This window comes from Ipomoea nil, unplaced genomic scaffold (assembly GCF_001879475.1).
Source record: "Ipomoea nil cultivar Tokyo-kokei standard unplaced genomic scaffold, Asagao_1.1 scaffold1769, whole genome shotgun sequence".
Taxonomy (NCBI): Eukaryota; Viridiplantae; Streptophyta; class Magnoliopsida; order Solanales; family Convolvulaceae; genus Ipomoea; species Ipomoea nil.
The window spans coordinates 538,486-610,574 of record NW_017618197.1 but is presented as its reverse complement, the minus strand read 5'-3'; the positions used below and the strand labels follow the sequence as shown (position 1 = coordinate 610,574).

Sequence of the window (72,089 nt, the reverse complement as noted above, 5' to 3'; positions counted from 1 at the left end):
TCTCTTTTTCATTCATGGGTTCTTTTTCTTTCAAAACTTCATTCAAAATCTTATCACTTCTCAAGGTGACAGCCATAGCTCCTTCCCTAGGTTTTATTTCAGTGGTACTAGAAAACTTACATCGATCTTTTTCTGCAACCAATTTAGCCAACTGAGCTACTTGCACCTCTAAATTATGAATGGATGCTTGGTTGGACTGAGCAACCTTATCAATTTTTGCATCCATTTTCTTCATCATAGTGTCCTGGCTAGCCATGTATTGCATGAACATCTCCTCTAATTGAGGCTTCTTCTCCTAAGCAGGAAGTTGAGACTGTTGTGGTGCAGGTAGCTGCTGGAAAGGTCTGTATTGGTGATGCTGGAATCCTGATGGTCCTTGTTGCTGGAATCCGAGTGGTCCCATTGGTCTTGCATTACCTTTATCTCTCCATGAGAAATTAGGGTGGTTTCGCAAACCTGGATTATAGGTATGGGAAAATGGATCACTCCTTGGTTGTTACCTACCCATGTTAGATCCCATATAATTCGCTTCCTCATAAGATGGTTGTGATGACTCTGCATTCATACAAACAGAAGAATTATGCCCATATGTATTGCAAAAAGCACAAAATTCTCTATTCGAACTATCACGAGTCATCAACAAGTTAATCTGTTTAGTTAATTCAACCATTTGTCTTGTCAACTCAGATTGTGTGCTAATTTCATGCACAGCGGCTCTTCAACCTCTCACTGCCTTTTGTCGAGAATTACTAGCTAAGTTCTCATATATAGCTTCTAATTCATCACTATTTTTATCACCTGTGTATCCACCTGCAGCAGTATCTACAAGAGACTGACAATTAGGAGTTAAACCATCATAAAAGAATTGTGTCAACAATAACAATGGGAATTGATGGTGTGGACATTGTGTCAAAAGCAATTTAAAACGATCCCATGCTTCATGAAATAATTCACTCTCTCTTTGAGTGAAAGTGCATATCCTACTCCTATAGTCCATTGTCTTTTGAGATGAATAATATTTAAACATGAAAGCATTGTAAACATCACCCCAAGTTCTTAAAGAACCCTCTGGTAAATTTAACAACCACTGCCTAGCATCACCCCTCATACAATATGGAAAACATTTCATTCTAAGCTCTTCTTCAGATAAATTATTTAAAGGTAAAGTTTGTACCATACTATAGAGCTCTCGCATGAAACCCAAAGCATCTTCACTTCCCAAACCGTTAAAGGTAGGGAGCATATTCAGATGGAAAGTCCTCAGTTCATAATTTCTAGCTGCATCAGATAATTAAATGCAAGAAGGATTAACAGCTATTACCGGTTTTTGGATGTCTCGAAGATGTGGTTGAGCTGTTTGATTTTGAGGAGGTGGAACTATTGGTGGTATGGGGTCATCCTGTTGACCCACTCTATTGTTTTCAGCCATTTCAAGCCGCCATCGTACCCTGTTTTTTCTACAAGTACATTCAATTTCAAGATCAATAAGGAATAATTCAAAGCTCTTATGCCTTTTTGATCGCCTTAAGTTCATAAACAAACAAAATAAAAATAGAAAAACAAAAACTAAAATAAAAGCAAAAATAAAATAATAACGAACCTAACAACTAAAGTAAATTTGAAAAGAAAAACTTAAAGAAAATAGTTTAATAAAGTGTTCCCCGGCAACGACGCCAAAAACTTGATTGCTATAATCTGCACGCGCACAGAGTCAATCACAGTATAAATTCCTGGAGTATTCCAGGGTCGATCCCACGAAGAACACTATTAACTGTTATCTTAAATAATCAAATTGTTGATATGGAAAAATACAAATAAATAGAACTAATGTAATTAAAAAGAATACTTATGAATTTAAAACAAAGAAAATTCTAATTGAGAGAAGACTAGGGATTTGGGTTCACCTATTAGATAATTAACTAACTCTAGTGTTAAGTTTTATGACTATAGTGATGATTGCTTCAAATATATCCTAATACTCCGTCGAGCTACTAGGTTGTATCCAATTAACTGTGATCATCCGTCGATATCTCACCAACATTAATTAAACCCATTAAGAAACAATCAAATATCACTATAAATACCTAAAGCTATGTCTAGTTTAGGTCAATTATGTTTATCTTACGAGTTCTAGGTTCATAATTCACCTGTCAGTTCTTCTTATGAACCCTAATATTTGAATTATGCAATGACCAGTCACACAATTCACGATTAAAATACATAAAATAAATATAATCAAGTTCAAATATTTAACTGAAATTGGAAGAATCAACACTTGAAAAATAGTCAATTAATTTAATCTAGGCTAATCCAAATCCCTAATTAAAGTTCTAGCAAAAAATCATAATTCAACGTATAGCTATTCACGAAATATTATTCTAGAAATTTAAATAGATACCTGACAGAATAGGAGAATGATACGAAGAAAAGTAATCAAGCCTAAGGAAATAGTTGCGATTGAGGCTCAAAATCCCATTGCGACGAAGCTGTAGAATCTCTTCGCTGCTGTTGCAGTTTCTCCTCGCTGATGCGCTACCGCTCCCAAGCTCTTTTTTTTTTTTTCTCTGTTTCGTATCCCTTTTCCCTGTTCTGACGTCCGCCCCAATTAAAAACCAAAAGCAACACCTTTTCTTTTCCTTATATTGCTGCGCCAATCAAATAAAGAAAACAAAGAAACCTAATTTAATTTAAAGCAAAACAATTATATCCTAATGACATAATTAACTTAATTAAACTTAAGTATTAAAATACATATTTAAAATTGAAGATATAAAACTACGAAATAAATCTAATACTATAACTAAAATAAAACTACTACTTATATTAATAAAAATGCAACATTAGCCTAATATTTATTAAAACCACTCTAAACTAGTAACATATAACTAAATATAATATTTATAATAAAATCGACCCTAAAACTTAATTTATTTATGCAACTCACTAACAAAAATTACTCTAAATAATGCCTAGAAATTAAGCTTATCAGCAGACCCAAAAAAAAAAAAAAAAAAAAAAACTTGAACATGATGAAAAGAACAAGGACAAAAACAAAATGAATGAAGAGGTTAGAAAGTTGTCAAGGAAGGGAAGGATAATGACCTGTCAGCTATGCAAGGGGAAGGGGCACAACAAAAGATATTGTCCCACCCAACAAGGACAAACTGGTACTTCTGCTGTCAGAGGAAGAGGTAGAGGTGGAAGGGGTGTTGTAATGTTGCTAGTGGATTGTTATCTCAAGAAAACAACAATGGAATGTCAGGTAATGATACAAATAGTTTATTTATTTGTTATAGAAGTGTTAGATTATGATACTAATCTTTTGTTTTTTTTTTTATGCTTGTAGAGTGCACACAAAATTGAAGACTTCAATTGACTGTTTTGGCAAGATAAAGTGATTGACTGTTTTGGCAGGGACTTTTGGCAACATAAAGTGAATGACTGTTATGACTATTTCGGCTTATGTATTCTATGTTAATCTGACTTATTGGCTTATGTAATTGCCAATGTAGTATGACTTATTGGCTTATGGCCTTGTGTACTCTTAATGCTTAATGATTTTTTGCCGTCATTTTATGGCAACAACTTTATGCATTGATTTATGGCTTAATTTATGGCTTGCTGATAGGCATTGATTTATGACTTCTTGATTTATGGCTTACCTTATGGCTTGCTGATAGACATTGATTTATGACTTCTTGATTTATGGCTTGCTGAAATCTGTTACTGGAATGTTGTGGCTAAGTTGGCTTCACATGTAACTGGAATACTGGAATGCTATATTGGAACTGTTACTGGAATGCTACTGGAACTCAATACACTGCAATGCAAGCAGAAAATTGGAACTCAAGCTGAAAACTGACAATGCAATTAAAACTGGAACTCAATGCAATTATTACAATACAATACTGGAACTCAATACAATGAATGCAAGCAGAAAACTGGAACTCAAGCTGAAAATTGACAGTGCATTATTACAATACAAAACTAGAAACTGGAACTCAAAGCAAGCTGAAAACTGGAAATTGACAGTGCAAACTGGAAACTTAAATTGCAAACTACCAATTTTTCATTACAATGTCAAACCATTACAATTTCTAACTACAAACTTTTGCTAGAAACACCATAATTACAATTAGGAGAACAACACACTTGATCCTCAACACTTCGTTTTCTTTTTTCATACCACAATACTCATTTACAATCTTTAACAACATCGATTTCACTCCTCAAAGACACCACCATCTTCTTTAGGTCTTCATGCTCCCCTTCGGTCCTCCTTGCACCGTGATCCTTCCAAAGGAAGAAGCCACAACCATTGCCATCCTATACAACTCAATTACAAAAATTACCTGATAGTGTTAATTTCCACGTAGTGCGGTAATTAAATACACGAGACCAATTAAAGCAAATAAATAACTCTTATTGATCACAGTGAAGGCCCTAAGTACAATCTACTTGGTTGCTCTGAGTACCGACTGAATGCGGTCGGGATTCTCTAACAACAACCTATTGATCGTCCAAAAGTCCCTCACACTGTCGCTGTCGCGGGTATTTATAGTCGCGGAGCCGGAGACACAAATCCGGCCGTCCGGCATGCCTCCCACGTAGCAACCACGTGTCGCCGTCCCGGGTGCCCTGCCTGTCAACGCGTGGAGCCGCCACGTGTCCCTCGTCAGCTCTCTTGCTGAAGGGCTACCGCTCGGTGGTCGGCAACGCCAATCGGGCATTACCCGGTCGGGAATCGACCGGGTTCTTCACAAACAGCCCGACCTGTAACCTGCAAAGACCAGAAGAAAAGACAAAGGCACTGGGGTCGGGGTACCATTATGTCGGTCGGGGTATTCCCTACCAAGAGCCACCCAGCTTGTGCCTTTTTTACCGTTCGGGAAAAAACAGAACGGGATGAAGAAGCCCAACCGTCAGCCACCAAACCGACCGTCCAGCTATCATTCCCTTCCTCGCCACATGTCGACGACTGCCGGCCTCTGCGACTGCAACGGTCGCCTCAAAGTCAGCAATGGTCACGTCACGCAAGTGGACTGGTTTCCCGCCCAAACGCTCTCCTATAAATAAGCCCTTGAGGCCCTCATTTGAACTTTCTCCAATCTTTTGATTCAATCGGTACACTCAGAGAGTCCCGAGCGAGCACCTCAGCAGATCAACCGAGCAAACTAACTTCAAGCTTTTCAAAGTCTTCCTGATCGGTAAGCTCTCTAATCTCTTGCTTTGTTATTTACTTTGCTTTTTTGCATAGCGGTAGGGTAAGACTAACCTCGACCCAACGTCCCGAGCCTTACTAATCCCGACCGACCTTTAGGTAGAAAGAATGTCGGACTCGGACAGCCAGAACGTCTCGGTCGCAGATTACGACGATGAGGTCGAGCAGGTGAGCGAGGAGGTGGACATAATGTCCTATTCTCCGGAGTTCGTTCAACGGCCACAACAAATCCCCGAGCGAGCCCCCGAGCAAGAAAGGTCATCGAGCTCGTTTGGGTCGTCAGGGTCGAGCTCCAGCGAATCGGGGAGCTCGAGCGAGGAGAGCGGGGAAACGTCCACGAGCGGACGGAATTCCCCGGCCGAAGGCGTTAGAGAAATGCCTACGAGGGTAATTGGGGATTACCCTCAGGTCGAGCCCCAAGAGGGCAATCGAGTAAACGATACGGAGCCGATCGAGGAAGACTCGGCCGAGCCGGCGGCACTAGGCGGGGACGGGTTCGAGTTCCTCAACAGCGAGAGCGTCGAGACCCAGATGAGCAAGCTAACCAAAGGCGAAGCAGCCAAAATTGCCGCAACACTCGCCGGTCGGGTCGAGTTCGACACCAGCCGCCAGCTCAGGAACATCATCGAGCGGCATCGGGGAAAGTGGCTCGGGATGCATTACGACTCCCTCATGGCCCCGATCACTTTTCCCTTCTCGGGCTTCCTTACTGCGTTCCTGGGTTATTACCAGGTCATGCCCGAACAGATTTGCCCGAACGCGCACCGGATGATCGCGTGCTTCCCCCAGATCTGCAGTCGACACAACTTGGCCTGCACCATGGATCTGTTCAATTTCATCTACCAGGTGAAGGTGTTGGCAACCGCATATGGGGGCGGATTTTGATGACCCAGTCCCGAGCAGACATGTGCTCGATCGAGGGGCTGCCCGGGAATAACCGGGGGTGGAAGAACCGGCTATTCTCAATTAAGTACGATCCATGGATTCTCCTGGTCGAGAGGGTCTGGAGTCAGCGCTTCAGAAAGCAAGTCATCCCAGCCAAAACTCAGGCCCTTAAGGACGCGGCTGCCAAAATATCGGGCGAGATCTACGAATACCGGATCTTCAAAACGCCCGAGAGTTACGAGGCGGCCGACTTGCCCGAGCCGGTGTATGACGTGCCCAAGAAGTACAAGCCCGAGCCTAGGGGCGTAACGATTGCAAAGATGCCCGCTCGGGGCAAACGAAAAGGAAAAAGGTCTAACATTAACCATTCCTCCCGACCCTAACACCCTGAACGTCTTTTAATCCGATCTAACCCTCTTTCTTCTTTTTGTTTGCAGAAATGGTTGGTTTTTGAGATGAGGACGCCCCTCTACCCCCGGTGGCCAAGATCTCGCTTGGCAAGAAGAAGCCGAAGACTAAGCCGGCCAGGGAGAAGGAGGTCCATGATTTTCAAGACATTTAAAACTTAATAATAAAGGTAACATCTCATTAAATCCCAAAGCGTAACATAAGTGTACGGGGTGCTATGCCACACCTGGGCTAGGGAACCCAGGTGCACAGGCTGTCTAACTACTATCCTCTGAAATATAAATGCATAATATGGCACGCAGGCCGAAAGGGAAACTATACTACTTCTATGCTCCAGTTCTAGCGCGCTCCAGTGCTCTAATCCTCTGTGCCTGAAAGCCAAATATATCTGTTCAGCGAGAGATGCTGGTAGCCCACTCCAACGCGTTGAAATACAATACATATAGAGATATATATAGATATACGAAAACCATTTTGAGCATGAAGATATATCCTACGAACTCTAGCTTTAAAATCGGGAATGACTCGACAGATAAGGCCAGACACAAGCAACAGTTATAACGAGCATATGCAGTTCACAACAGATAAGGCAGATAAGGCAAAGCATAACAATAATCATAACCCAACATGAACAATCCCCAATATAAATCCCATAGTCACATCCCCCAAGACACTCATAATCACCACTCATCCATATCACAACATATAACACACTTTGTTGGCGCCACAGGACCAATCGCATGCCCATACATGAGGGTCAGCGCATATAGCTCTGACACGGCCCCGCAGCACCCTGCCCCGTATCGCAACACGGAGGGGTCGATCGCAACTGACCGATGAACCACAGCTCATCATAATGTTTGATCGCAACCAAACAGTGGACCACAGCCCAAGAGAGTGTGTTATCTGACTGTAGCCAGGAATTCCCATCTGACTACAGCCAGCCTCTGAACCGCAGCTCAGGAAAGATGTCACCTGATTGCAGCCAGGAATTCCCATCTGACTACAACCAGCTTCTGGACCGCAGCCCAGGATACCGTCATCCGACTACAGCCAGGAATTCCCATCTGACCATAGCCGGCTTCTGAACCGCATCTCAGGATAACCAATCCGATCGCAACCGAATTGGGGTAACACGCACACATAACACATAGCAAGCACATGCAACCCATATTACACCTTGGGAAGGGGGATAAAACGTATAACAAAACCTATGCGTGATCCATCACTTACTAAGAATAGTCCTAAGGGGTTCATACTTCTTCCACCTAGGTCAACGGGATACCAATTCAACTAGCATGCAATATAGTAGACTCATAAACCTACGAACGGTACCCGAAATATCAAACTAGACATAGGCACGATAAACGGAGTCCGTTGGGACACCACGGGGATCGGGGAAACATCAAACGGGAAAGTCGGGGTCCCGAGGGGGGGGAATTTCCAGCGGGTAGCCGGTGGGTGGGGGTCCACCCGCCGGCTGCCCGCCGGGCAATACTGTTCCGGGCAGCGGGTCGCCGGCGGGCAGCTGCCCGCCCGCCTGCTGCCCGCTGCCGGAACAGTGTTCCCGGCCGTGGGTAGGTGGCGGGTCCCCTACCCCCCACTGACTCTTTCATCAAATTTTCGTCCTGGGAACCGTTGTGGAACCCGAAACCATGCTTAGACACTTTTCAACGTAATTCACGACAACACATAGACAATTAACGGATCAAATACGATAAACGAACGGCACATAACCTATAATGCTTTTCTAATCATAATCAACACCCAAACATGCGATTTCCCCACCCGATAATCCAAGAATAATATCATACGATACAACCTAGGGTTCTAATCACTTTTATATCAACAAGAATACAATTCGTCTTCTAATTGCAAGATTCGGTAGGAACAACACATAATCATCAAGGATACCAATTAATCATCAAAAACATCATAATCATCAAGAACAACACATAATCATCAAAACCCCAATTAATCATCAAGAACATCATAATTATCAAGAAACTCCCAATATCAAGATTATCAAGATTCCTCACGGAATCATTATATCGACATCAATAATAATCATCATCAATCGCCATTTACAACAATATGGGGGAAACCCTAAGGGGAAATCATAGCTATGAAAATAGGTTTTGTTGAGACATGGGTTACCTCTTAGCCCTAATTAATTCCTTGGCTATGAAGGATCTTTCTTTAAGCTTTCTTGCTTTCTTGATTTCTTCTAAGGGAATTCTTGGAGCTCTCCTGGGGTGATGGGGCGTCTAGGCGTGTGGGGGGGTTCCGGGTGTCTTCTAAGTCCCCTATTTATATATTTAAGACTCCTACTTAGGGCCTGAATGGTATGGGTTTACTAATCCTGTTCCTTATAGAACTCAGGGACTTGCTTTAGGGATAAGGTTCCATATTAATTAAAGCGGATCCTAATCACAATCTGAATAGTAAAAGGCCTACTTCCTTTATTCCTAATAGATAACTAGGTCTAGGATTCCCAATTAGGATCTAAATAGTAAAAGGTTTACTATCTTTGTTCCTAATAGGCTTAAGCCTCTAATTTAGGCAAGGGTCCACGGTTCATGGTGGACCCTATTAATTAATTAAAGGGGAACTTAACATAATTAATCATATTTAATTATTATTAGCAGGATTAATTAAATAATTAATCCAGGATTAAAGGCCGTAACACGGGGTGTTACAGTCCCACTTGCCCGACCGATAGGCTCCTCAACCGTCACTACGCCGGAAGGCTACGTAGTTGACGCGGCAGATGTCTTGGTTGCTCGAGTGGCAGTTGCCAAGGGCAAGGAGAAGGTGTCCGAGAAGAGGGCAACTGACACTGGCGCATTGAAACGCCGTCGGGAACAGTGCAGCCCGAGCCCCTTGTCCGGGGGAAACAAGGACGGCTCATCCATACTCGCCCGGATCGGCAACGCCGGGCCGGCCAAGGAAGACCTGGTGAAGCTGACCCCGACCCAGGTAGCCAAGAAGATCGGCTACGACCTGGCCGAGGTAAACACGTTTCCTTCTCTTAATCTTTTTTGTGCAAGTGTCTGTATTCGGGCTAACCACGACCGTCTTTCGTATTGCAGATCTCCCGAGCGGCCCAATTCCTTCAACGACGGGCTCTGCAGACCAACGAAGCCGAGGCCCTGAAGAAGGTCGCCAACTGGCGATTACAAGAGATCCGAGACCTCGAAGCAGAGCTCAAGAAGACGAAGGAGGAGCGGGACCTCTCGGAGAAGGTCGCCCAACAGGCGGTCGGGGAGGTGGCCGAGCTGAAGGCTCGTCAGAATGACCCGGACGAATTGGCCCGGTTCCTATTCCGGGACAACGAGTCGGGCACTCGATTTCTCCGGTCCATTCGGGGCACCAAGGTCAGGGAAGAGCTGGTTTGGGCGTTCGGTCGGTGGGCGTACAAAGCCGGCCAACGGAAGATGCGTGAACAAACGCAGAAGATCATGGAGCAAGCGCTCGATGGGGATGATCTTCAGCTAGTTCTGACCACACTCCCTAAAGACATACTCGACCCGGGGCCTCCGCCGTTCGACCCGAAAGAGAAGACGGCCGCCACTCCGAGCGAAGCGGAGCCTTCGACGAAAGGCAAAGCAGAGCAGGCGAAGAAGAAGATGTAGGTTCTACTTTTTTGTAAGTGACCTTAATCAGGAGCCCGGTCCCGAATTGTACCGGGCACCTTTCGGATGAATATAATATTTTTTACTCCAACTTGTATCGCTCGTCTTCGTTATACTTTACTTTCAATTACACATGCGCCGAACACTTTATGCTCGACCTTGCGGCCTTATGGCCTGGTCATGCATTTTTTGACCCACTCGAAGCCCGACCTCGCGGCCTTCCGGCCTAGTCGTGCATCCGGAATTTCGACGTCGAGCTGGCCTGCCCGATCAGGTTTACCCGATCTCCTCGCCTTGTCGAAATTTTGAAAACTGGTAAGCCTCCTCGATCGGGGTGTTCCCGAACGACGGACCCACAACACTTCCTTCATCCTAGCCCCCACACTATTGTGCCCTCGAGGCACGAGCGGGTGCGATAGTGGAAAAAAGTTGGACGGATCAGGGAATTATGCTGGGAGCTCTGGCTTTCCCGATCGATGGCGTGATCTAGATGTCCGCCGAAGAGGAGCGCATGTGACCGGTCGATGGACCCGCCCGGTCGTGGTAGCGTGATGTTGACTTGACCTGCGTTTAACGAAGGTAATGGGAAAATAATCGATCGGGCCGCCGTGTGCAAACAGTCGAGCAATCACCGATCGTATATACATTAAACTTACCCGCTCGCAGGCGATTGACGAAATATTTACAATTTAAAAATAAATGACGACCGAGGCCAACTCGCAGGTCAAGCCCCCACTTCGTCTAAAATTACAAAAAATAAGCTAATGCCTAAACATAACGAGGTGCTCGGAATTCCAAGTCCCCTCGATTACCCGACCGGTTGTTGTCTCCAGTCGGTATGTCCCCGGCCGCACCACCGCATTGATGATGTACGGCCCTTCCCAATTCTGAGCTAGCTTCCCGCCTTCCAAAGGTTGACTGGCCTCCCGTCGACGTAGGACGTAATCTCCCACCTGGAAATATCGAGGGTTGACCCTCGTATGTCCTTTGAACTCTTGACTCTCTTCTGATACTCGCCATACGCCGAGCGGCTAGCTCTCTCTTTTCCTCGACCCCATCGAGGTCCACGACCATCAAGTGTTCATTCTCCTCTGCATTGTAAGTTCGTTCTCGGTCGGTCGGGATCCAAGCCTCGATCGGGAGTCGGGCTTCTGCTCCATAGACAAGGGCGAAAGGGGTCTCCAAAGTAGCCTCTCTCGGGGTCGTCCGATAAGTCAACAAAACATATGGCAACTCATCGGCCCAACTACGACCAGCCGAGTGTAGCTTCTTTTTAAGACCTTCCAAAATCTTCCGATTGGCATTCTCTACTTGCCCATTTCCCTGTGGGTAAGCCACCGACAATCGGACGTGAGTCGTCCCGATCGTGGCCAAGAAGTTCTGAAAATACTGGCTTACAAATTGGCAGCCGTTGTCGCTGATGAGATGCATGGGCACACCAAAGCAGGAAATGACATTGCGCCATAGGAATCGAGCACACTGTTGAGAGGTGATTGTGGCTAACGGCTCGGCTTCAATCCATTTGGAGAAGTAATCAATGGCGACAATTACAAACTTTCTCCAACCGGAAAGTTGAGGGAAGGGTCCCAAAATGTCCACCCCCCACCTAGCGAAGGGAATTGCAGTCGTGACCGGTTGGTAGAAGGTAGCCGGTTGTCCAGGCATCCGGGCAAATAATTGGCACGTCTCACATTCCCGAGCTAACTTCTCACAGTCTAGCTGGAGGGACGACCAATAATACCCGATCAGCATGATTCGACGAGCTAAGGATCGGCCTCCTTGATGTGAAGAAGAAATGCCCGAGTGCAATTCCTTCATGACCAAATCGGCCTCAAATGCGGTCAAGCAACGCATAAGAGGGCCTCCATACGACTGCCTGTAGAGACGACCGTCCAAAACTTGGAACCTCGGGGCTCTAAGCTTTGCCTTCCGAGCACGCTGAGGGTCGTCTAGGAGTCGACCGTGCTCAAGGAAGTCCTTCAGATCGGTGATCCAATTATCTTCTACCGGTTGGATTGGATTAACCGGCAGACGGTGGATGTTGTGCCTCGGGATCACCAGAATCCGAGCGATCTTCGACATGTGTTCCAGGTGGTCTTGAGCCAATTTGGACAAGATGTCCGCATCGGCATTATCCAACCGGGGTATGTGCCAGACGGTATACCCCCGGAACTGGGTGAGCTTCTCCATGGCCAGGTCTCGGTATAGCTGTAATCGTTCTTCGTTCACTTCGTAATCCCCGAGAACCTGCCAGACCACGAGCGCGAAATCCATTTGAGCTCGAATGTATTCAGCCCCCAAGTCCCGAACACACTGTAGGCCGTTGACAAAGGCTTCGTACTCGGCTTCATTGTTGGTCGGATGGAACTGATACATAAGGGCAAAGTAGACCTTGAATCCCTCCGGGCTCGTGACAACCACTCCTCCTCTTGCCCCTTTTTTACTGCTCGACCCATCAGTAGCCAACGACCACCACTCAGCCTCGGGATCCGCAATCTCAGGGGGTCGGGTATCCCGGGCGGTGCACTCGACAAAGAAATCTGCAAGGGCTTGACCTTTGATGGCTGGTCTTGGTCGGTATTCGATCGCATACTGGGTCAACATTAACGCCCATTTGACTAGGCGACCAGATGATGAAGCAGTTCGGAGGACTGGCCCGATCGGCTGATCGGTCAAAACACGAATTGCTCGACCTTGAAAGTAGGGAGCCAACTTCTTCGCAGCAATATACAAGGCATAGACGACCTTCTCTAACCGGGAGTACCGGAGCTCGGGACCATGTAGCGCGTGGCTTACATAGTACACCGGTCGCTGGACCCCTTCCGGATCGGTTCGGCACAATACTGCGCTTACTGCACGATCGGACACGGCGAGGTATACGTCTAGCTCTTCCCCGAGCTCAGGCTTCGACAGGACTATTGGTGACATAAGATATTCCTTCAACTCGTCGAAAGCCGCTCGGCACTCGTCGTCCCAGACGAACCCATTGACTTTACGCAATACCTTAAAGAAAGGTAAAGCGCACTCGGCTAATTTAGAGAGGAACCGGCTGAGAGCTGCCAACCGACCGGTCAATTGCTGGACCTCCCGAACGGTAGAAGGTGGTTGCATGTCCAGAATCGCCTTAACTTTGGCCGGGTTGGGCTCGATTCCCCTCTTAGTCATCATGTAGCCGAGAAACTTCCCGGTCTGAACCGCAAATGTGCACTTGGTCGGGTTCAGCCACAACTGGTACTTCCTCATGATCTGGAAGCACTCCCGGAGGTCCCGAGTGTGGTCGGATCGGTCCCGACTTTTGACCAGCATATCATCAATGTACGCCTCCATCGTTCGGCCTAAGAGATCGACGAAGAGCATATTGACCATCCTCTGATAGGTCGCTCCCGCGTTGCGGAGGCCGAACGGTATCACTCGGTAGCAATACAGCCCGTCTTGGGTCATGAAGGCTGTTTTGCTCTCATCTTCATGATGCATCATTGTTTGATGATATCCCTTGAATGCATCCATGAAGCTCATCAACTCGGCCCCGGCCATCTCGTCGACCATCTGGTGGATACTCGGTAGTGGATACGGGTCGAGCGGACAGGCCTTATTGAGGTCGGTGAAGTCAATGCACATCCTCCAAGCTGGGGGCTTAGGAACAAGGACAATATTGGCCGCCCACTCGGGATAAATCACCGGTCGGATGTGCTCGATCGCCGCCATTTTCTTGACCTCTTCTCTGACAAACTCGCGGCGATCGGATGAGAGGTGCCGGGTCTTCTGCACGACCGGCTTAGCTGCAGGATCGACGGCTAGCTTATGGCAAATCACCGTTCGGTCGATCCCGGGCATATCTTCGGGCCCCATGCAAAAATGTTAGCAAACTCCCGGAGTATTGCCAGAACTTCCGCTCGGAGCTCGGGGGTGAGGGCCCGGCCTATCTTTATCTTCCTGTCCGGTCGGTCTTCGGACAGGGGAACTTCTTCTATATCCCCGGAAGGTTCGGGTTGTTCCTTCCGGTCTTTGGATTCCTCTTTAGCAATAGTGTTCACCCGGGAAGATGAACCAGAGTCACGTCTATTGACCGCTCGGGTGTAACACTTCCGGGCGGATTGGACATCGCCACGGACCACGCCGACCCCATTGGGGGTGGGAAATTTCATGCATAGGTGAGGCATTGAAATTATCCCACCAATCTTCATGATGGCGGGTCGGCCCAAGATAATGTTGTGGACGCAATGTAGGTTGACCACAACGAACTCCAGCTCCGTCTTGATCGACTTCGGGGAAGTGCCAATCTCTACTGGGAGCACTATTTTTCCTTCGGGGTAGATAAGCGCCCCGATAAATCCCGACAGTGGTACACCGACCAGAGTCAGGTCCTTCCTGTCGAGCCCAAGCTTTTCAAACACGTCCAAATAAAGGACGTTGACACTGCTCCCAGTGTCCACCATAACCCTCTGGACGTCCGTCCCTTTCACATCAATCGTGACCACGAGCGCCTCCATGTCGTGGCCACCGCTGCTAGGTTGATCCTCGAGGGTGAAGGTTATGGGTTCCATTTTTTGCCTCTTCCCGATGTCCCGGGAATCCACTATCGCGACCGGGCAGTTATCCCTCGGTCGGGAAGCATCCTCCAATCCACCAAAAATTACGTGGATGGTCGGCTTTCCTGTCGGTCGGCTGCTTGATGGGGGGTCAGGATCCCGCCGGTCATCTTGACGATCGTCCCTACGATCGTCCCTACGATCGTCTCTTTGGTCCTGACCTGACCGATCAGAGCGTCCTTCACGATCAGAACGAACGGAACGGTGGTGAGAGCGCCGGTGGTCTCTCCGATCGGTATTTTACTTCGTTTCTTCTCTCTTCCCCACACACTTGTCCAACTTCCCAAGATTGAGCAAATCCTCCAATAATTGGCGCAAGTGGGTACACTCTTCAGTGTCATGCCCGGCACACCGATGGTAAGCACAGTGCTTACTCTTGTCTGGGCCGTCTTGATCGGGATGGGGGAGTTTGATGAGATTGCAGGACTGGGCGTACTGCATGGCCTCCGCTGCGGATCGGTTTAGGGCCGTAAACTCACCAGGCCTGGTGCGGGATCGGGGGTGGTCGTCACCCGATCGATGTTCCGCCCAGTCGGCCGGTTTACGGGACGAAGACCCGACCTCCTGTGAGCGTTTCATGGCGTTCGCCTCGCCAGCGTTGGCATAATCTGTGACCCTTCGAAGGGCCTCTTCATATGTGGCCGGGGGGTGTAGAATGAAATCCTGGTATAAGTAACCCGCCCGGAGGGAAATGTGGAGCGTGTGGGTGGCGGTGGCGTCGTCCATTGGCTCGACTTCCCCGACCGCTGCCTTCCACTTGATAAGGAAGTCGGTCAAGCTCTCCCCTTCGAGTTGCTTGGCCTTCTCCAAGTACATGTAAGGCTTCCTCACCACCTTAGAGGTGATGAACTTCCTCACGAACTTGATCGCCAGGGCGTTAAAATCAGAAATTGAGCCCGGCTGCAAAGTTCGGAACCATTTCGCCGCCCGACCGGTGAGCGTGGAATAGAAAGCCCTGCACATCACGGCGTATGATACGCCCTTCATCATCATGTTGCCGTAAAAATCGTTGACGTGGACCTCAGGGTCCGTACGGCCATCGTAACTTCTCTCCCCGGAGACCTTCAAATCGAGGGGGTAGGGCTGAGCCATTACCTCCGCTGTAAAAGGTGTCCTCAACAAGGACGACTGGTCGATCGGGGGTGTCACTGGGTGCTCGTTTCGGAACTGAGCGAACTCCGCCTGGAGGTTGTAGAGCAGTCCTCGGGTCTCGTTGAGCTCGGTCGTCTGAGCGGCTTGGGCTGATTCTCGAGCGCGTCGACGACGGTGAGATCTCGACCCGCTATGCCCGGACGAAGCCTCCTGGCTGGCTTCTTGCATCTGCACGTCTTCCGGCTGCCGGCTCAGGTCTTGGGGTCCCAAGCGTTGTCGCATCGCCGGTCGAAGGCGATCAAAAGCTACCGCCCGGGCAACTTCTTCAGGGTCCTCTGCTCGGGCTGGAACCTCCGGTGCTTGCTGGGCCTGCCGTGGTGCCTCCATCGCATCAGCACCCCCCTTCTCCAACCGCGAACGAGCCGAGCGTCGAGCCCGGGAAGTGGGCTGATGCTGCAGCTCTACCTGTGCGGTCGGGTAGACTGGAGGGGCGGCGGCTGGAGCCGTGTACGTAGGCGTATATGATGGGTAGCCAACCGGTGGTGTGTAGTACATCGGTTGTCCGGGCCAATACCCGTACGGTTGAGGTGGGACCGGGTATGGATATTGGCCAGGATACGGCATCTGCTGTTGCTGATATTGCTGACCGGGTGTTGGGTATCCCAGCTGGATGTAGTTCACCGGCTGTTGGGCGGCCGGGTATGTGTTTGACGGATGGGGTGGTGAGAGATTGAGATTAAGGTCCATTGTCTGACCTTGTTGCTGGCTCGGATGGTGGTCGGATGAGCTTGCTGCATCCGCTTGGTCGTCGGCGAAGAGGTTTTGTGCCCACGGATACATGGTTGATAAAAGAAAGACCGGGTGCTCGTCAAGACGTTAGCTTTTCGCACGGGTCCCCATAGATGGCGCCAAAATGATAGTGTTAATTGCCACGTAGTGCGGTAATTAAATTCACGAGACCAATTAAAGCAAATAAATAACTCTTATTGATCACAGTGAATGCCCTAAGTACAATCTACTTGGTTGCTCTGAGTACCGACTGAATGCGGTCGGGATTCTCTAACAACAACCTATCGATCGTCCAAAAGTCCTCACACTGTCGCTGTCGCGGGTATTTATAGCCGCGGAGCTGGAGACACAAATCCGGCCGTCCGGCATGCCTCCCACGTAGCAACCACGTGTCGCCGTCCCGGGTGCCCTGCCTGTCAACGCGTGGAGCCGCCACGTGTCCCTCGTCAGCTCTCTTGCTGAAGGGCTACCGCTCGGTGGTCGGCAACGCCTCCCGACCGGGTTCTACACAAACAGCCCGACCTGTAACGTGCAAAGACAAGAAGAAAAGACGAAGGCACTGGGGTCGGGGTACCATTATGTCGGTCGGGGTATTCCCTACCATTACCCATAAAATACTCAAAAAATGAACAAACCCTAACTTGAATTTTAATATAATTGAAAACTCAAAATTCATACAAAATTTCAATGAATACGTACCTTCCATCTTTAACACCCAAAGAATTGCTTTCCCAATTCTCTACTTGTGTAAATTGGAGCTTTCAACCCACAATTACAATAAACACTAGGCTCATACTTCATGTTTACTCTAACCCGTGATGAAGTCGAGGTCGAGGAAGATGACATCTTGGAGAGCTGTGGCTTCGACGGAGGAACTGGAATTCGATGGAGGAACTAGAATCGGAAATTGGGTCGCCAGAAAACCTAGGTAGTCGTCTACAATAGCTTCTGTGGTAGGGAGAAGTCTGAGTTGAATATAAATAAGCGAACTTTGAAGGAAATATTATAATCAGCTTCCACGTAGACTTTAACCGGAGCCATGTCATCAAGGCAACAGGGAAACCTGTAAAAAAAAAAAAGGCTAAGTGGACAATTTTTTTTGGTTTGTGACTCGAATAGTCACTTATGTAAGATTAGGGTGCGGGATGACATATCGCAATTGGTTCATGGTGCTATTTGGCACTTCACACTAAATACAATTACACATGAACTCTAAAACGGTATGACCATTTTCCAAAAAATTGACAATGTTGACATCCAACTAGCTCCAATTGAAAAAGTTTACACATCAAAATTTTATCAATGTATGAAAACTTCTAAAGAAATTTATAAGTTAATTTTTACTATATCATTATAACAATATCTATTGTAACATATGTTTTGAATTATTTATTATCATTGACAAACTCTCAAAACAATTTATCTCATCAACAAATGAAAATTAAAAAAAAAATCAATGATTTCATTATTGTGGATGAAAAGTATGTACGGAAGTTTATTACTCTTATTAAATTAAATAAATTAGTAGCTACAACAAAAAAAAAAAAAAAAAAATACATGCGTCGAGCTAACGACGTTAAACTTAGCGCTTCATGGGAGACACCCCATGTTATCTTTTATATTGCATTCCTATTTATTGCTTTCTAGTTTTCGTCTTATTTTAATTTTTATTGCTTTCTAGTTCGTGTTATTTTATTGCTTTTTAGTTTTTCATTTTTTCTTGTTCTCATTTTCCTTTGTTTTGCATCAGGAACAATGAGTGTGGAGAGGAGTCAATAATTGGGGGGTAATTTTCAAAATTTTTGTTTCTTGGATAAATCATATGCTATTTTTTGTGAATAAGTTACTTGTCATAGCATGTAGTTACAATGGTTCTCTCTTGTTGGTTTGTGGTTTGTTTTAGTGTGCTTGTTGCAATTCAATTTGTGATTGATGATTTGAGGTGTAACACATAATTGATCTATTTCCTTGCCAATAGCTTTGCTAACCACTTAATAATTGGATTAATTCTTGATCTTGTGTGTTATGCATTGCTAGTGAAGGCTTATGTGAGATTCCGGTCACGGGTGTTTTGCTAGAACTTGCCTCATTACTCCCTAAGTGAAGTCTAAGTTTTGCATGTTTTGAAGTGATTTAGGCAATTTTTGTTTAGCCATAGACTTTGAACTTGTCCTTACATATGTTTTTATCCCTCGTATCCCCATTGTGCCTTTCGTTTATTTAAATAAGTGCTAAACACTTATTCCCTCATTGTGATTGTTTTTCTTTGTGTTACCCTCGTTATTATAACCTTTAGCCCGTAGCCAAATGTTTTTCTTTCCACCCTTGAGAGAATGGAACTTTTGTCTTTAATATTCTAGTAAGAAGAGTTTTTATAGAGTTGTGCCTAAGAGCAGCTTTTGTTACAAATGTTCAAGTGTGGGGGTCTTGATTGATTGATTGGATTAAAATTGTCTTGCTGTATTCAAAAGAAATCCAAAGAAAAGAAGAGAAAAGAAAAGAAAAGAATGAATGAATGAAAGATTGAAAGTTTTGAGTTTGGACCCCCACTTCACCAAAGAGTTGTTGTGTTCTTAAGAGAATTTTGCTCCTTGATTTGTGATTGTCTCATCTCTTCCAAGTTTTGAAAATATAGATCATTGTGACATTCTCTGTTTTTGTTAATTTTTCATACCACTTCTTTGTTAACCATCACCCGTAATCCCATTACAAGCAATAAAGACCTACTTGATCTTAGCATGCATTCTTAGATTTGAACAAATGGGAGTATGAAGGGCATTCTCTTCTCCTAGTTGTCCATGCAAAGATTGATAACAGTCATCGAAGAGCCCTTCCCACCAGCCCGAAAAATTGAACAAATACACAGAAAATAAGCTAAAAAATTACAGGAACACGACTTTTTGTCCCGGTCCCCACGGACGACGCCATTTTAATGGTGTAAATTCTTGCTCAATACTTATTTACTGTATTTGCATGTAAGTGTTGGAAAAATAGCATTAAAATGATATTTTAAGTGCCTATTTTGTGGTACAATTATTAGTGGGGTCCACTTCCGATTTGGGTCGGGTCAAAGTGGATTCGGGTTCTTCATATTGAGACAAAGAGATTGATATATTGTACGCTCAAAACGGATAATGGAAAAATGAAGGGAAAAAAATAAAAGAGGTCGTTTACTAACTTGGAAAAATGGAGGATTTTCCGAAAAAATGGAGGATTTTCTAGAAAAATGAAGAAAATGAGAGTAGAAAAAATAAAAAATGGAGAAGTTGTTTACTAAATTTCTTATTCCAAACGCTTACTCCTCCATTTTCCACTCTCATGTACAATTTTGGAGAAAGAAGATTTTGACTTCTCCCAATGGAGCAGTGGAAAGAATTTGGGTGAATAGAACATAGTGGTAGTGGTCTACTATTCAAATTTTGTTGTGCACATTTTAGAAGTCTTTTTCCTTTTTCCTTTTCTTTGTTATTCTCCTTTACGCTCTTATTATTATTACTAGTATTTTCTGATGCGCGATGTGCAAAAATTAGATGCCCAATATTAGTATTTTATATTAAGATTTTTAATATTTAAATTAATAATAATAATAATAATAATAATAATAATAATAATAATAATAATAATAGTGTAAACATTTTTATACATTCGATATTTATATTTTAGGAAATAACTCCAAATTATAATGTATAAATATTATTATTATTATTGAATAAGATAAGAAAATATATGGTGGATGCATGTGCATGGTAACAATAGTGGAAAAGATAACCGAAGTTATAACGGTAGGGGTATGTTTGTCCAAAATATTATAAAGTACAACCTTTATAGCATAATGTATAAAAAAAAACTTAACGGAAAAAACAGACATAAACAAAGGGTATAACTTTCATTCACACTTATTATGTTTTTAGATTATTATTATTTGTTTTTCTTTTTTTTTTCTTTTTTTTCCTCTTCCCTACAGATTTATTATTATTATTATTATTATTATTATTATTATTATTATTATTATTATTATTATTATTATTATTATTATTATTATTATTATTATTATTATCTTTGTTGTAGAAATGTACAAATGATATATGGGATGATTGTATTTAGTGAAATCAGAAAATTAGAGAAATGAAAAACGGGAGGAATATGGAATGAAAATTAGAAAACTGGAGAAATGAAAAATTGGAGAAATGGAGATGGAAAACTGGAGAAATTGAGAAATGGAAAACTGGAAATGAAAAAACAGAGAAATGAAGTAAATGACCCCTAAGCTTTTGTCACACATTGGTTTGGGAAGTCGGTTTGCACCACTATTTATACAAGAGCATTTCTAAGACTTATTGAATTGTATAGCATAGAGGTTCTCTCTCGTGCATAGGGGGAGGGGTTGCAAATCAAATTCCAAAATGAGCCTGAAATTGGCTAGCCTTGCGGGTTACGTTAAGCCAGATTTTTGTATCTTTTTCCCGGCCTTTGAGGCCGAATTATGGGCCGAGCTAACAGCACCATGATGGATTCTCCTTGGGGCCGAGCTAACAGCACCATGATGGATTCGCCTTGGGGCCGAATCATAGCAACTGGCTCGTGCTCGAAGGCGGGAAGGTCGAATCATGCTTCGATTCGGGTTGGTCGATTCTAGTTCTGAAACCATAATCGTTTGCCCTCCACTAGACTGTTACAAGTTTTAATTCAAGATAAATATATAAATTGTGTGCAACTGAATGACCTATTTGACCCTTATTCTTACAACATTTTATTATATGTAAATAGTTTAAATATTATTAATTACCCTGCGAGGCTATTACAGTTGGTTTGACCGATCATCCTAAAACTTTTCTCAAACAATAATGTGAGGAGTAGTTTGGCATAAGCTGGAAAAACTAATACGGAGTATATAAAAAAATATTATAAATTACTCTAAAATGATTTAATAAACTAGCACGGGCTTGATTCTAGGGCCCCGGGTCTACCCGAGTCCTTCTTGCTTCGCTTCTCCGCATCAGTTTGCTCCACTTCCAATATATCCATAAGTTATAAAAGTGCATTACAATGCCATACTTTTTAACTAGATGAAAGTTTGTACAGATGACTACTCGTTGAATCGGATTTCACTTTCAAACAATAGAGAATAATGCTAATCATCACCATAAATACACCATAAATAATCACTCATTTGTGATGATAATTAGTGGGTCTTCCCATTTGTGTAACATTTGGCTTTAAGCTTCTCTTCTTCTTTTTTTTTTTTTTTTTTTTTTTAATTCATTCAAATTAATCCTCTTCAATAACTTAAAATTTATTTTCGTTGACATTGGACACATTGGCAAGTCAAACCAATTAAAGAACATACAATTTTGCAATCGATATATCACCAACATAATTGTTTAAAAATTAAAACAAAACTATAAATGATAACTGAAAGAAAATATTGACGTTACTCACTACACATTCCAAAACCCGTATTTCAAGATTTTCATTAGTCTATGGTGTTTGTGTACTCAAATCTTGGCCAATAGTTAAAGAACCATTTGTTGTATTAAGTGTAAAAGAATTTTTTTGTATGTTCCACGAACATAACAAATATAATAATTTTTTTATTATATATAAATAGTTTAAATATTATTAATTACCCTGTGGGGCTATTACTATTGGTTTGACCAATCATTCTAAAATTTTTCTTTGACAATAATATAAGGAGTATAGTATGACATAAACTGATAAAACTAATATGAGTTTTTTCCCAAAATGGTCATTCGACTATTGCTCATTTTCAATTTTTCATTTCGACTTTCAATTGCACTGAATGTGGTCCCTTGACTTTTAAAAATTCACCCAAAATGATCCTCGGTTAGGTTTGCGTCAATTCAACTTTAATTGTGTTCGGTCATTTCACATCCAAATAACAATTTCAATCAACCAAGTAAGCACTCCAATTTCCATGCTCTCTCATGATATTTCCTCCGAGTTGGTTTTGAGCAAACCAAGAATTTGCAGGTTCTTATAGCCATTTAACTCTCTGGGTAGACTTCCAAAAAATTGCATTCTGCTTGACTCGAAATATCCGCAAATTCATAAGATTACCAAGAGACTGAGGCAAAGGGCCTGTGAGAATGCAGCAAACTCAACCAGGGAAGAAAGCTTCCCAATCTCGACAAGAATAGGACCCAAAATCATGTTGTTGCTCAAATTCAAAGTGCAAGATTAAACAAATTACCCAACTCTACTGGAATAGCCCCATGAAAATGATTATTCCTGAGCAAAAAGGACTTCCATTCTCGAGCAATTCCCGATTTCCTTGGGGATGCTCCTAGTGAATCCATTGAAAGAAAGGTCTAGACGAGTTAGAAAGCAATTCCCGATTTCCTTGTGGGTTTCTGTTCTCTCTCTCTCTCTCTTGGGCTTCGCTTTCCCTCTTTTATTCAAAGGAAGGAGAATGAAGAACAGAGCAAAGCTCATAGTTTTCCACCGTTCTCTGCAAAAACAGGGTCTAGGAATTATTGCCAACGGCATCTCCTCGTGTTCTGCTCCTCATTTTCGTGTTGTTCTTCACTTTTGCATTTTCCGTGAGTTTCTTCTCAGGTAGAGGCGCCGTTTCGGCGGTGGGAAGTGGTAGGGGGTTGTCGGCGAGGTCTGAGTTGCTGGAGCCTGTGTTCGACACGCTTGTGCATTACGCACGGTTAATACCATGGCGGTGGCTTCTCGAATGTCGGGTGTGGGGGTGACGCCGTGGCCACGCCGCTCCGCCGCTGCAGAAACACATGCAATCTTCTCACCGCGGGTTGTCGCCAAGGAACAACTCTCGATTGCAAATTGTCCATCAATGAACTCCCCAACCACATTTACTGTTGGAAAAATAGCATTAAAATGACATTTTAAGTGGCTATTTTGTGGTACAATTATCGGTGGGGTCCACTTCCGATTTAGGTCGGGTCAAAGTGGATTCAGGTTCTTCGTAGTGAGACGAAGAGATTGATATATTGTACGCTCAAAACGGATAATGGGTGAATGAGATATTGATTCTCAAAGTAGACCCATTGAGTTGGAAAAATGAAGGGAAAAAGTGAGCTTTTGACCCACATTGGTTTGGAAAGAGGATTTGACCCCCCTTTTATACAAGAGCTTTTTTAGAGCTTTTAGAATTGTATAACATAGAGGCTCTCTCGCGTGGGGGGAGGGAGGGGGGGTGCAAATCAAATTCCAACTAGAGAGCTCGTTTGCCGCGAAAATTGGCTGGCCCCGGGATTCAATTCTACAGTTACGGAATTAATTTTTCAATTAATTCCAATTTAATTTTTTTGAATTTAAATCCCATGGGATGCCTTGCGGTTTCAGGTGTTACAAAGCCAAGTTTAATGGCCATGATCAATGCTATTAAGGACCTACATCCCTATATAAGAAGGGGTAGAGTGCAGCAGTTTTTCTAAGCACATAGTGACAAGAACACACAACACAGAAAGTGGTTTCTCGCCTCAAAAGTCTGCTTCTATTCCTTTCTTTGCCTAAACTGTGTTCATAGCTTTGCTCTAGTTCGCCGGGTTCGCTCGTTTGGGTGCTCAAACGTCGAACCGTAGCGCGTTTTATCCTGGGAAACCTAGGCCACGACGCTCCTAGCACTTGTGGGAGGTGGCAAATAAGATTTTAAGGAAAGAGTGGTCTCTTGACTCACGCTAAAAACCCTTACCCAAACACGAGCCATCTTTCCTTCTTTCAGTTTTGGATTATGCTTCTAAGCAAAAATCCTCCTCTTCTGATTTAGTTTGGTTGGAATTATAAGCTGTGGATTATAAATTCCATTTGGTTGATATGTATATATCTTTTCTGTAGATATTCATGCATATAACCATGATGGTATGATTTATATATATATTTGTGTGTGTGTGTGTGTGTGTATATATATATATATATATATATATATATATATATATATATATATATATATATATATTTCGGATATATATATATCGAATAATATTTTATATACTTCGTGTGTGTATATATAAATATTATTTTACGATGTTAAATCGATTATTGGTTCATTATCACCAACATTTACGACGTCACATGTGACATCAAAAATTAATCTACAGTCGACGTTGGTACTTGCCTTCCGCACCGATGTGAACTGACCAAATTGCCCTTACAATTAACTTTGAGTTAACGCAAAATCTAACAAATGACCAATTTGGATGAATTTTTAAAAGTCAAGGGACAACATTGGGTGCAATTAAAAGTCAAAATGTAAAATTGAGAATGAGAAATAGTGAATGGACCATTTTGAAAAAAAACTCAAACTAATACTGAGTATATAAAAAAATATTATAAATTTCTCTTAAAATTATTTTAATAAAATAAAAAGAATGGTGGATATCCAGACGTCCATCCGTCGAGTCGGGACTCGGGGGACGGGGTGGCTACTGGGCTACTGGCTACTAGAAATTAGAATGTAGCAACTTAGCAAGCCGATGAGAAGAAAAAGTTCACAGCAGAGGTTTGCTGTACGCAACTACGCACCAGCACCCGCTCTTCTTTCAGAGGTTTTAGGTTTCCGAATCGGAATTCACAGCAGAACTGCCACTCCGTTGTCCGGCAGCGCAGGTATATCCATTTCTCTTCTTGTATATACATCTATACACAGACATATATACGCATTTGCGAATGATTTTCGTTAGCATTTGATTGTGTCATCGTTTTCATTTGTGTTTCCCGTTCTGATCATCACGGAACTTAGATTCCTATTAGGTTTGATAGCGCTGTTCTATGTACGTATGTCTCTGTTTGTGTGAGCGTTGTTGGTCGCTTTCTGCAAATTGTAGTGCAAAAGCCCTTCCTCAGATGGCGCATTAATGTATAATCTTAAGATTGTAACAAAATCGATGGGGTTCTCTATTCATGAATCACTCTTTATTTCCCCTTTACTCTCATCTAGAGTCATCTTTACAATAAAATGATGTTGCACGTTTCACAATTCTGTTGGCCCATAAGGATCAATGTAACTCAAATAATTGAGTCTTCTGAAATTTATAAGTTATTCTTTGTGGAGCAACACCATCGGGGATTTATCAAAGGGGTCATGTTAGAATTTAGAATCTATGCTAGGATGGAGAAAATGAACTCACAAGTTGGAAATCCTGGTAAATCAACATGGACAAGCCAAGAACTAGTCGCTCTAGCAACTGCTTTGAGCCTGAGGGTTTTGAATTTTTTTGATTGCTGATCAGTTAAATACAGCACAAGGATCTATTCTGAAATCAGCACTGCTGAATGATTTAATGGCTTGGTGTAATCCTACCTGGAATTTGATAACTGTGTTCTTGCAGCATGTTATTAAATTATCAAACATAAGGCATCTAGCTATTAGAGTTCATGGTGCTATATGCGTGAATCATGATAATTGTAGAACTGTAGAGTGTTGCACGGAGGTGCATATCCATTTTACTGTTATGCAAAAAAGTCAAGTACTTCTATTTTGAAGGTCATAATTTCACATGCACTTGTAGGATTTCTAACAGTAACGTTTTGACTGCTTTATTTTTGTTAATTTGAGATTCCAACCAAATGAGATTTTCCCTTAGGGTTTTCTCGGTTTCTCCCATATAATTTGCCGTTCTGTTTGCCGTACCCAACCTTTAAACTTTTATGCCCTCCATTTATTTTTGTTTTCTTAATACACTTTCCATTTTATCTGTCTCTTCAGAGTATTTTTTATGGAGGAAAAGTTGGAAATGAAATGAATAGCTAACTAATTTTGTCAGTGAAAGGACTAACTTTTTATTCACAATCACGCATATTAGGAATATATGAAATAATTATAAATAGTACTTCCAGAACTCATCCTGTTAAAAATGTAAAAACAAAAGGTACATGATAATATGAAAATAATCAGTACTTCCAAGTGGAACTGCTACCCTCATAGCTTCTTTGGAGGAAACTAATTTAGATGCATTTAACTTGACACTACTTATATCCATTAAAGAAAATTTTCACTTTGACTGAACTTCAAACGTTTTCCTGCAGCAGTGCCAACTTCTTTTTCTCTTTCTAATCAGTCCAAGACGTATATCTGACTGCTATACATATATGTTAGAAACACTATTATAAAATTTTAGCTGTTTTTGTTCAGGTAAAATTAATGTTTACATTGCTTTGCATGCAGTTGAACAAATCTGCAAATTGTTAGCTAAGAATTGATCAATGGACTTTGACAGTCGAGATAAAAATGTCAGATGCACTCCCAGGCAGACATTTCCTGGTGATTCAGGTGAAGGCTTGCCTTATGCCCCTGAAGATTGGCCTAAACCAGGCGATAAGTGGCGTTGGAAGGTGGGAAAAAGAGTTATAGGTTCTGGCTATATTTGGGATAGATACCTTTATCTACCAAGCCGTCTTGAGAAAGCTGGACAGCCAAAGTGTTTTCGGAGCAAAATTTCAGTTGAGCGATATGTCCAATCAACATTTCCTGGCACAGATATGAATGCTTTCTTTTCATCATTCATGTGGAATATTCCCTTGAAGGAGTTCAATTCAACAGGTTGGCTTTTGTGAAGTCTTCTTATCCTTATCAATTCAAGGATCCTTTTTTTTTTTTTTTTTTAAATCAAGATGTAGTATACTTGATGTTTATTTTACACTGAAAGTATCCATTATTTTTTCCTGTGTGTAATTCATGCATATGTTATTAGACCATTGGGTTTTTAAGCTATTATTCAAACTTTTCAGTAAAAAATTTTGGGATCTTGGGGATCCCTGCATGAGACTCACAAGACCTGTAACAAGTGAGAATCTAAATTAAATTTGTCAAAGGAGAAATTTTGTGATCATTAGGTGTAACGTTTATTTTTATGTTTAATTTCATGCAAAGTCTACCTTATTATAGGTTTGTAGTAAAACCGAGGCAGTATAAAGACAGATTGCTGCTCGGTTCCATTTTTATTGTTCTTGAGAGGATTGCTGAGTAAAACTAGGTTTACTTCTAGCTTCTTCTTCTCTCTTAATGTCTTTTATTGAACAATGTTTTCAACATATTTTCAGAATAGAGAATATGCTTTCTAAATTTTCATTTATTTATGTTTTATTTGCTATGTTATGGTTGTTGACAATGAGTTTGCATCATCTTTGGTGGAAGCAGAACTTTTGGGGGCTGACTCTCATTTATCACACACTTGTAAGGCTGGCAACAACATGTGTATCAGTTTATCAGTAGTATCTGATCCTCCTCTGCCGGAAGCCATGTTTTGTGACATTTGCTGCAGTGAACCTGATTTTTGCCGAAACTGTTGCTGTATTCTTTGTTCTAAGACTATTTGTTCAGCATTTGGTAGTTGTAATTACATTAGATGTAAAGCGATTTTGCTTGATGGCTGCATTTGTGGGCACATTGCTCACTTAGACTGTGCTCTTCGGGCGCATATGGCTGGAACTGTACGAGGAAGCTATGATTTGGATGCAGAGTATTTTTGTCGCCGTTGTGATTCAAGGACAGATCTTGTTTCACACATCATGGAACTTCTACAGATTTGTGAATCTATCGATTCTCGAGAAGAGATTAAGATGATTTTGAATTCTGCAATAAGTATCTTGAAGGGCTCAAAAAAATTGAATGCAAGGCAACTATTACATCATATTGAATCAGTGATGGCAAAGGTATAATTGAATGTAAAGTATATGTCTTCTTACTTTTTCTTTTAAATTAGCTGTTTTTAAAGCACTTAAATATGACCAATCAGATATTGGAACCAGCTTAAGAATGGAGCCAACTTTGAAGATGTGTGGAAAAAGGAAGAGGCAACATTAGAAGTAATAACTGGTAACTTCTATGTTCTATCTCTGTTCTAACATGCTGCACAATTTCCCACTTTTAACCTAAAACCTCTTATATTAATCACCACGAGAAACTCTTCTAACATCACATTTTTTGCACTTTTAGCATTACTGATGAATTTAATTAATCCCGGGGGTCTGAATGATCAAACCCAATAATAAAAGGAATAGGTAAATGAATAATGAAAATGGATAAGAATAATTGTTGATTTTAGGGTTTTTGGCCCAAGGAGGTCCAATACAATTGTGGTTGGTGTATTCACCTTTCACACAAAGCTATGGACGCTTCCAAGAGAAATGACTATAAATCTTAGTGTCTTTCTTGTCTTTTCTTTCGGGCAATTCAACTTGGCCCCCCTTTTACATTCTCCGAGGGCCCTTTTTATAGGAGGTCACCCTTATTAATTTAAACGTATACATTCAAGTGCCATAATGTGGCTTTTTACACTTAGGCTGTTGGGCTGTCATTACAGGGCCTCCCAACGTCCTGTTTGACCGAGTTTTAAAGGGCTTCTTAAATGCCAATGGCTATTTTGCTGAGCCGACTTCTGCTCGTGCCGACCCTCCACTCGAGCCGACCTCCTGGACTCGTCTATGTCTACTTCTGGGCTTTTCTTCCTCTTCGTTGGGGTCGATCTCTTGTGGGTCCAATCTCCACCCCTTCCTATCTTCTTTCCTCTTCGGGCCCTAGGCCCATTGGGTCCGTACCCCATCAACTAGTTTCTCACTTTCAGGTACCGGGCCCTTCTTGCTCGAGTATTAGAAAGTACTTGTATTATGCGAAATTGCTTCCGTTACTTCCCATTTTCCGTCTGCACTTAATGGCTGGATTGCGCCCTTAAGAGCATGGGACCCTACTCTGCCAAACATTGGTCACGACTTCGTGCTATGGCCAAATGGGGTCTTTTGCCTACTGGGGCAGCCACCACAGGTAGTCTTCTACTAGACCTTTTCCTTTTCTGCTCGTCTTAGCCCCTTTTTTTTTTTTTTTTTTTTTTTTTTTTTTTTTTTTTTGCGTAATGTGCAGGTCTCGACGACTCCACGTCCACTTCCTCTGAAGAAGCTGAAGTTCTGACTGACGCTATGGCCGACCGTGCAGAGAAAATGAGGCGCCGACTGACGCAGCGCTCGACCGGATCTCCGACGACCTCTTCCTCGACCCCTGTGCCTGTGCCTCGTACGACTCCACCCAGAAACGTTGTGGATTTGTCGACCTCCCCGACAGCTTCTCCTTCTCGACTTCCACCTTCTGCCCCAGTGGGAAGTCCGAGTTCCAAACGTCTGTTGGAGCAACCGGACGCACCTCCACCCAAGAAGATTCGGATAAGCTTGGAGCTCAACGAGGACGCCCAAATATGGCAGGGTGATTACTCAGTCCAAAACTGGGCCGAGCACGTACTTCTCCCGAAGGACGTGGAGGCGGCGAACAAGAAGCAGGACGAGTATATCTTGGAGACCTCTATGCGCCAATCTTATCGGGTGAGTCTTCGATCTAGTTCTTTGACTCTTTTTTTTGTCTAACATGGTCTCCTCCCAGAACCTTGCCTTCCAGCTGGAGATGAGGAAGCGGATCCAGGCCCTCAAAGCTGGGATACATTACCTCAATGTCCGCCTGCGTCAATCGGATGAGGCCCGCCAGGAGGAGCAGGCGGATTTTGTCAAGGAGAGGGAGATTCATACAGCCGAGCTCCTACGGGTGACTCACTTGTGGGAGGAGGAGCGGGACAAGGCCATTGCTGCAGTTGCCGAGTATAAGGGGTCGGCAGCTTTCGAAGCGGATGTGAAGTCGGCGATAGCGGGTCGTCAAGGGGAGCTAGCGAAAGAATGGCTGGCAACTTCAGAGGGCGACGACTATCTGCTCGATCTCGGCGAGCGTGACTTTTGCTTGGGCTACCGTGAGGCTCAACTAGAGATATACGCCACTCTGCTGGCTCGCGACCCTTCTTTCACTCCTGAAGGCTGGGGTCTCAAGTCAGTAATCGAGCTACTGCCAGCGCCTGGGGCCCCGACCGGCATTGTCTCTCCTCCTCCAGTTCTGCCGGCGTCAGGCTGCGCCTACTGACGTGCCTTAGCAAGCAGAAGACCCTTCGACCGCCCCTCCAGCTAAACCATCGGCAGAGGAGCAGGTCGAGGGGACTGAAGCCACATTGTCTCCCTCCGTAGTCTAGACTTTCGCAATTTTTTTTTTTTTTTTTTTTTTTTTTTTTTTGTAAGGGCTGGTCCTCCCTTTGGACCCTTATTAATAAAAACGTCATCTTTTCTGCTTCTTTGTATTTTGCATCTTGCGTAATTTTTCGAGTCTTGGGGCTTTTCTCGCTGAGTCCCTCAACCGAGGCGACTCCATATACTTCTTGTAAAAAACGTCTAAGGGTCAGTGCCCTTGTTCCATTCTTTTCTAGCCGAGTCCCTTAGTCGAGGCGACCCTTTAGGCTTTTTCTATCTCAGAAACAATTTAGGGTCAGTGTCCCGTCGTTTCTTTTTTTTTTTTTTTTTTTTTTTTTTTTCTCGCCGAGTCCCTCAGTCGAGGCGACCCCTGTAAGCTTTTTCTAAGAAACGTCTAAGGGTCAGTGCCCTTGTTTCCTTCTTTTCTTGCCGAGTCTCTCAGTCGAGGCGACCCTTTAGGCTTTTTCTATCTCAGAAACAGTTTAGGGTCAGTGTCCCGTCGTTTCTTTCTTTTCTCGCCTAGTCCCTCAGTCGTGGCAACCCCTGTAGGTTTTTTCTAAGAAACGTCTAAGTTAGTGCCCTTGTTTCCTTCTTTTCTTGCCGAGTCCCTCAGTCGAGGCGACCCTTTAGGCTTATTCTATCTCAGAAACAGTTTAGGGTCAGTGCCCCGTCGTTTCTCTCTTTTCTCGCCGAGTCCCTCAATTGAGGTGACCCCTGTAGGCTTTTTTTTTAAGAAACGTCTAAGGGTCAGTGCCTTTGTTTCCTTCTTTTCTTGCCGAGTCCCTCAGTCGAGGCGACCCTTTAGGCTTTTTCTATCTCAGAAATAGTTTAGGGTCAGTGCCCCGTCGTTTCTCTCTTTTCTCGCCGAGTCCCTCAGTCGAGGCGACCCCTGTAGACTTTTTCTAAGAAACGTCTAAGGGTCAGTGCCATTGTTTCCTTCTTGTCTTGCCGAGTCCCTCAGTCGAGGCGACCATTTAGGCTTTTTCTATCTCAGAAACAGTTTAGGGTCAGTGCCCCGTTGTTTCTTTCTTTTCTCGCCGAATCCTTCAGTTGAGGCGACCCCTGTAGGTTTTTTCTAAGAAATGTCTCAGGGTCAGTGCCCTTGTTTCCTTCTTTTCTTGCCGAGTCCCTCGTCTATGTCTACAGCCCTTTACACTAGGGTCCTTATACTTCTCTTTCTTTTGTTTCTGTAATGGGGCTTCGTCCCCTTTTTGAATTTTCAATATAAGATGCGTTTTTTACTTCCATTTTGCCTTCTTTATTTTACTCATATGCATATGCATTTCTTGATAAAAATTTCTAAGGGCTCGTTTGGTTCGCGGAAAATATTTTAAGGGAAGTGGAACTGAAATTCAATTGAAAAACAATTACTAGGAAGATGAATTTCATTGTTTGGTTGATGGAAAAAGAATTACTGAGAATACTAATTCTATTGTTTGGTTAGATTTGGAATTGTAAGGAATAATGAGTATAAAGACCTATATACCCATATAAATTAATAAGGTTAATATAATTAAAAAAAAAACAAGGGTAAAATAGGCAATTCATATCTACTTTTTCTTCCCATTTTTTATGAAAGACAAAATCTTTGGTCCAACCAAGGATTTTGTTATTCTCAAATTTGAGGAATTCGTTTTCTAATGGAAAATGAATTCCATAAACCAAACACTAGAAAACAACATTTTCCACTTGAAAAATATTTTCCTTTGAAAAACATTTTCCATGAACCAAACATCCTCTAAGGGTTTGAGCCTTGTCTTTTTCCTTTTCTTTGCCGCGTCCCTCAGTCGAGGCGACCTTTGGCTTTTTTCTAAGAAACGTCTAAGGGTCAGTGCCCTTGTTTCTTTTCTCTTTTTCTCTTGCCGTATCACTCAGTCGAGGCGACTTTTGACATTTTCTAAGAAACGTCTAAGGGGTAGTGCCCTTGTTTCTTTTCTCTTTTCTCTTGCCGAGTCCCTCAGTCGAGGCGACCTTTGACTTTTTCTAAGAAACGTCTAAGGATCAGTGCCCTTGTTTATTCTCTTTTTCTCTTGCCAAGTCCCTCAGTCGTGGCGACCTTTGACTTTTTCTAAGTAACGTCTAAAGGTCAGTGCCTTTGTTTCTTTTCTCTTTCTCATGCCGAGTCTCCCCGGTGCTTTTCCCTCGTCTCACCCCTTACTCGTTTGGGCCCAGAAGTCCCACCGACTTCTCGCCATCGCTTGTATTTCATCACTTGCTCCGTATTGGCTCGCTTATTGAACATGTGGATGGCTTCCACGTATGTGGCCGATCGATTGTCCTGCAGGTCGCGGTACAATTGCTCGGATCGAAGCGACTCGATGAAAAATGTGAGCGCGATTTGGTCCTCGAGTTCCCCTATAGCCTGAATCTCGCCATCGGGCCAAGTAAGTTTTGAGCGACTCTCCCTCCTCTTAATGGATGTCGCCGAGGTGCGTGAGATCTTTCTGAGGCTTGATGTTGGCCGCATAGTGACTCATGAAACGGCCAGCCATGCCCTCAAAGTTGCGGATTAATCCTGGGGGAAGGGCGATGAGCCATCTCTGGGCAGGACCTTTCAGAGTCGGTAGGAAGGCGCACATGACCGGATCCTTGACCCCCAGAACTTGCATCTTAGCCTGGTAACTTAAGAGATGTTCGCGAGGGTCGCCTGTCCCATTGAAGGTAGCTTGTTCCGGGAATTTGAAATCACCTGGTATCTTAAATGACATGATCTCTGTCGAAAACGGCAGGGCGGTGAACAAGGCTCGACGAGGTGAGTTGACTCTACCCTCCACTTGATATTTCAGATTGCGTATTTCTTGCGCTAAGTAGGCCATTTCATCAGGGTTCCCTGTCCGATTTCCTGTGGATTCGGTGCCTTCGCCTTCTTGAGACTCATCCTGTGGTCCGACTTCCATTACCTGCTTCTGGGTTCGTCGACTCTGAGCCCTGGTCTTCTTTGAGCAGCCTATCGTTTCTCTGGTAGCTTCTCGGTCCTGCCGGTTGGTCGGACTCGGCTGGTTGCTTTTTTCCCCAGTCGTTCTCGCACAGAACACCGAGTGACGCTGGGGCCCAACCTCGAATGCACAGACCGAACCGGCTGACTGTCCTGCCCTCAATTTTCCCGGATTTTGTTCTCATGTTCCAGGGGATGGCCCTGATTGCGCGGTCGCTCTCGGGACGACTGGGGACTCGACGAGGTTCTTCTCCCTCGTGTTTGGTCGGCTACCGCTCGAGCGATAACATCTATTTGTGCTGGTGTGAGCGGTACTATGGGCAACGGCGGTGGTCGAGGCACCGAGTCCTCCTCCTGCCCCCGTGAGTTCCGTTGACTCCCTTGTGTTCTCGCGGATCCAATCTTGCGTTTCGTGCGCTACGGTTTCCCGAGGCATGGCTCTGTTCTCCAACCATAGTTTCGATCTTTGGTTCATGTCAAATCCTCTCTCCGGCTTCCCGAATTCGCTCAGATCAAAGAGGTAAACACGACCTTTTGTCACGTCCCCATAGACGGCACCAGTGTTGGTTTTAGAGTTTTTGGGCGTTGGGAGGTCCAACATAACCGTAGTTGGTGGATTCACCTTTCACATAAAGCTATGGAAGCTTTCAAGGGAAATGACTATAAATCTTAGTGTCTTTCTTGTTTTTTTTTTCCGGGCAATTCAACTTGGCCCCCCTTTCTCATTCTCCAAGGGTCCTCTCGGTTACTGTGTGTACCTGGAGGTCCTTCCTCGTTATTTTGCGGCAGGCCTTCAAGTAGCAGCTCCGACTAATCTTCTGGTCTCCTCGCGCGATGCCCACTCCAGCGGGGGTAGGAAATTTGAAGCAAAGGTGCTCTTTAGAGATGACGCACCTGAGGTCCTCCAAGGCAGGTCTGCCGAGGATGATGTTGTGGGCGCAGCTGATCTTCACCACCACGAACTCTACCACCCATGTCTTGACGGATCAAGAGTGACGGATCCCTCCGTTTCAATGGAGTCTCTGGTGAAGCCGGATAGCGGGGTCCGAACCTGGGAAAGTTGCTTCCTGGATAGCTCGAGTTGCGTGAAGGTGTCATAATACATGACGTTCACGGAGCTCCACGTATGTACCAGTACCTGGTGGACAATGATGTCTTTGAGCTCTAACCTGATTACCAATGCGTCCCGGTGGGGTAGGGGGCCATCCAGGAGGTCGTCGTCGGTGAACGTTATGGGCTCCCTGCGTGTCCTCTTCTCATGGGGTGCTCGGACGACCTCCCCTACGTACAGGCTTCATGCCCACTTCTTCCTCTCGGCGGGTGTGTCCCCTCCCTCCGGGCCGCCAAAGATGACATGGATGACCTTCTTCTTTGGTGGGCTGTCCGGCTCGGTCTCCTCGTCCTCCGTGAGTTGGCCGAGGTCTCTCTTGCGCGGGGCAGAGGTAGAGGGCCCGGTACCATCCTTCTTCTTCCGAGCGTTGTCGGGGCTTTTAGCGTGGTCCTACCCGGACCTCTTCACGTACTGCCCCAGGTATCCTCGTTGAATGAGCTCCTCGATCTGCCTCTTGAGGACCATACATTCGTCGGTGTCATGTTCGCGTTGCCGATGGAAGCGTCAGTACTTCTTCGGGTCGGCCTTGGGGGAGATCTTTAAGCACTCCTCGGGGAACGACACGATGCCCATGTCCTCTGCGTGGTCCAGGATGACGCTTACAGGTTGTGTCAACGGGGTCAGGTGTCGTAGTGGGGCTAGTCGGGGGCCCCGATCCCGGCGAGACCGGGGAGTGCAGCGATCCTCTTGAGGTTGAGGTGCCCTGTCACCCCGTTCGCGGCCTTCCTCCTCCTCCTTCTTCCTCTTCTCTGCTGCCTCCGCGTTGGCGTACCGCGAGGCGCGGTCCATCAATTCTGTGTACGTCTTTGGCTCATTCCGGACAAGGTCACTGTGGAAAGGACCCGACCTGAGGTTGTTGGTGAAAAACGGGATGGCGGACCTTTCGTCAAAATTCGTCACCCCCATGGCTTCCTTCTTCCACTTACTCAGGTACTCCGCCAGGGATTCTGACTTCTGTTGCTTCAGGTAACATAGGTCAGCGAACTGCTTCCGCCGTTGTATGCTGCCCGCAAAGTGTGACATGAACGTCTTAGTCAGGATCGCGAAAGTGGGGATGGAGTCCACTGGCAAGGACCCGAACCAATCTTGGGCCTGCCCGTCTAGAGTCGTGCAAAAGCCACGACACATGATGGCGTCATTAACGCCTGTCATCATCATGACTGCCTTGTACCTGTTGAGGTGGTCTCGCGGGTCCGTCGCCCCTGTGTAGGGTTTGATGGTCGGGAATCGGAAGTCCCGAGGTAGGGGCTCGGGCATGATGTTCCCGTGAAGGGTGTGGCCAGGGTGTCCCGGGGCTCTGGTGACTCGTCGCGCGCCTCCATCTTGCGTTGCAACTCGCGCATCTGTCGGCGCAGTTGTTCCATCTCGTCAAGCTGGGTGCTCGGAGGTTGGCCTCTGGTCTCCCCCAAGCGCTCCACTGGTGGGGTCGGCTGCTGCGGCCCCGGGACATGAGGTTCGTGGCTCCGGGACCTCCGTGAGCACGACGACTCCTCCTGCTTGGCGTATGTGGCCGGCCTCGGCCCTAGGCGGTCTCACGCCGGCGCACGTTGGCCCAACCGCCCGAGCGCGGATGTGGTTCGCACCGGCAGAGTCCGCCCTTCCTCTCGCTGCTCGTGTCGCCCTCGGGTTGCCTCCGCCCCGTCGTGCCTCTTAGAAGGTCGGGGTGAATTGACTTCTACCTCAGCTAGTGCTGCGGACACCCGGGGTGCGTGAGTGCTGGGGCCACTGCGCGCCCTCGGAGGGGGCGGAGGTGGGGGTGCTGGGTCTCCCCGGCGCAGCCCACCCGCGATGCGGTTGAGTGCGTTCGCCGCCTGCTCGAGTATGCCGGCATCTTCCTGGGAGGTCGGGACCTACGGTGGAGTGGGTGGCGCCGTCCCGCCGAGAGGGCGATTGTTGGTGATACGACCCCAGAGGTCCTCCCGTTGATCTGATCTGGGAGGTCCCCTCCCGCCCCTACGGGCATGGTCTGCCGACTTGCTGTGGTTCCGTTGGGGTGGTTGGCGAGGGAGAGGTCGCGTGTGTGACGCGAACCCTGCGAGTTGTGGGTGTTTGACCCGAATCTTGTCATTGCTGTCTATGAAGGATAATAGGGAGGCCGAGCCCCAGCTCGGGGAGGTCGGCTCGCGCCGACCCCCCACTGGGCCGACCCCGGGGTGGTTCGTCCTGCAAGGCGGGTGGGCACGGGGTCCGACCCGGTTCGTATTGTCCTGCTTCGCTCCGGCTCCATGATTATTCCATCAATTACATTGAGTACCCGTACATAGATCCGTTAGCCACGCATCCCCCCTTCATGTTGACTCCTACGCCACTCTCGGATCCCTTCCCCTTGAATCAGTACACCGTACTTGACTCCGCCATCCCTCGGGGATTCGGGTCCTCCTTGAATCCTCACGATATCGCCATGGCGAAGGCCTTGGTCGGCCCGTCGGCTGTGGTCCACGTCCCGCCTCCCGGGACAACTATACTAGAGCTTCCCGGACCAAATTTTTTTTGCGGTCCATGTTACATCTCTCCGCATGGGTTTAGATTTCCCGCTTCACCCGTTCACCATTGAGCTCCTGAACTTTCATCGTATATCTGTGGGTCAGCTAGTCCCTAACTCCCATCGGGCGGTGGCGGCCTTTATTGTTCGGTGTGTCGAGGTGGGTATCCGCCCTAACCTGGACCTTTTCCACTCTTTTTTTCCACGCGACTAATTCCTCGTCTAAGGAGAGCAAGGGGTACATGGTGTTTTCGGCTCGGCCGGGGACGAAGATTATGGGACACGTACGGGATTTCAACAAGGGTTGGAAGCCCCAGTTCGTGTTTGTCTCTACAGGCGAGGTGCACCCTTTTGAGGTGCCTTGGAAAGGGTACTTTCGTAAGTGCCATTGCCCGAGGTCCACCCCGGAGCTTCACGCCCTGGCCCAGGAGTTTTTGGGTGAGACAGCTGATATGTTAGACTCCCAGGCCCTCGTTGATCACGAGTCTTTGGTCAGGGCGGGCTTTTCTCGCGACCTCCTTCCTCCGCCTCCTCGTGGTGCTCCTGCCCCCCCTCCAGACTCCACGGGGGAGACCGAGGAGGAGTCTTCGAGCGACGATTCAGAGGATGACGACGTTATTAAGTTGCTAGCCAGACATTCGACGCCTCCTCCTACCAGTTCTGGTTTGTCACCTCGTCGACGTGCCTGTGTGCCTGTTTGTTTATGCGTTTTCGTTTGAAGTTCTTACTGACTTGTCTTGGTTTAGGTATGGCTCCCCGTCGCGCCGCCATCACGAACCTTATTGAGAGCTTGCGGAACCGTGGCGGCGAGGACCCGAAGCGCCGCAAGACTTGCGAGACTAGCCATGCTACCTCTGGCGTCCGGGTTCCCCCAGGTCCCTGGGTATCGCGCCGACGCGAGACGAGGTCCGCCACTGACGCGGACCACTTGTCGGATGGTCGTCCAGCCGACCCCCCTGCTCGAGCTCCGATGACCACGGCGCCGCATCAAGGTGCCTTGACTGATTGGTCCGTCCACCTCCCTCATACTGCCTCAATACTTTGTGGGGATGTCCCACCGGAGGCTTTTATGCGCAGCCTCCGCCTGCCCCGCGACACGGCCATGCACGAGGACCATGCCATTTTCCGCCCTTTGCTAGAGGTACGTACCCCTTTCTGATGATGATGTGTTTTCTTGTTCCTTGTTATCTTGTCTTCTACTTATGTTTGTCCTTGTGTAGGCGGTTGCCCGTTCCGTGTCCATGGAGGAGGTCCTAGGGAGTACCCGCGGTCAGCTGGAGGCCGAGATGTGGGCTCGCCAGGACGTGAGCGACAAACTTGTGGCGCTGGAGGGTCAGTATGCTGAGTTGATTGCCAACCGGTCGCAGGAGCGCGCAGCGCATCAGAGGCCCTGAAAGAGGCTTCGAGGTGGCTGTTACGGGTTACAAGGACTCCCAAGCCTTTGTCCAGGATGCGAAGGCCTATATTTCCGCGCACCCCCAGGAGACCTTGACTTATTTCACGAGCTTCCCCGAGGGGAATGAGTGTGTGGGTTTGTAGGGGTTGGAGATGTACGAGGCGGGGGAGTGCTCCATGCAGAGCAAGATCTATTCCATCCTTCGCGCCAGAGACGCATCCTTTGACCCCGTGGCGTGGGGCCTGCCCGGGGAGTTGGAGGAGGAGCCAGGTGATCCCATAGACGTGGCGGTGGGAGAGGGTGGCGCGCCCCAACCGTTGGACTCGGCAGCCGACCGCTCGTCGAGTGCGGACTTCGCGACTGACCTTCTTCGCTTTGCAGGCGTGGATGACCCGTAGGAGGAGACTCAGGCTGATTTGGGTGGCGATGACGGTGCCCGCGAGGCTACGCGGCCTTGATGTCCTTTAGAGTTGGCGGCCCCTTATCTTTATTTAATTGCTTGCATAGACTATCTCTTTTGTTTTGCTTAGATTGGTGTTATCTCGTTGCTCGGGTTGTTGCCAATACGTTCCTTTTTTTTTTTATTTATTTTGTTTGCACTAGACTTGTTGGCTTCGCCATGACTAGGGCTGTCAAAGTGGGCTAAAACCCGCGAGTTGGCCCGCACCCACCACACTACGGGGCGGGTTAGGGCCTTTAAAAAACTGGCCAGCAAAATTGCGGGCCTAACGGGCTCGGCCCGCGCGGGTTGTCGGTCAACCCGCGGGCTAAGCCTAAAAAAAAAAAACTTTTAATTCTTTTTTAGTAGAATTCAGAATAAACCATACCCTACCGTCCCTACGCCCCTTACTCCCTTATATATTCTATAATTTTAATTAAACAAACAGACTTACACCTCACATCTCTTCCTTGCGATTCGCGAACCCAGAGGCCAGAAACTAAACACCGCCCAATCGCCCACCGCTGTTCACCCATCACTGGCCGACCGTCCATCCTCGCCGATCGCCACCGTCCACCGCCGATCGCCACCGTCCACCACTAATTCGATTTCTTCTTCTTCTCCGAGTCAGTCTTCGGGTTTCGGGTAAGTTGTCCTAGGATTTGTCCAGTATATATGGTCTTTGTAACTTGTAAGTATGCTACCTAATTTTTGTTTGATTGCTATTTCAAATTGAGCGAAATTTATTTCAGTAGGTATTTTAACATGAATGTTCTGAAAATTTCTGTTGACAGTGTGTTAATTCTTTCTGAGTGTGTATGGTTTTAAGTTGTGCTACTACATTTGAAAACTACAATAGGATAAAGAAGAGTTTTCACTTGATTCTTTTTTAGATTCCTCTATCTTTACTCTACCTTTAGCTGTGAAGAAACAAATTGTAGTTGGATTTGTTTGATAATTTTTGAAAGCATAGAAAATTTTATAATTCAAATAAAAATTGAACACTTCTCGTTCTAGCTAATATTTAATTTTTTCGTATATAATAGTTAAGGATTGAAGTCAATTTCCTATATATTGCTTACAGCTTACAAGCAAGCCTCTAGATATATTCAAAATAGTTGTGGCTCAAATTTAAAGTTTATATTGAAAGTTTCTATATGATATCAGATTATCTTTAGCACTAGGGAAATTGAATTACCCCCAAATAGAGGAATGTTAAATTAACATGCTTCAACACTGTTAAATACTTAAATAGAGTTGTGTTAAATTAACATGTTAATGTTAAATTAGCATGTTAAATAGAGCTCATTGAGTTAACATTGTTTTAATGTTATGTTAACATTGTTTTAATATTTTTTAATGGCAGAGAGATGGATTCTCAACAGCAAAGTTCTCCAAACACTTATATCAATGTTGATTGTGAAGTTAATATGCCGGGGGACAGACCGGTTTCACCTAAACCTTCAGAACAAGCTGAAAATTTAGAATCACAAAAAAGAGGTACGAAAAGACGTCAAACTTCATATGTGTGGAATCATTTTGATGTAATTGAAATTGGTGATAAACAAAGGGCTAAATGCAAATATTGTCATAAAGATTATATTATGGGGCCACACCAATATGGAACATCAACTTTATCCCGTCATTTAGCTTCTTGTAAAGTAAATCCTAAATATAATGATGTGGGTTCTATGTTAATTGATCATGAAGGAAAGTTGCGTGCAAAAAAAATTGATTATAATGTGGTCCGTGAAATGATAAGCATGAGCATTATTGAACATGATTTGCCGTATTATTTTGTTGAATATAAGAGAATTAGAGAGTTGCACAAGTATTTGAATTCTGATTACAAATTCATAAGTAGGAATACAGCAGTAGCAGATGTTTATAAGTTTTATGAGGAGGAAAAAGAGAAACTGAAGAGTAACTTGAAAAGAATTCCTAGTAGAATTTGTTTGACTTCCGATCTTTGGACAGCATGCACAGTTGAGGGATATATTTGTTTAACTGCTCATTATATTGATAGTAATTGGAAGTTAAACAATAAAATATTACCCTTTTGTGCTATCCCTCCCCCACATACTGGTGTTCAGTTAGCTAAGAAGCTTCTAGAATGTTTAAAAGAGTGGGGAATAGAAAAAAAATTGTTTTCTCTTACTTTGGATAATGCTTCTGCTAACGATACTATGCAAAATATCTTGAAAAGACAACTATGTTTGCAAAAGGATTTGTTGTGTAATGGGGAATTTTTTCATGTGAGATGTTCTGCACATATATTGAATCTTATTGTGCAAGATCGGTTGAAAGTGGTGGGTGATGCTTTGAATAAAATTCGAGATAGTGTGAAATATGTTAAAGGGTCGGAGGGGAGGATGAAAGTGTTTGAAGACTGTGTTGAGACAATTGGTCTTCAACTTAAAGTTGGTTTGTCAACAGATGTGCCCACTAGATGGAACTCAACTTATAAGATGCTTGATAGTGCTATTAAGTACCGACGTGCTTTTAGTAGTCTTCACTTTCTTGACACTCATTATAAGCATTGTCCTTCAAATGAGGAGTGGGCTAGGGGTGAAAAGATTTGTGAATTTTTTATGCCTTTTAATGAAATTACAAAATTGATTTTGGATTCAACTTATCCTACTTCCAACTTATACTTCATGCAAGTATGGAAAATTGAGCTTTTGTTGAAAAGAAATTTGAATAATGAGGATGTAGTTCTTAGAAACATGGCTAGTAGCATGAGAGTAAAGTTTCAAAAATATTGGGAACAATATAGTGTTATTCTTGCTATGGGAGCGGTGTTTGATCCAAGAATGAAATTTAAACTTTTGGATTTTTGCTTCAAAAAATTGGATCAAAATACTTACAAGCAAAAGTCGGATTATGTGAAAAGCAAGTTGTATATGCTCTTTGAAGCATATAAAAGCAAGTCAATGACCGCGGCTCCTAGTTCTTCAACTTTGACCACTCCTCCATGCGAAAATGCAACAATAGAAGAATCAAGTGATGAGATGATTAATGTAATTTGTTATTTTTATGTCATTTTTGTCATTCCTTTATTTCTTTTATTCTTTTATTATATACTGTTATAAAACACTTTTTAATATTTTTATACTTACAAATGATATAGGAGTTTGTTCAATATTGTAACCAAGATGATGTTGATAATGGAAAATCAGCATTGGATTTGTATTTTGATGAACCACAGAAGGACATGAAGATGTTTGCTGATATGGATATCTTGAACTATTGGAAGGAAAATAAGCATCGCTTCGGTGAGTTATCTTACATGGCATGCGATATATTAAGTATTCCTATCACTACTGTGGCATCGGAATCAGCTTTTAGTATAGGAGGTCGTGTGTTGAACAAATACCGAAATTGTATGCTTCCTTCAAAAGTTCAAGCTTTGCTTTGTGCTCGCAATTGGATACGCGATTTTGAACCCCCGGATCATGGTAAATCTGATTTTTACTTCAAATTTTTTTATTTTCTTATGATTCAATTATTATGGTTATTATGTTTATTATGTTTTGATTATTTTAAATGATGGTTAATGTATAGATGATGACGATGTTAATGGTGTTGAAGAAAGTGTCCTAGTTCCATCCGAGTTTTTAGAGGTCACTATCATTACTTAGACACTAATTTGAAGACTTGAAGAGTGGATTGAATTGAAGAAAATATTGTTGTTATTTGTTATACTAGTAATTCACCCGCGCGATGCACGGGGAAAAATTATGTTATTATAAATATAAATAAAAAATAAAAAAATTAAAATATTTTAAATTATTTAATATAATAATATTTTTGAGCTTCCAGTCAAGTATTTATTATTTTTATAGAATACAAAGTTACAATTACAATTATAATTATAATTTTGTATGGTTAATATAATCTCTAATTATGTGCATATTCAAATAAACTTATAGAGAGAATTTACATAATTATATTGATTTATTCTTAATTGTATTTCATTTATATTATAATTTTCACAATACGAATAATAACTAAGATAATTACATTTGGAAAGCAAATTTCAAATTTTGTATGTGTAAATTTAAACTCTAATTGAACACATTTTTTATATGATTATATAATATATAGCTATTTTATTTTTCAAAAGTATATTTTTTTATATGATTATATAATATGTTGGAAAAATAGCATTAAAATGGCATAAAATGACATGTTAAGTGGCTATTTTGTGGTACAATTATCAGTGGGGTCCACTTCCGATTTGGATCGGGTGAAAGTGGATTCGGATTCTTCGTAGTGAGACGAAGAGATTGATATATTGTACACTCAAAACGGATAATGGGTGAATGAGATATTGATTCTCAAAGTAGACCCATTGAGTTGGAAAATGTAAGGTAAAAGTGAGCTTTGTCCCACATTGATTTGGAAAGAGGATTTCACCCCCCTTTTATACAAGAGTTTTTTTAGAGCTTGTAGAATTGTATAGCATAGAGGCTCTCTCGCGCGGGGGGAGGGGGGGGGGTGTAAATCAAATTCCAACTAGAGATGACTTCGGAGAGGTTTGATTCAAGCCCGAGCTCGTGTGCGCTGGCACCTACGGGCACGAATGTCGTCCGGAAATTGGCTGGCCTTGCGGGCTAAGTTATGCCAACTTTCAGTATCAGTTTTCCAAACTCTAAGCCGAGAGCATTAGGCCGAACAGAGAGCAACACGAGAATTGCTCTCTCGTGCGCTGGCCGAGACCAAGCAACACGAGAGTTGCTCTCGTGCGCTGCGGCCTGGCCGAAAGCATGCAGCACGAGAGTTGCTCTCGTGCGCTGCGGCTGAACAGCACTTCGGTCTACCAGAGCTGTTTCTGGACAGTGGAGATTTAATTCATCCGTTACAGGAATTAATCTCTGTATTAATTCATTTTTAATTTTGAATTAAACCTGCACTAATGACCAGCTGTTTCAGATGTTACCAACGTGCCATGAATGCCTACTAAATGCTATTTAGTACTCCAATTCCTATATAAGAAGAGGTAGTAGGAGCAAGTGATTTACGACAACTGTGGGAAGAACACGAGAGTACACAACACACAAAGATAAGCAATTTTCCTTCTCAAAACCTTTGCTCCTACTTCTTCTTTCTTGCTACTCTGTTTTGTCCGTGCTCTAGTTCGCCGGGTTCGTTCGTTTGGGTGCTCAAACGTCGAATCGTTGTACGTTTTATCCTGGGAAACCTAGGCCACAACGCTCCTAGAACTTTTGGGAGGTGGCAAATAAGGTTTTAAGGAAAGACAGGCACTTTGCCTAACTCGTACTTTCTTTCTTCTTCTTTCTTGTTTTGGATTATGCTCTAAGCAAAAATCCGTTCTTTCTTGTTGTTTTGGAATTATAATCTAAGGATTATATTTTCTTTTTGGTTGATATATATTGGTATATCTTATTCGTAGATATACATGTATATATAACCATTTGGTCCGTTTTATATATATTTGTGTGTATATATATATTTCGGATATATATCCAATAATATTTTATATATATTTCGTGTGTATATATATAAATATTATTTTACGGATATTAAATCGATTGTGGTTCATTATCACCAACATAATATATATATATATAGTTATTTTATTTTTTAAATGTTGTGTTTTTTTTTTTTTATTATAATAAAGGATGTTGTGGCATTAATTGTAACATTAATTATTTCCCAAACCATATAACTTTATTATATAAAGGATTAGGATTTTAAGACACTATATTATTATGATGTTTGACTTTGATGTGTATTAAATTTTTAAGATTGTGGATTTGTGAATTGATAGATTGTGGTGTAAGTGTGAAATTTTACAATATTGAATCATTTGAATGCTTTTATTTCTATTATTATATTAAATATATAGGAAGTTTAATTTAAATAAATATTTTTATTTGTTTAGCAAAAGCCTGCGGGCCAGCCCATGGGGCTCGTGAGCCTGCGTGGGGCGGGCTTGGGTTAGGTATCTCCCAGCTCGCGGGCCAGCCCGCAAAAGCCCGCAGAAAAAAAAAAAAACCCGCGGTGGGGCGGGCCTAATGGGGCGGGTCGGCCCGCATTGACGGCCCTAGCCATGACGTTGTTTGCTATGACACTGCTCATCTATTTCGTCTTATACTTCTGTTTGTTTTACTTGTGTATTTATCTTGATTGCTCCTCATCGTGACTTGCCTTGTGCCCGCCAACGCGGGACTAAAGAACTCTGGCAAAGTAGGAACTTAGCTGGCATGCCGACACGGTACCAGCCAGCCCGCCAACGCGGGACTGGCCGACCTCTCGCTGTCTGCTGCTGGGGTCGGCTGGTCGCTTCTTCTTGCTGGGTTGCTCGTCCAGCGGTGAGCGATGTCGGACCTTGTACCGCCCCTAGGGTGTTGAGGTTGCGTTACGCCCGTCCGGCGATAGGTGAGGCCGGACCTCATATCGCCCCTAGGACGTCTTAGCGATTCTTGGGATGGAGTCTCTTGACTCGCGTCCCGAATCCTTCCATTCAGCGGTAGACGAGGCTGGATCTCGTACCGCCCCTAGGGCGTGCGTTACGTCTAATGTGGTCGCCGGGCTCTTCGCGTACGCGACCGTCATGTTCGGACTCTCTAGCGTGACTGTCCTTCGGAGGGTCGACTTTACGCCGACCCAACCTGCGCCGGCCGACCTTGAGGCCGAGGTCGGCCGACCCCGCGCTGGCCGACCCCGTGTCGACCGACCTCGGGTAGGCCGGCCTTGGGGTGCCCGAGCGTCCGACTTTGTGTGTGCCCATGCTTGTCCCCAAGTCGGGATAGAATAATTGTTCAACAGCCTCATTATTCCATTGCGAATGTAAACAAACATTATTGTGGGAAACTCGGCCTTTTATTGGGGAAGGGACAGGCCATACAAATTAATTTCTACTGGTAAAACTTCAACAAGTTCTCCGAGTTCCACACCTTGTATACCACCTTGCCCGATGTGGTCTTTAGCTTGTAGCTGCCTGGTCGTACTATGGCTTTAATCACATATGGTCCTTCCCATTTCTTTGCAAATTTGCCTCCGTCTTGAGGTCGGCTCGCCTCCCTCCTCCGGAGGACGTAGTTGCCAAACTAGAAGTAACAGGGTTGGACTCGGTTGTCGTGGTAAGTTTTTGTTTGACGCTGGTAATTTTCTGAACCAGACCATGGCCTCCTCCTTTCTGTCATTGATGAGGTGGAGGTCGGCGGCGTGGTGTTCCTCATTGAGGTCGGGGTCATATATTGCAACCCGATAGGATGGTATCACAGCTTCGGTGGGGGCCCATGCTTCGAACCCGTATGCCAGCGCAAATGGTGTCTCCCCGATGGATCTTCTTGGGATGGTGCGGTATGCCCATAGGACGGTGTCCAGCTCCTCCACCCATGTTCCTCCGGCTGCGTCCAGGTTCTTTTTGATGCTGTCGACTATAGTTCTGTTGGCGTTCTCCACCTGCCCGTTTGCCTGTGGGTACGCCACCGCCACGCTGGTGTGTTTTATGTACCATTGGTCGCAGACTACCTTAAATTCTTTGCTTTCAAACTGGCGCCCGTTGTCGGAGATGATTTGCATGGGGACCCCAAAGCGGTACAAAATGTTCCTCCATATGAACTCCGTGCACCGGGTGCTCGTGATGGTGGTGTGGGGCTCCGCCTCAACCCACATTGTAAAGTAGTCTATGGCGACTATTATGTATTTCCTCTTCGCGGACCCCATGGGTAGGGCCCCGACGATGTCAATCCCCCACCGTGAGAACGGGATCACCGTGTTGATAGGCGTGTAGCTGGTCGCTGGCCGTCCCGGCTCTGAGTGAAAGTGCTGGCAGGTCGGGCACCCCCGGGCGTACTCCGCGCATTCCTTGGCCATATTCGGCCAAAAGTACCCCTGCAATAGGGCCCTCCTCGCCATGGAAAAGGCTCCTTGGTGTGCAGTGCAAGTACCTTCATGTATCTCCTCTTTGACGGACTTGGCTTCGTCCGGGTATAGGCATCGGAGGAAGGCGCCGTTGTAGGACCTTTTGTAAAGGGTGTCTCCAAGGAGGACGTATGTTGGGGATCTCCTCTTGACCGCCTTGGCGGCTGCCTCGTCTGCTAGCAGGGTACCTGTTCTCTTATACTCAATGAGGTGGTCCAACCAGCATGGGGACCGTGTCTGTATGGGGAGGACGGGGTAGGCCTCCAAGCTGGACCTCTGGAGGTCTTTAATCCGTGCTATCTTGGAGACATGCTCCGGGGTGCCAAGGCCGAGCTTGGAGAGCAAGTCCGCGTCCCCGTTTTGACTTTGGGGTATCTGCAAAATTTCGTAGAGGTTCAATTGACCGAGGACCTGGAGTACCACGTCGTGGTATCTCCTCATCCTCTCCTCGTTGGCCTCGAATTCACCATTCACCTGTCCAACAACCAGTCGGGAGTCGCACCGCACCCTTATTTTTGAGGCCCTCAGACACAATGCCAGCCTGAGGCCACCCAGTAGCGCCTCGTATTCGGCCTCATTGTTGGACAGCTTGAAGTGGAAGCGAAGGGCGTAGTAGGCCCGGAACCCTTCCGGGGTTACGAGGACCACCCCTCCGCCACACCCTTTGGGGCAGGACGAGCCATCCGTGGACAGGGTTCACCAATCTTCCTCATCGCTCCGGGATAGTTCGGCGGCCTCGCGAGCGGTGCACTCGACTATGAAGTCGGCGAGCGCCTACCCCTTGATCGCGGATCGGGGCTTAAACTGGACATCATATTGGCTCAATCGCATGGACCACTTGACCAACCTGCTTGCCGACCCTGAGGCCCTTAATACTGCCTCGAGGAGTTGGTTGGTGAGGACCCGCACGGGGAGTGCTTGGAAGTAATGCCCGAGCTTCTTGGCCGTGGCGTCCACGGCGAAGATTGCTTTCCCCGTGGGTGAGTACCTGAGCTCAGCGCCTCGGAGGGCTCTGCTCACGTAGTACACCGGGCGTTGGGTCCCCGCGTCATCCCGGACCAGTACGGAGCTGATCGCGGCTTGCGAGATGCCAAGTACAGATGCAAAACCTCCCCTTTCTCCAATTTGGCCGGGGGGGGGGTAGCGTCATGAGGTACGTCTTGAGGTCCTCGAAGGCTCTCTGGCATTCGTCTGACCACTTGAACCCCTGGTTCTTCTTGAGTACCCCGAAAAACGGCAAGGACCTCTCGGCCGACCTTGGGAGGGCCGTGCCGTCTTGGGCCGAGATGTCTTGGACTCTACCTTGGTGCTCCGGGTCCGCGTTGCTACCCCGGGTTGGGTTGTATGTATAATATATCCGTCATGAGTTCCACACTCTCTTCGTTGCCAGTGGAAGTCAACGAATGAGAGTATCCGTACGCCGGCCCGACCTCTAGGTGAAAATTTTCCGAGCTCAAAAGATTTAGCTTACCTCGTCCAAGAATTTTATCGCGGATAAAATTCCCCTTCCCAGATAAAATTCTTCTTCCACAAAAATTCCTCTAGATGAACTAGAATTCCTACAAAAGTGGAACTCCTCCCTATAAAAGCATTGGAAATCCCCCCCACATTAAACCCAATCAAATCAAATTCCAATCTCCCTCCCATCACTATCATCTTTTTCTCTTCCCAACACCCCTTTTTGAATTTCAAATTTGGTCAACCATTCTCCCTCTTCTCTCTCCTTCCTTACTCCCACAACACTCTATTTAACCCCCCATTATCCCCCATTTTCGGCCATCACCATAAAATTTCTCTTAAGCTCGTTCCAAGTCACAAGTGCTCTCTCGGGGTTCCCAAGAAGTCTCCGTTTCGTGGTCGGTTTGTCTTTTCTTCTCCTCCTCGTTTTCTCACCTATATATATATATATATATATATATATATATATATATATATATATATATATATATATATATATATATATATATATATATATATATATATATATATATATATAACCCCTCATTATCCCCCATTTTTGGCCATCACCATAAAATTTCTCTCAAGCTCGTTCCAAGTCAAAAGTGCTCTCTCGGGGTTCCCAAGAAGTCTTGGTTTCATGGTCAGTTTGTCTTTTCTTCTCCTCCTCGTTTTCTCGCATATATATATATATATATATATATATATATATATATATATATATATATATATATATATATATATATATATATATATATATATATATATATAGGGTTGAGTTCAAATGAGGACAACAATATATAGAGGACTGTGAGGACAAATAATGGGCACACAACAAATTTATACCAGGCACACAACTTAATACATAATGGCACACAAGAATAAATGTAACATCAGGTTTCGAACCCAGGCACTATAAATTAACAAATCTAGCACGCGACATACAAACTGTGGCACACGACTACATTCGGCCATGCACACGACATACCGACTAATGGCACACACTACATATGTCCTCACAATCCTCTATAATATACTTGTCCTTATTTGAATACACATCTATATATATATATATATATATATATATATATATATATATATATATATATATATATATTATCCTCCTCGTTTTCTCGCCCAACCACCTTTCATATTACGTTCTTATTCGAATTTATTTATGATAGTACTAATACCCACGTGTATATGGTGTACGTACTGTATATAAAACGATGGTATAAATTAGAGGAAATTATATATATAAAATGGTGGCCTAATACAATCTAAATGACTACTCCGAGGGCCGACTTACTGCGGTCGGGCAGCTCTGTAAGTAGTCTATTGATCGTTCCAAAAGTCCCCTTCTCCTTATCAGACCGCTTGGGAGAAAACGGTGTGAGATGAAAAGATTACGTCACTCGGGCCTTCGGCGTCGACCTTCTAGCTATCCTCGCTCATGACACGCGTCAATCCGCCAGCGCCTTGGGATCTGGAATGGTCACTTCATGCAAGTGGGTGTTTTTCCCACCAAAAGATTTCCTATAAATAGGCCCCTTCCAGGTTCATTTATACTTTTACTACTCTGTAGAAATCAGTCGGTGCTTCCCGAGCCATCAACACTGTAGATCGATCGGACTCTGCACCTCCTCAACTACTCAATGCATTATACTCATCGGTAAGTCCTCTTTTTCTACCCTCGTTTGATTTTCTCTTACTTTTCGCATAACACTTGTCCCCGTCGATCGGATAAACTCGGTTTGCTATAACCCGACCCCTCCCGCTGAACCGACCGTCTCCTTTATGAAGGGGATATGTCAGACTCAGACAGCCAAAACATCTCGGAGGCGGACTACGACAACACGATCGAGGACGATAGTGAAGAAACGATGGTGGAAGAGTCCTCGCCCGAGGTTACTAACGTCGCTCAACGACCGAGCGCGGTTCCGGAACCAGAAGACAACTCCTCGAGCTCGGAAGGTTCGTCGAGCTCAAGCGGCAGCAGCGACGACAGCGACAACGCATCTACTAGCGGTCGGGAGTCTTCGACCCATCTCGATCGGGAAATACCCACTCGAACGATCGGGACCGAACCCGAAGATCACACCTCTGCCCGCGCTCGAGAAGCTTCACACGACTCGGCCGACGAAGGGCCATCACACACGGCGCTTGAAGAGGTCGAATTCGTCTTCCTCAACAGCGAAAGTGTCGATAAGCAAGAATGCCTACTGTCGACCCACGAGGCGACGAAAATCGCGACCACACTAAACGGGCGGGTGAAGTTTGATACACGCAGGAGCCTTAGGGGAATTAAAGAACGGCACCAAGGGAAGTGGATCGGGATGCACTTTGATTCGTTAAGAGCCCCGATCACCTTCCCTTTTCCCCCCCTCTTGACTTCCTTCTTGGGCTACTACCGGGTACTACTGGCCCAAATTTGGCCGAACGCCCATCGAATACTGGCATGCTTTCCGCAAATATGTGCTCGGCACAACGCCATTTGTACGATGGAGCTCTTCAACTATATCTATATAGTTAAGCCCTTGCCAGCCACATATGGTAGTGGATTCCTGATGATTCAATCCCGGGATCACCTGTGTACGATAGCCCACCTTCCCGGAAACAACCGAGGATGGAAGAACAGGATCTTTTCGGTCGAATACGACCCTTGGATCCTGCCGGTCGACCGAACGTGGGGAACGCACTACAGGAAACACGTACAATCACCTGCCACTCAAGCCCTTCAAGAAGCCACCTTCCGCATCTCATGCGAATTTCACGAGTACAAGATCTTTTGATCGAGAGAGGCGTACAAGAACGCTCGACTGCCGCCGCCCTGATACGACTTAGAACTGAAGTACACTCCTCGAACCCTCTCAGTGTCGATCGCCGTAGTGGCCCCTCAAGCCAAGCCGATTGATGAAGGTTCACCTCCCGTTACACTTCCTCGGCCTTTCCACGCCGATTAACAACGAACTAACATTGTAATTTCTATTTGTTATTTTGCAGGAATGGGTCCGACTCGTGGTTTCCCGACCGCCAGCGATCCTCGAACACCTCGAGCCAAACTGACACTCGGGGGAAAATCCAGCACAACTGGCCAGCTGGCTGGTCAGGAGGTCGGGGACGCTTCTGTCCTAGTTGGTCGTCCGTTGGGTGCTTCTACAACCACCTCTGAAGGGGTTTTCCTCGCGGATGCCACGGCCGACCCGTTGGCCACCCGAGCCCCCTGACGGAAAGGCAAAGAAAAGGCGCCCGGGAAGGATACAGAAGAGGCGGGCTCTCTTAAGCGTCACCGAAAGCAAAGCCCCCCGACCGAGGTTGTCCCGAGCGGCGGAGAAACGGGTGGCGAGTTAACTCAATCCCTCCTCGCTAAAATCAACAATCTCCTTCCAATCGGAGAGGATATGAGCGGTTGGACACCAAACCAAATAGCTGAGAAGGTGGCTCGGGACTTAATCGAGGTTCGTTACAAATTGCTATTTAGCTTTTAATCGTTTTAAGCCGATTGATTATTTAACGTCATCTTCTTACAGGAATCACGACCCACCCTTAGCCTTCACTATTGGGCCCTGATGTCAAACGAAGCAGATTCCTTGAAGCGGGTCGCCGAGCACCGTGGTAAGGAGATCGCTGACCTTCAGAAAGAACTGAAAGCCGGTAAGGATGCTCAAGCGGCAGCCGAGAAGGAGGCGCGAGCTGAAGACCCGACTGGGCAATTTGGACGGCTTGGCCAAGTTTTTATGCCGTGACGAGCCTTCGGCTGACAAGTTCTTCCGAGCTCTTATGAAGAACAAGCTCGGGGAGGAAAAGGTTTGGACATTCAGCCACTGGGCCTGATGGATTATATGAACCCGGAGGTCCGGATTATACAACCCGTATATATGATTGAACGTGATGAACAAATAACAAAAAGTAAATATTGTATTAATTGGATATAAAATACTATTATAGAGGTTCAGGACATGTAATAACAAGACAAATGTTGTAGGAAAAATGTGAGATGCCTAACTAGGACACCGGGGGTGTTTATATACTCCCCGGCTGCTACGGGCCCTGGGCCCGTGGGAGGAGCCGCGGGCCGCGCCGCGGGACTCGCTCCACGCGAGGACCCGGCCCTTGGCCAAGCACGGAGCTCGGCCAAGGGGCCGAGCCCACGTGGCCTAGCCCATGGGGCTCGGCCGAGCTCGGGGAAGTCGGCCCTCGCCGACCCCCAGTAGGCCGACCCCGGGGTGGTTCGTCCTATATCGCGGGTGGGCACAGAGTCCGACCCGGTCCGTATTATCCTGCTCCGCTCCGGCTCCGTGATTATTCCATCATCAGTCTCCCACTCTTGGGGCTGTGAGGAGTCGTCAGCGCGAGAGAGTAAAATGAATTTAATAATTACGGGGCCCCGAATCATGTTCCCAAAAAATTCAACCTTTCCTCCTGTAGAATTCTTGGCGGGATAGGACTCCTAACCGAACTGGAATTCAAGGCTATGTTCATTCTTATCAGTTTAAGAGTCCTCATCCTACTACAACCCTTCCACTTCCCCTTCAAATACCCCCTCCATCTTCCCAAACATCCTCACATTCCCAACACCACACCTTTCCCTCTCCCCAAAATTTCCCCCCTTTTCCAAAAAAATGTCCTCTCTTTTCCCCCCCGCCCCCCCTTTTTTCCCCCTCCCTCCCCTATATAAAGTATTTTTCCCCTCACTCCCCACACACACACAAAAGCTCCAAAAATCTGAAAATTCTCTCCGCCCTCTCCCCCCAATTTTCCGGCCGAACACCCCCCTGCCGCCGACCGCCGCCTCCTGCCGACCAGCCGACCCCAGCCCCTACCGAGGCCGACCCGCCCCGACGACCCCAGCCCCCGCCGAGGCCGACTCGTGCTCCACCGTTTCCTCCCTACGTGCCCTCTTTTTTCATCCCCTCCTTGCTTGAGTCGGGTGAGTTTCGTGCAAACCCTCTTTTAGAGTTTCGAAGTTAGCTTTTTATGAGTATAGTGCCTCTTACCGGGGAGACGCATCCGGTAGACCTACCTTTGATTATTGATTATTGGTCTGTCCTAGACTCCATTGACTACGCGGACATCCCGCCTAGTGATGACGAGTCTATTGACTTAGACCGGTTTCCTCCCCCCTACATTGAGCACTATTACATTGAGTACCCGTACATAGATCTGTTAGCCACGCATCCCCCTTCATGTTGACTCCTACGCCACTCCTGGATCCCTTCCCCTTGAGTCAGTACACCGTACTTGACTCCGCCATCCCTTGGGGATTCGGGTCCTCCTTGAATCCTCACGATATCGCCATGGCGAAGGCCTTGGTCGGCCCGTCGGCTGTGGTCCACGTCCCGCCTCCCGGGACAACTATACTAGAGCCTCCCGGACCCAATTTTTTTTGGGGTCCATGTTGTATCTCTCCTCATGGGTTTAGATTTTCCTCTTCACCCCTTGACCATTGAGCTCCTGAACTTTCATCGTATATCTGTAGGTCAGCTAGTCCCTAACTCCAATCGGGCGGTGGCGGCCTTTATTGTTCGGTGTGTCGAGGTGGGTATCCGCCCTAACCTGGACCTTTTCCACTCTTATTTCCACGCGACCAATTCCTCGTCTAAGGAGAGCAAGGGGTACATGGCGTTTTCGGCTCGGCCGGGGATGAAGATTATGGGACACGTACGGGATTTCAACAAGGGTTGGAAGCCCCGGTTCGTGTTTGTCTCTACAGGCGAGGTGCTCCCTTTTGAGGTGCCTTGGAGAGGGTATTTTTGTAAGTGTCGTTGCCCGAGGTCCACCCCGGAGCTTCAGGCCCTGGCCCAGGAGTTTTTGGGTGAGACAGCTAATATTTTAAATTCCCAGGCCCTCGTTGATCACGAGTCTTTGGTCAGGGCAGGCTTTTCGCGCGACCTCCTTCCTCCGCCTCCTCGTGGTGCTCTCGCCCCCCCTCCAGACTCCGCGGGGGAGACCGAGGAGGAGTCTTCGAGCGACGATTCAGAGGATGACGACGTTATTGAGTTACGAGCCGGACATTCGACGCCTCCTCCTACCAGTTCTGGTTTGTCACCTCGTCGACGTGCTTGTGTGCCTGTTTGTTTATGCGTTTTCGTTTGAAGTTCTTACTGACTTGTCTTGGTGTAGGTATGGCTCCCCGTCGCGCCGCCATCACGAACCTTATTGAGAGCTTGCGGAACCGTGGCGGCGAGGACCCGAAGCGCCGCAAGACTGGCGAGACTAGCCATGCTACCTCGGGCGTCCGGTTTCCCCCAGGTCCCCGGGTATCGCCGACGCGAGACGAGGTTCGCCACTGACGCGGACCACCTGTCAGATGGTCGTCCGGCCGACCCCCTTGCTCGAGCTCCGATGACCACGGTGCCGCATCAGGGCGCCTTGACTGATTGGTCCATCCACCTCCCTCATACTGCCTTAATACTTTGCGGGGATGTCCCACCGGAGGCTTTTATGCGCAGCCTCCGCCTGCCCCGCTACACAGCCATGCACGAGGACCATGCCATTTTCCGCCCTTTGCTAGACGTACGTACCCCTTTCTAATGATGATGTGTTTTCTTGTTCCTTGTTATCTTGTCTTCTACTTATGCTTGTCCTTTTGTAGGCGGTTGCCCGTGCCGTGTCCATGGAGGAGGTCCTAGGGAGTACCGCGGTCAGCTGGAGGCCGAGACGCGGGCTCGCCAGGACGTGAGCGACAAAGTTGTGGCGCTGGAGGGTCAGTATGCTAAGTTGATTGCCAGCCGGTCGCGGGAGCACACAGCGCATCAGGAGGCCCTGAAGGAGGCTTCGAGGGTGGCTGTTACGGGTTACAAGGACTCCCAAGCCTTTGTCCAGGATGCGGGGGCCTATATTTCTGCGCACCCCCAGGGGACCTTGACTTATCTCACGAGCTTCCCCGAGGGGAATGAGTGTCTGGGTTTGCAGGGGTTGGAGATGTACTAGGCGGGGGAGTGCTCCATGCAGAGCAAGATCTATTCCATCCTTCGCGCCAGAGACGCATCCTTTGACCCCGTGGCATGGGGCCTGCCCGAGGAGTTGGAGGAGGAGCCAAGTGATCCCATGGACGTGGCGGTGGGAGAGGGTGGCGCGCCCCCACCGTTAGACTCGGCGGCCGACCGCTCGGCGAGTGCGGACTTCGCAACTGACCTTCTTCGCTTTTCAGGCGTGGATGCCCCTCCAAGAGGAGACTCAGGCTAATTTGGGTGGCAATGACGGTGCTCGCGAGGCTACGCGGCCTTGATGTCCTTTAGAGTTGGCGGCACCTTATCTTTATTTAGTTGCTTGCATAGACTATCTCTTTTGTTTTGCTTAGATTGTTGTTATATCGTTGCTCGGGTTGTCGCCAATATGTTCCTTTTGTTTATTTTGTTTGCACCAGAGTTGTTGGCTTCGCCATGACATTGTTTGCTATGACACTGCTCATCTATTTCGTCTTATACTTCTGTCTGTTTTACTTGTGTATTTATCTTGATTGCTCCTCATCGTGACTTGCCTTGTGCCCGCCAACGCGGGACTAAAGAACTCTGGCAACGCAGGAACTTAGCTGGCCTGCCGACGCGGTACCAGCAAGCCCGCCAACGCGGGACTGGCCGACCTCACGAGGTCGATCGGCCGACCTCTCGCTGTCTGCTGCTGGGGTCGGCTGGTTGCTTCTTCATGTTGGGTTGCTCGTCCGGCGGAGAGCGAGGTCGGACCTCGTACCGCCCCTAGGGTGTTGAGGTTGCGTTACGCCCGTCCGGCGATAGGTGAGCCCGGACCTCATATCGCCCCTAGGACGTCTTAGCGATTCTTGGGATGGAGTCTCATGACTCGCATCCCGAATCCTTTTGTTCGGCGGTAGGCGAGAACGGACCTCGTACCACCCCTAGGGTGTTGAGGTTGCGTTACGCCCGTCCAGCGATAGGTGAGGCCGGACCTCATATCGCCGCTAGGACGTCTTAGCGATTCTTGGGATGGAGTCCCATGACTCGCGTCCTGAATCCTTCCGTTCGGCGGTAGGCGATGACGGACCTCGTATCACCGCTAGGGTGTTGAGGTTGCGTTACGCCCGTCCGGCGATAGGTGAGGCCGGGTCTCATTTCGCCCCTAGGACGTCTTAGCGATTCTTGGGATGTAGTCTCTTGACTCGCGTCCCGAATCTTTCCATTCAGCGGTAGACAAGGCCAGATCTCGTACCGCCCCTAGGGCGTGCGTTATGTCTAATTTGGTCGTCGGGCTCTTTGAGTACGCGACCGTCATGTTCGGACTCTCTAGCGTGACTGTCCTTCGGAGGGCCGACATTACGCCGACCCAACCTGTGCCGGCCGACCTTGAGGTCGACCGACCCCGCGCTGGCCGACCTCGGGTAGGCCGGCCTTGGGGTGCCCGAGCGTCCGACTCTGTGTGTGCCCATGCTTATCCCCAAGTTGGGATAGGATAATTGTTCAACAGCCTCATTATTCCATTGCGAATGTAAACAAACATTATTGTGGGAAACCCGGCCTTTTATTAGGGAGGGGACAGGCCATACAAATGAATTTCTACTAGTAAAACTTCATCAAGTGCTCCGAGTTCCATACCCTGTTTACCACCTTGCCCGATGTGGTCTTTAGCTTGTAGCTGCCTGGTCGTACTATGGCTTCAATCACATATGGTCCTTCCCATTTCTTTGAAAATTTGCCTCCATCTTGGGGTCGGCTCGCCTCCCTCCTCCGGAGGACGTAGTCGCTAACCTAGAAGTAACGGGGTCGGACTCAGTTATCGTGGTATGTTTTTGTTTGACGCTGGTAATTTTCTGCCCGGACCATGGCCTCCTCCCTTCTGTCGTCGATGAGGTGGAGGTCGGCGGCATGCTGTTCCTCATTGAGGTCGGGGTCGTATATTGCAACCCGATAGGATGGTATCACAGCTTCGGTGGGGGCCCGTGCTTCGAACCCGTATGCCAGCGCAAATGGTGTCTCCCCGGTGGCTCTTCTTAGGGTGGTGCGGTATGCCCATAGGACGGTGTCCAGCTCCTCCACCCATGTTCCTCCGGCTGCGTCCTGGGTCTTTTTGATGCCGTCGACTATAGTTCTGTTGGCGTTCTCCACCTGCCCGTTTGCCTGTGGGTACGCCACCGCCACGCGGGTCTGTTTTATGTACCAGTGGTCGCAGAATGCCTTAAATTCTTTGCTTTCAAACTGGCGCCCGTTGTCGGATATGATTTGCATAGGGGCCTCAAAGCGGTACAAAATGTTCCTCCATATGAACTCCGTGCACCAGGTGCTCATGATGGTGGCGAGGGGCTCCTCCTCAACCCACTTTGTAAAATAGTCTATGGCGACTATTATGTATTTCCTCTTCGCAATCCCCATGGGTAGGGCCCCGTCGTTGTCGATCCCCCACCGTGAGAACGGGATCACCGTGCGGATAGGCATGTAGCTGGTCGCTGGCCGTCCTGGCTCTTCATGAATTGCTGGCAGGTCGGGCACCCCCGGGCTAAGTCCGCGCATTCCTTGGCCATTTTTGGCCAAAAGTACCCCTGCAATAGGGCCCTCCTCGCCAAGGAAAAGGCTCCTTGGTGTGCAGCGCAGGTGCCTTCATGTATCTCCTCTTTGACACACTTGGCTTCGTCCGGGTATAGGCATCTGAGGAGGGCGCCGTTGTCGGACCTTTTGTAAAGGGTGTCTCCAAGGAGGACGTATGTTGGTGATCTTCTCTTGGCCGCCTTGGTGGCTGCCTCGTCTGCTGGCAGGGTACCTGTTCTCTTATACTCAATGAGGTGGTCCAACCAGCATGGGGACCGGGTCTGTACGGGGAGGACGGGGTAGGCCTCCAGGCTTAGAGGTCTTCAATCCGTGCTATCTTGGAGACTTGCTCCGGGGTGCCAAGGCCGAGTGTGGAGAGCAAGTCCACGTCCCGGTTTTGACTTCGGGGTACCTGCAAAATTTCGTAGAGGGTCAATTGACCGAGGACCTGGAGTACCACATCGCGGTATCTCCTCATCCTCTCCTCGTTGGCCTCGAATTCACCATTCACCTGTCCGACCACCAGTCGAGAGTCGCACTGCACCCTTATTTTGGAGGCCCTCAGACCTAATGCCAGCCTGAGGCCACCCAGTAGCGCCTCGTATTCGGCCTCATTGTTGGACAGCTTGAAGTGGAAGCGAAGGGCGTAGTAGGCCCGGAACCCTTCCGGGGTTACGAGGACCACCTCTCCGCCACACCCTTTGGGGCCGAACGAGCCATCCGTGGACAGGGTCCACCAATCTTCCACATCGCTCCAGGCTAGTTCGGCGGCCTCGGGAGCGGTGCACTCGACTATGAAGTCGGCGAGCGCCTGGCCCTTGATCGCGGGTCGGGGCTTAAACTAGACGTGGTATTGGCTCAATCGCATGGACCACTTGACCAACCTGCTTGCCGACCCTGAGGCCCTTAATACTACCTCGAGGGGTTGGTTGGTGAGGACCCGCACGGGGTGTGCTTGGAAGTAATGCCTGAGCTTCTTGGCCGTGGCGTCCACGGCGAAGATTGCTTTCTCCGTGGGTGAGTACCTGAGCATAGGGGTGTAAATGAGCCGAGCAGCTCGCGAGCCGCTTGTGAGCGGCTCGGTCAAAGCTCGGCTCGAGCTCGGTCAAAATCGAGCTCGAGCCGAGCTCGAACGGCTCGTTTAGTAATCGAGCTCGAGCCGAGCCTAAATATTCTAGGCTCGTGGCTCGTCGAGCCGCTCGCGAGCCATATAATATATAATATATATAATACATAATATCATATAATGTAATATAATAATAATAATATATAAAAATAACAATTAGAAATTAAAATTTTAAACTCAAAATCCCTAAAAGATTTCTATTATTTATGTATGGATAAAACAAAGTAGTTTGAATTTTTAATCAAAGGTTTTAAATAGGTCAAATGCAATGTCAAAATCGAGCTCGAACTCGAGCTCAAGATCGAACTCGAGTTCGAACTCGAACAATCGAGCTGCTCGAGCCGAGCTCGAGCTCGAGCATCAATTCTTGAGCTCGATCGAGCTCGAGCTCGAACTCGAGCCGAGCCTTCATTAACGAGCTCGAGCTCAAGCCTACCCAGGCTCGAGCTCGGCTCGGCTCGTTTACACCCCTACCTGAGCACGGCGCCTCGGAGGGCTCTGCTAACGTAGTACACCAGGCATTGGGTCCCCGCTTCATCCTGGACCAGTACAGAGTTGATCGCGACTTGCGAGATGCCCAAGTACAGATACAAAACCTCCCCTTTCTCCGGTTTGGCCAGTGGGTAGCGTCATGCGGTACGTCTTGAGGTCCTCGAAGGCTCTCTGGCATTCGTCTGACCACTCGAACCCCCGGTTCTTCTTGAGGACCCTGAAAAATGGCAAGGACCTCTCGGCCGACCTTGAGAGGAATCGGCCGAGGGTCGCCAGTCGACCATTGAGGCGCTGGACCTCGCGGAGGGACCTCGGAGGTTCCATCTCCAGGATTGCCTTGACTTTCTCGGGGTTGGATTCAATGCCCCTCTTTGAGACCATGTACCCCAAGAATTTCCCTCCGTGTACCCCGAAAGTGCATTTCTTGGGTTCAAACGTATGTCTAAATGCCTCATAATGGAAAATACATCGGTCAAGTCGGCTATGTGTAGGTCGGCCTCCGTGCTTTTCACAATCATGTCGTCCACGTAGGCTTGTAAGTTCCGGCCGAGGACCTTCTTGAACACCTTGGCCACCATTCTTGTGTTCATGGCTCCCGAGTTCTTGAGCCCGAACGCCATAACCCGATAGCAAAAGACCCCTTCGGGGGTTGTGAACGTCGTCTTTTCTTCGTCATCCTCGTACATGAAAATTTGGTGGTACCCCCGGAAAGCGTCTAGGAAGCTCATGGAAAGGGGTTCATGGGGCATGCCTTGTTGAGGTCCGTGTAGTCCACACACATCCTCCACGTGGGCGGTTTGGGTGCGAGGACTACGTTCGCAAGCAATGCCGGGTATGTGACCTCCCTTATGTGCCTGATTTCGAGGAGGGTGTTGACCTCCTTCTTCACAAACTCCCGTCTATTTGTGGCGAGGTAGCGCTTCCTTTGTTGGACAGGCTTGGCTTTGGGTTCCACCACCAGTTTGTGCGTGATGACCTCCCGGCATGTCTTCGGGACCCCAGGCGAACACGTCTTTATAGCTGCGGATGACCTCAACAATCCGACCTCGGAGGTCGGCCGGGAGGCCTGTGCCTACCTTCACCATTCTATCAGGTCGGCTGAAGTCTAGGATGACCTCTTCCGTCTCCACCACGGGTTCGGCGCAGGGCCGCTTCTCCGCTTCTCGAAGTGCCCTCTCGGTTACTGTGTGTACCTGGAGGTCCTTCCTCGTTATTTGGCGGCAGGCCTTCAAGTAGAAGCTCCGGCTGATCTTCTGGTCTCCTCGCGCGACGCCCACTCCAGTGGGGGTAGGGAATTTGAGGCAAAGGTGCTCCATGGAGATGACGCACCTGAGGTCCTCCAAGGCAGGTCTGCCGAGGATGATGTTGTGGGCGCAGCTGATCTTTTCCACCACGAACTCTACCTCCCACGTCTTGACGTGCGGTGGGGTGCCGATCTGCACCTCAAGGGTGACGGATCCCTCTGTCTCAATGGAGTCTCCGGTGAAGCCGGATAGCGGGATCCATACCTGGGAGAGCTGCTTCCTGGATAGCCCGAGTTGCGTGAAGGTGTCATAATACATGACGTTCACGGAGCTCCCCGTATCTACCAGTACCCGGTGGACAATGATGTCTTTGAGTTCCAAGCTGATTACCAATGCGTCCTGGTGGGGTAAGGGGCCATCAGGGAGGTCGTCGTCGGTGAACGTTATGGGCTCCCTGCGTGTCCTCTTCTCGGACGACCTCCCCTACGTACAGGCTCCGCGACCACCTCTTCCTCTCGGCGGGTGTGTCCCCTCCCTCCGGGCCGCCAAAGATGACATGGATGACCTTCTTCTTTGGTGGGCTGTCTGGCTCGGTCTCCTCGTCCTCCGTGAGTTGGCCGAGCTCTCTCTTGCGCGGGGCAGAGGTAGAGGGCCCGGCACCATCCTTCTTCTTCCGAGCGTTGTCGGGGATTTTAGCGTGGTCCTGCCCGGACCTCTTCACGTACTTCCCCAGGTATCCTCGTTGAATGAGCTCATCGATCTGCCTATTGAGGACCATACATTCGTCGGTGTCATGCCCGTGTTGCCGATGGAAGCGGCAGTACTTCTTCGGGTCGGCCTTGGGGGAGATCTATAAGCACTCCTCGGGGAACGACACGATGCCCATGTCCTCTGCGTGGTCCAGGATGAAGCTTACAGGTTATGTCAACGGGGTCAGGTGTCGTAGCGGGGCTAGTCGGGGACCCCGATCCCGGCGTGACCGGGGAGTGCGGCGGTCCTCTTGAGGTTGAGGTGCCCTGTCGCCCCGTCCGCGGCCTTCCTCCTCCTCCTTCTTCCTCTTCTCTGCTGCCTCTGCATTGGCGTACCGCGTGGCGCAGTCCATCAATTCTATGTACGTCTTCGGCTCATTCCGGACAAGGTCGCTGTGGAAAGGACCCGACTTGAGGTTGTTGGTAAAAAGGGGATGGCGGACCTTTCGTCAAAATTCGTCACCCCCATGGCTTCCTTCTTCCACTTACTCAGGTACTCCGCCAAGGATTCCGACATCTGTTTCTTAAGGTAACATAGGTCAGCGAACTGCTTCCGCCGTTGTATGCTGCCCGCGAAGTGTGACATGAACTTCTTGGTCAGGACCGCGAAAGTGGGGATGGAGTCCCCTGGTAAGGACCCGAACCAATCCTGGGCCTGCCCATCCAGAGTCATGCTGAAGCCGCGATACATGATGGCGTCATTAACGCCTGTCATCATCATGACTGCCTTGTACCTGTTGAGGTGGTCCCGCGGGTCCGTCGCCCCCATGTAGGGTTTGATGGTCGGGAATAGGAAGTCCCAAGGTAGGGGCTCGGCCATGATATTCCCCGTGAAGGGTGTGGCTAGGGCATCCCAGGGCTCCGGTTACTCGTCGCGCGCTTCCATCTCGCTCTGCAACTCGCGCATCTGTCGGCGCAATTGTTCCATCTCGTCATGCTGGGTGCTCGGAGGTTGGCCTCTAGTCTCCCCCGAGCGCTCCACTGGTGGGGTCGGCTCCCGCGGCTCCGGGACACGAGGTTCGTGGCTCCGGGACCTCCGTGAGCACGACGACTCCTCCTGCCTGGCGTGTGTGGCCGGCCTCGACCCTAAGCGGTCTCACGCCGGCGCACGCGGGCCCAACCGCCCGAGCGCGGATGTGGTTTGCGCCGGCCGAGTCCGCCTTTCCTCTCGCTGGTCGTGTCGACCTGGGTGGTGTCCGCCCCGTCGCGCCTCTAAGAAGGTCGGGTTGAATTGACTTCTCCCTCAGCCAGTGCTACGGGCTCCCGGGGTGCGTGAGCGCTGGGGCCACTGCGCACCCTCGGAGGGGGCGGAGGTAGGGGCGCTAGGTCTCCCCGGCGCAGCCCACCCGCGATGCGGTTGAGTGCGTTCGCCGCCTACTCGAGTGTGGCGGCATCTTCCTGGGAGGTCAGGACCTGCGGTGGCGCAGGTGGCGCCGTCCCGCCGAGAGGGCGATTGTTGGTGAGACGACCCCGGAGGTCCTCTACGGCCCCCTGCCTACTCCCGTTGATCTGATCTCGGAGGTCCCCCCCGGCTCCCACGGGCATGGTCTGCCAACTTGCCACGGTCCCGTTGGGGTGGTTGACGAGGGAGAGGTCGCGTGTGTTGCGCGAATCCTGCGAGTTGTGGGTGTTCGACCCGGATCTTGTCATTGCTGCGAATGAAGGATAATAGGGAGAGCGCTTAAGCTTGTACAGCCCCTCTAAATAAGAGCACCAATGATGGATTATATGAACCCGAGGGTCCGGATTATTCAACCCGTATATATGATTGAACTTGATGAACAAATAATAAATGGTAAATATTGTATTAATTGGATATAAAATGCTATTACAAAGGTTCAGGACGTGTAATAACAAGACAAATGTTGTAGGAAAAGTGTGAGATGCCTAACTAGGACACCGGGGGGTGTTTATATACTCCCCGGCTGCTACGGGCCCTGGGCCCGCGGGAGGAGCCGCTGCCCGAGCCGCGGGACTCGCTCCACGCGAGGACCCGGCCCTTGGCCGAGCACGGAGCTCGGCCAAGGGGCCGAGCCCATGGGGTTCGGCCGAGCTCGGGGAGGTCAGCCCACGCCGAAACCCACTGCGCCGACCCCGGGGTGGTTCGTCCTGTATCGCGAGTGGGCACGGAGTCCGACCCGGTCCGTATTATCCTGCTCCGCTCTGGCTCCGTGATTATTACATCATCAGTCCCCCACTCTCAGGGCTGCAAGGAGTCGCCAGCGCGAGAGAGTAAAATACGAACCCCTACCATGTCGCTAATCATTTGTCATGTCGTCCTCCTTGATGCGTGGAACAGAGACCCGAATGTAGCTCGTTTATAACCAACTCCGACTTAAAAGAATTGAGACACCGCATCAAGGGACCACCATACGATCGTCGGTATAAACGGCCTTCCTGCACCTAAAACCTTGGCGCTCGTAGTTTGACTTTTCGAGCGCGATGTGGGTCGTCTGGCAAACGGCCATGCTGTAAATATTCCATCAAATCAGTAATCCAAGCTTCTTCGACCGGTTGAACAGGGATGACCGGCAACCGATGGATGTTGTGCCTTGGAATCATTAGGATCCGAGCAATCTTGGACATATGTTTGGGGACATCTTGAGCCAACTTAGACAAAATATCTGCATCAGCGTTATCTAACCGGGGAACATGCCGAACTGCATATGCGCGGAATAAGTTAAGCTTTTCCATTGCTAGATCCCGATAAGCTTGGAGTCGCTCACCGTTAACCTCATATTCCCCGAGTACCTACCCGACCACCAGGGCAGAGTCTGTTTGCGCTCGAATGTAGTCAGCCCCCAAGTCCCGAGCACATTGTAATCCATTGATAAATGCTTCATATTCTGCCTCGTTGTGGGTGGGGGTGAACTGATACATTAAGGCGTAATAGACTTTAAAACCTTTCGGGCTCATGACCACTACTCCTCCGCCCGCTCCTTTCTTGCTGCTCGAACCGTCAGTGTCCAATGTCCACCAAGCCGCTTCGGGGTCTTCCAAGTCCTGAGTTGTGTGCCCCAAGTGGTACATTAGACAAGAAAATCTGCTAAAGCTTGACCTTTGATAGCTAGGCGCGGTCGGTATTCCATGGCGAACTGAGTCAACATCAACGCCCATTTCACCAAACGTCCACAGGAAGAAGCAGTGCGAAGGACGGCCCCAATCGGCTGGTCGGTCAAGACACGGATAACTCGTCCTTAGAAGTAAGGGGCCAACTTCTTGGCAGCTGTGTACAATGCATAAACAACCTTCTCTAAACAAGAATAACGGAGTTCCGGACCATGTAGCGCATGACTGATATAATACATGGGCCGTTGAGTGCCATCTTGATCTGTTCGGCATAGCACAGCGCTAACCGCTCGATCAGACACGCCCAAATAAACATCCAATTATTCCTTTGGTTTGGGTTTGGATAACACGATCGGGGACATCAAGTAATTTTTCAAGTCTGTAAAGGCCGATCGGCATTCATCATCCCAAACAAATCCATTGACCTTTCGTAACACCTTGAAGAAAGGCAATGCCCATTCTGCCAATTCAGAGAGGAATCTGCTCAAGGCTGCTAACCTACCGGTCAATTACTGTAGTTCCCGGACGGTCGTGGGCGGCTGCATGTCTAGGATCGCTTTCACTTTGGTCGGATTGGGCTCAATTCCTCGCTTAGTCATCATATAACCCAAAAACTTTCCCGTTTGAACTGCAAATGTGCACTTAGTAGGGTTTAGACGTAACTGATACGTCCGCATGATCTGAAAACATTGTCGGAGATCCCGAGTATGATCCGCTCGGTCCCGGCTCCTAACAAGCATATCATCAATGTAGGCCTCCATGGTTTGGCCCAACAGGTCTTCAAACAGCATGTTGATCATTCGTTGATATGTGGCCCCTGCGTTTCGCAGATCGAACGGCATAACTCGGTAGCAATACAAGCCATCGGGCGTAACGAATGACGTCTCACTCTCATCCTCGTGGCTCATCATGATCTGGTGATAGCCTTAAAAGGTATCGATGAAGTTCATCAATTCCGCCTCGACCGTTTCATCCACCATCTGATGAATGCTTGGTAACGGATAGGGGTCCAAAGGGCATGCCTTGTTCAAATCAATAAAATTGATGCACATCCTCCAAGATGGTGGCTTGGGAACCAATACTATGTTGGCCACCCATTCGGGATAGGTGACCGGGCGGATATGCTCGATTGCAGCCATCTTTTTAACTTCCTCCCGCACGAATTCCCTACGATCCGAGTACAAGTGTCTGGTTTTTTGCTTGATCGGCTTCGCGGCAGGGTCTACGGCTAATCGATGGCATATCACCGTGCGGTCATTCCCGGGCATGTCCTCCAGGCCCCATGCGAATATATCAGCGAATTCCCGAAGGATGGCCAAAACCTCTAATCGAAGCTCGGGGGTCAGAGCTCGACTCTTGACATTCTGTTCAGGTCGGTCTTCAGACAAAGGGACTTCTTCTATTTCCTCAGAAGGCTTAGGCTGCTCCTTTCGGTCCTTTCCAGCCTCTTTGGTGATGGTATTCACTCCCGAAGAACCTGAATCTCGCCGATTGACCACTCGGGAGTAACATTTTCTCGCTAATTGGGCGTCCCCGCGCAACACTCCGACCCCAGCCGAGGTGGGAAACTTAATGCAAAGATGTGGCATCGATATGATCCCCCCGACCCTCATGATTGTCGGGCGACCCAAGATAGCATTATGGACGCAACGAAAGTTGACCACAACAAATTCCATCTGAGTTTTAACCGATTTGGGAGGAGTCCCCAATTCGACCGGGAGAGTAATCTTTCCTTCGGGGTGGATAATGTCCCTGGTAAATCCAGACAAAGGCGCCCCGACTGGAGTTAACTCTCTACGATCGAGCTTTAATTTCTCAAAAACGTCCAAGTAGAGGACATTCACACTGCTTCTAGTATCAACCATCACCCTCTGTACATCCACTCCCATGATATCAATCGTGACTACCAGAGCCTCCATCCCCGTATCCCCGGTCTCGGGCTGATCTTCCAGCGCGAAGGTGATCGGTTCCATCTTTTGCCGCTTGCCGGTCTCGCGGGATTCCACAATTGCGACCGGATAGGGCTCCCAAGCTTGGAATGCATCTCCCAAACCTCCAAATGTGACGTGGATGGTCGGCTTAAACGTGGGGTGGCTGTCAAATTTCGGATCGGAATCTCTCTGGTCATGGTCCGATCGTTCGGGCCGATCGGAACGTCGATGATCTCTTTTCCCGCTCGATTTCTTGTTCTCTTCTCTTTTTCCCACACACTTATCCAGCTTGCCAGCTTGAAGTAAGTCTTCTAATAATTGTCTCAGAGTTGTACACTCTTCAGTATCGTGTCCACTGCATCGGTGATAAGCGCAATGTTTTGACTTATCCTTCCCTTCCTATCCAGGATGCGGTAATCGAATAAGATTACACGATTGTGCATACTGTAAGGCTTCCGCAGCCAAGCGGTTCAAAGCCGTGAAGCCTTCTGGGCGAGTTCGGGATCGGGGGTGCTCTGCCGATCGATTATCCGACCGTCCTGGGGGCTTCCGGGATGACCCGACCTCCTGAGACCGTTTGACAGCATTGGCTTCTCCGGCATTAGCGTAGTCAGTCACTCGGCGAAGAGCTTCTTCATACGTCGTCGACGGATGGAGTATGAAGTTCTGGTAAAAATATCCAGCTCTCAAAGAAATATGCAACATATGGATCGTCGTTAGGTCGTCCATAGGCTCGACCTCACCTACGGCCGCTTTCCATTTAACCAAAAAGTCGATCAAAGTCTCCCCTTCCAACTGTTTAGCCTTTTCGAGGTACATGTAAGGCTTCCGGATGATTTTCGAAGTCACAAACATCCGATTGAACTTAGTCGCTAGGTTGGCAAAATAAGATATGGAACCTAGGTCCAACGTTCTAAACCACTCGGCTGCTCATCCAGATAACGTCGAGTAGAAAGCACGACACATCACAGCGTCACTCACACCCATCATCAGCATGTTCCCGTAATAGGTATTGATGTGGACCTCCGGGTCTATTCGTCCATCGTACTCCTTATTACCGGGAATGCGCACGTCAAGCGGGTATTGCTGAGCCATAATCTCAGCTGTGAAAGGGGTCCGCAACAGTGAAGCGGTGTGATCTGAAGGCCCTAAAGCATGTTCATTCTGCCACCGAGTGAATTCTGCATGGAGCTCGTTCACCATTCCCCGGGTGTCATCTTGCTCAACCGTACGGGTTTGTTCACGAGCTCGACGACGTCGATGTACATGAGGTCCACTATGTCCTGATGATTCCGCTTGACTGGCCGCTCGCATAGGTGAATCCACCGATCGTCTATCCAGGTCCTGTGGTCCCAATCGTTGACGCATTGCCGCCCGAAGACGCTCAAACGCGCTCGCGCGATTGTACTGTGGCTCGGGCTCGTCTGTCGCCTGGACATGCGTTTCATGTCGTGGTTCCTCCGTGGCCCCCGCCCCCTGCGATCCCAACCTTGAGCGAGCCAAGCGCTTAGTCCGTGGTCCGGGCTAAAGCTCGGATTCGGTCTGCATTACTGGTTGGTTCAGTAGAATAGAAGCTGGAGCCGTGTACGCAAGCCTATAAGGTTGATAATTGCCCGACGGATAATACATTGGAGTCCTGGGCCAGTAACCATACGGAGCAGGTGGTGCTGGATGTGGAAAATATCCCGGGTATGGGTATTGCTGACCACGTGGCGGATACATCTACTGGACATAATTGACTGGGTCAGGAGCTATAGAATGAGGGGGTGAGAGGTTGAGATTTAGGTCGACGGTCGGACCATATTGAGTGTGATGATCGAAAGAGCTGTCTGCATCCTCTTGTATATCCCGCATATACGGATACATTCTTTTTTGGGATGTAGGCACTTCGTTGTTCGAGACTAATTGTACCGATCCCTACAGACGGCGCCAAAATGATAGTACTAATACCCACGTGTATACGGTGTACGTACTGTATATAAAACGATGGTATAAATAAGAGGAAATTATATATATATATATATATATATATATATATATATATATATATATATATATATAAGGGTGACCTAATACAATTTAAATGACTACTTCGAGAGCCGACTGACTGCGGTCGCATTATTCGTTGGCGGTTGTTACACCGAATATTTTTCAGGTGATGATCATTAGCTACGAAGCGCGCTAGTTAGAACCTTGGACTTAGCTTGATTAGCTCTAGCATAGTAGATGGCCTGCGTGCCTTGGGTTGTATTTGAATATTCATTTACGGATTAAATATGCTTGGTTAGTTTAGCCTGTGCATCTAGGTTCTCAAACCTAGGTGTGGCATAGCGCACCAACTCTTACGGATAGTTTTGTGCTCTGTTTGGGATAATTAATGATGGGTTGCGTTATACTTTCTGCCAGAGTCTAAAATATTATCCAAAGTGGAAGTAATATCCATCATCTTAATGTTTTTCTTCAAATCTTCCAGTTCCTTTATCAGCTTTCCTTCTCTATATCTGATCTGAGCAATAAGATCATCTTTCATAACCAGATTAGCATTTAGTTTCATCAATTGTTCCTCACGCTGTCTAAGATTTTCATTCAGACTTTTGTTGACCTTCACCAATTGTTCCCAGCTAGCAACAAGCTTAGCAAACTCCTGTTCTAACTTAGTATGTCTCTCTTCAAAGTCATCTGAAGACATGTAGGCTTCGTCATCCTCATCGCATTCTGAGTGAACTTCTGTTGCAGAGAAGAATGCAACAAAGTTTCCAGTATTTTCATCAGACACTTGATCTGCATTATCTTCTTCGTCATCACTCAATGTTGCATCAGACATAGACTTCTTCCGCTTCAAGTACGTTGCACATTCTGACTGAATATGGCCAAAACCTTCACATTCCCAACATTGAACTAATCGATTTAGGGTTTTACCTGTAGAATTTGATGAGTTCTTGAACTGACCAGGTCGATTAGATTGACCAGTCTTTGAAGATGAGGGGGTTGATGCAGATTTCTGATTTACAGGATTTTCGCCCTTGGATTGATTGCAACTAGACTGACCGACCTCTTCTATTGAACCCCTTTAAGATCTTCTTGAAATTCTTCGTGAGTAACGCCAGAGATTCATCATCTAGATCATCAGTGTCAGAATCTTGATCAGTGTCAGTGATGAATGCCATTGACTTTCGTCGTCTGCTTGAACTCGAATTATCGTTAGCCAACACTTCAAGTTCGTAAGTGTGAAGGCTACCCATCAGTTCGCCAACACGTTTCTTTTCCCAACCGGCATTTTCTTGAATCGCAGTTACTTTCATCTGGAATCTCTTGAGCAAAGACCGTAATATCTTCTTGACCACTCTATCTTCAAGAAACGGTTCACCAAGAACAGATGCCCTGTTCATCATATCTTGAACTCTACTTTGGAAGTTCGAGATATTCTCATCTTCATCCATCCTCAGTGCTTCAAATTCTGACATAACCATCTGGAGTTTGGACTGTTTTACGTCATTGGTACCTTCATATCCTTTCTCTAGGATTTTCCAAGCCTTTTTCGCCTCCTTTACTCCAGTAACTTGGGTGAATACTAATTCGTGTAAAGACCCCACGATAGAGTGCAGTGCCTTATTGTTGAGATATGATGCAGTTATCTCAGCCTCAGTCCATTCTTCTATCGGTTTCACCGTTGAGGATCCATCAGCGTTCTGTATAGTTGGAGGAGTCTAACCGGTGAACACCGTACGCCAAACTCTCATTCCTTGTGCTTGGAAATTGATTTCTATGCGAGCTTTCCAGTATGAATAGTTCGAACCATCCAATTCCTGGGGTTTCATTTTAGCATGCATCCTGATACAATCAGACAACCAGCCAAAACACAAACAGAGAGAAACACAGACAGATAGACAGAAAACGCAAATTGTATTACCAAAACAGAACAAAAAGCTTTCCCATTTGGATCAAGTCAATGTGTAGACTTAAAAGCTCTGATACCACATGTAATTTTGTGTGAATCGGTAATCTATAAATTTAACCTATGATGGATTATATGAACCCGGGGGTCCGGATTATACAACTCGTATATATGTTTGAATATGAGAAATAAATAATAGAACGCTAAATATTATATTAATTGAGCATAAAATGCTATTACAGAGGTTCGGGGCGTGTAATAACGTTACAAGTATTGTAAGAAAGTAGAAGATGACTGATTAGGACACCGGGGGGTGTTTATATACCCCCCGGCCTCTACGGGCCCTGGGCCCGCGGGAGGACCCGCGGCCCGGGCCGCAGGACTCCCTCTACGCGAGGACCCAGCCCTTGGCTGAGCACGGAGCTCGGCCAAGGGGCCGAGCCCCCGGGGAGGTCGGCCAACGCCGACCCCGGGGTGGTTGGCCGACCTCGGGGCGGTTCGCCATGCATCGCGGGTGGGCGTGGGGTCCGACCCGGTCCGTGTTGTCCTGCTCCGATCCGGCTCCGTGATTATTCCATCATCAGTCCCCCAGTCTCGGGGCTACGAGAAGTCGTTAGCGCGAGAGAGTAAAACAAACTTAATAATTACGGGGCCCCAAATCGCGTTCCAAAATCCAACCCACCCCCTGTAGAATACTCATCGCGATAGGACTCCTAACCGGACTGGAATTTAAACTTGTGTTCATCCTTATCAGCTTAAGAATCCTCATCCTACCATAACCCTTCAACTTCCCCTTTAAATACCCCCTCCATCTTCCCAAACCCCCACTCCACGTCTCCACATTCCCAAAACCACATCTTTCCCTCTTCCCAAAATTTCCCCCTTTTTCCCAAAAAATGTCCACTCTTTTTCCCCCTCCCCTCCTCTATATAAAGTAGCCCCCTCCTCACTCCCCACACACACACAACAAAGCTCCCAAAATTTGAAAAATCTCCCCCCTCTCCCCCAAAATCCGGCCGTACGAGCTGCCGCCGACCACCGCACACCGCCGCCAGCTGCCGCCGTCCGCCACTGTCTGCCGACCCCCGTCCAGCCGAGGCCAACCCGCCCCCTGCCGACCCCGACCCGTCGAGGCCGGCCCCATGCCGCCGTGTCCCCCCTCCACGCCTTCTTTGTTTGTCTCCTCCTTGCTTGAGGGGGTGAGTTTCGTTGCAAACCCTTTTTAGAGTTCCGCAGCTAGTTTTTTTTATGTGTATAGTGCCTCTTGCCGAGGATGCGCACCCCGTAGATTTACCCCTGTTCATTGATTATTGGACCATCCTAGACTCAATTGACTACGCGGACCTCCCGCCTAGTGATGATGAGTCCATTGACTTAGATCGGTTTTCTTCCCCTTATGTTGAGCATTATTACCTTGAGTACCCCTACATAGATCCACTAGCCACGCATCCCCCTTTCATGTTGACTCCTACACCTCTTCCGGATCCCTTCCCCTTGAGTCAGTACACCGTGCTTGACTCTGCCATCCCCCAGGGATTCGGGTCATTCTTGACCCCTCATGATATCGCCTTGGTCGGACCGACCGCTGAGGTCCACATTCCACCTCCTAGGACGAGTATAATGAAGCCTCCTGGACCCAATTTTTTTGGTGTCCATGTCACGTCTCTTCTTATGGGTTTGGCCTTCCCGCTCCACCCGTTTACCATTGAGGTCCTGAACTTCCACCGTATCTCTATGGGTCAGTTAGTCCCTAATTCTCATTAGGCGGTGGTGGCTTTCATTGTTCAATGCGTC

At 47.3% G+C, this 72,089-nt stretch overlaps 2 protein-coding genes across 2 annotated transcripts; one reads left to right on the top strand and one right to left on the bottom strand.

Annotated features, from left to right (window-relative positions):
- The first annotated feature begins 25,031 nt into the window (after positions 1 to 25,031).
- Positions 25,032 to 30,700, top strand: LOC109192107. The gene is made up of 6 exons (XM_019342708.1): positions 25,032 to 25,211; positions 26,770 to 27,144; positions 27,742 to 28,256; positions 28,353 to 28,419; positions 29,461 to 29,912; positions 29,971 to 30,700. Exons 2-6 carry the CDS (start codon positions 26,808 to 26,810, stop codon positions 30,493 to 30,495), a joined length of 1,896 nt encoding a protein of 631 aa, XP_019198253.1. The 5' UTR covers positions 25,032 to 25,211; positions 26,770 to 26,807; the 3' UTR covers positions 30,496 to 30,700.
- A 4,446-nt stretch (positions 30,701 to 35,146) lies between these two features.
- On the bottom strand, positions 35,147 to 35,800 carry LOC109192141. The gene has a single exon (XM_019342732.1). The coding sequence runs from the start codon at positions 35,798 to 35,800 to the stop codon at positions 35,147 to 35,149; it is 654 nt and encodes a 217-aa protein (XP_019198277.1).
- Positions 35,801 to 72,089: the final 36,289 nt, after the last annotated feature.

Excerpts from the sequence above, each read along its gene's own strand:
- LOC109192107 (XM_019342708.1), top strand. The coding sequence starts at position 26,808 with ATGGACTTTGACAGTCGAGATAAAAATGTCAGATGCACTCCCAGGCAG. Across the intron at positions 28,257-28,352 it reads TTGAATCAGTGATGGCAAAG|CTTAAGAATGGAGCCAACTT; the intron begins GTATAATTGAAT and ends TATTGGAACCAG. Across the intron at positions 29,913-29,970 it reads CTATGCGCCAATCTTATCGG|AACCTTGCCTTCCAGCTGGA; the intron begins GTGAGTCTTCGA and ends GTCTCCTCCCAG.
- LOC109192141 (XM_019342732.1), bottom strand. The coding sequence starts at position 35,800 with ATGATGATGACAGGCGTTAATGACGCCATCATGTGTCGTGGCTTTTGC.